Raw genomic sequence first — 70,826 nt, 5'->3', positions numbered from 1 at the left:
ATATATATGTATATATATATATATATATATGTATATATATATATATATATACGTATATATATAAAAATGACAACTTCAAAACAAACAGCCCAATGTGACATTTTTTTCTCCACCCCTTACAGAAAAACCCCTGAGGTCCTTCACCGTGACAAGCAGCCACCACAAGGCTCCAGTCCAGAATACCTCAGACAAACAAACAATGATTTTGTTTCAGTGTGGTTAACTGAAGATGGGAGACAGAAGGAGAGAAAGAGGAAGTTGAATAGCTGCATCTCAACAGCAACACAGATGAACTGTTTAACACAGCCATAAGCATAAACACTGTGCGTGCACACACACACATTTCCTTCACAGCTATTACAGGTGTAGTTTGTGCCATTTCAGGTTCTTATCTCAGGGGAAAAGTATATTTATGTAGCTGTCTGTTGCTGGCCAGTCTGGGGTCTTCATAGTGCAATGCTCATACAAACATGTTTTTAGCAATAACTGTTCAAACTGTTTAAACTGTGACGGTTTCATATCTAACCAGACTGGCAGAACTCAGACATAATGTACTTGATGACTATATGCTATGATTTTAGACGTGCAATGTGTTATGAGGGTTCATATGGTGAGGAAAGGGTGGGTGTCGGACCTGTGGTATACTAATGCCAACAGAAGTCAGTGTGAAGCCTCAGGTTAATATCACCAAATTGTTGAAGTGACCAGACCAGTCAGTTTAATGCATTTATATTACTGAGTCAGTTGATCTGATTTGTATCCCTATGTTCAACAAAATGCACCTTTTTTTTTTTTTTTTTTTTTTTTTTAACGGCACAGATGGTGTGCTTGCCTTTTACCATGGAATGGTTGACATGAACAATTTAAGGGGGAAGGGAGAATTACTTGACCTTACTGTGTGTGCAGATTGATAACTAGTATAATAATGCACTGACTATAAAATCCCACTGTTATGTGTTCATGGTGCTTCTACACTGTGTCTCAAAGTTCAATCAGATATCCAGTCTGCCTTCAGAAAACTCTCACCATTGAATATTCAGAGTGGTGGAGTTTTTGCCTTCAGAGCTAAAAGGATATAAATTTAACCTCCTAAAGTAATCACTCCATTTGTAGCAAAGTAAAATACATCAAACTGTAGTTTTTTATCATCCTCTGCTCCATAGAGACCAAAACAAATAACAATAAATTGGCACTTCTGAATTTTAAAATGATGGGTAACATACTGTGTACTGTATATTATAAAATAGCTGGAAGTGAGCGGGAAGTCAAGGTATGGTGAATGGCACAGCATTCAACATTCAACTGTATATATGGTACATGTTGATTTTTATATGTGTGTAAATACATTGTAAATATAATAAAGACGTTTTCCTTTTTCTTGGCCATTGGACAACTGACTTGATATTCTTTGCAAGTGTATGGACTGGAAACTGGATCTCACTTTGTTCCATTCAGTGTCATCCTCCCAATGCACACACCCTCTGACCCAACGTTAACAAAAGGGAACACGTAAATCATTATATAAAGTGTAAAATTTCAATCTGTGGAAGTCTGGAACATACCTTAAAATGTAAAACAATGTATTGTAAGGTTAGATTATAACTTAAAAACAAAGTTGTCTCCAATATCCGCCTTGCTATGCAGCATCTTTGTAAGATCCTAATTGTGATAAATGCAATGCAGCAAGTTTTTAACACCAATATAAAATGATTGTTCCACTGTCACCCTAAGCCTTGGACTTTGCTATACCACGTTCCATGGTTCAACACCCAACACATGGTTTTCTATGACTTTGAAGCCACAACCTTTGAGCGGGAGACATAGACCATTACTCAAAAACAAAGAAACGGTTGAAAGTATATGAAAAATCATTTATTATTCCTGAATATCAGAATACCACAAAGGCCGATGACAAAACCCAACACCGATCAGTGATGATGCGCAGTAGCAGATCATTTGGTAGGTCGAGCTGGGGGCTAGCAAATGAGGATGTGCAGACCATGTACAGTAGGCCCAGCCTTTTCACCAAAACAGATCAATGGATAGTTTCACCCTCAGCATCAGTAGCTTACCAACGTAATTATCTATTGTCAGCATTAGGAAGACTGAGTGCTGAGAAAAATTGAAACACGCACTTTGAAGTCCTTCAGAACAACACTGCAGCCGCTAACTTCCTAATTATCAATTACAGATTTTTTGGAAAATCATCAACATTAAAACGAATTTCATAATAGATGCATTTATGGTTATCTCCGTGAACGATGGCTGGGGCCTTTGAACGGGTTATCCTGAAGCAAGAAAAAAGGAGATGATGGAAAATTAAGATAAGATAATCAAGTAAAATTTTTTGAATTAAAATATAAATAATATAAAATGGATTATGTAATTTTAAGTGTAGGGGTTACATTTTTTGTATGAAATGTTATAAATAGAAGAGATCAGGAATTCAGGAGTTTTAATTCCCAGAAAACTATATGGTTACATATAATCCCACTATACAGTAGTTTGCATCCCAGCACTCTAGATACTGATACATTTTCTCTGATCTCGTTACCTCATCATCATCATCGCTGTCATCAAATGCAACTCCTCGAGATGACTGGCTCTGGGAGCTGTACTTAGTGAAGGACGACGACGATGCTGGTCTGTGGTGAGCAAGAGACAGACCCAGGTAAAAACAAAAAATGTTAGTTTTCAAAATATCACTCTGATGGAGGGAAGAAACAAGAAAGAATATATACCCGGTGTGTCACTACATTTTTTCCTCCCTTGAAAGGCTGGACTACCACACTGTAGACAGAAACAAACATACCTTGGAGGCGGTCGGGCAGCTTTCATTACTGAGATATCTTCATCTGAGTCATCAATAGCCACCTGAAGATGGATAAAAAAGGGTACAGATCACAAACAGATTAAAAATAAGGAGGTGTTTGTGTTAACTTTGCATGTGCGCTGGCATTCAACTTACTTCATCTGCTGTGTAAGATGGGGTGGCTCTAGTCCGAGACGACTTCTGAGATGGAGCTTGAAATGCTGAAGAATGAGGTGTAAAGAAGGACGAGAGGTGCATTGAAGGAGGAGTCGAGGTGAAAGCAAAAGAAGAAAGTGAAAGATGAGGAGCAGGTAAAATAAGAGATAATGTAAAATAAGATTGCCGTGCATTCTCTATGTCCCTGTCTGCCATAATAGTGTGTCTACAGATCACCACACTCACACACATAATCTCACACTCTCCTACCTTGCATAATGCTTCTGCTTTGGGTTGTTGCTGAGGATTTCTGGGCACGACCCCGCCCGGCTGGCTTTGGTTCAGAGCCAGTTGCACCTGAAAGAACAGATGAACAACAGTGGAACAATGATGGAATAACTGCACACCTTCATTGTATGCTTTGTTTTGCTGTACAGACTACTTTTTGTACGATGTCAGCAGCCAAAAAGGTTGGAAACTACAGGTTTAATCTTTAACAATGTGCTGTATCTTAGTAAGTGTGTTATATCTTCAATCCATGTAAAATATTCATCTTAAAAAGGTAACTGGTGACTAAAGCTGTCAAATAAATGTAGAATGGAAGTATAAAGTAGCAAAAAATGGAAATGCTCAAGTAAAGTAGAAGTATCCCAAAATTGTACTTAAGCACAATGCTTGAGTAAATGTGCTGTATTACCACTGTGTATTTCTCTGCACTTCTATTCTCACTTCATATTTGTGACAAATGGAAATGATAACTCACCTCTCCCCCTCCCTCGGCCACCCCGTCCCCTGCCTCCTCGCCCTCGGCCTCGCGTTGTGGGAGGGAATAGGGCTGATTCCTCGTCGGAGTCCATAGCAACATCAGCAAATTCGCTGGATATATCTGAGTGTAAAGGATCATCACCACGCTCCAAGCGGTGAGCTTTGGCTCTGCTCATAGCCTGAGAAATAAATAAAGAGTGAAATAAAGAGCAAATGAAAGAGTGAAAGAAAGAAAGAAAGAAAGAAAGAAGTGTGCATTCCACACACATACCTCTTTGATTTCATTCTCCTCCTCAGTTGTGTTCTTTTTGGAGTCTCTGAATCGTCTGATCTGAAAATTTTAAAACACATAGACACTGATTAAAAACTGCTGTATTCATAAAGTTTATCATTACTATTATAGAACATTTACATCATTTTCCCCACTTCCATTGCATGCCCCGACTCCTTACCTCTGCATCTATATCCTGTTCTGTAATTACTCCTCTGGCCTGGAGGTGGCGCTGTGTCTTCTCCAGCTGGTAAGTGATCAGCTCCTGGATGGCATCTTTCTCATCTTTGTCTACAAACTCCTGAATGGCCTTCCCCATGCCCTGCTCAGTCAGCAGGGACAGCTGTACCGTCTGTGAAGATATGCAGACACACTTTTCAATAGAATACAAAGTAAAAACAGTAGATGAAAATGAGTGTGATGACACCCTGTCAATATGTGAATGTAAATCCATGCATGTACAGTACCTGTTCGGTTGCCTCAAAGTACTGTTTAACCAGGTCCTCCACTCTAAGCCCCTCAACTGCTGTGGTTTTTAACAGCTTGCCATAATCAACATTGACCTCATCTAAAAAGCACAAAGATTGAAGTCAAATAGACAATACAGTATATCGATCTATGGTGTATACTGTAGTTGCATAGCTGTGTATTAACTCCCTGCCAGACCTTTGATGCCCTCCTTTTGCTCACGCCGTCTGAGAAAGTGGATGATGTCTTTTGGGTTGGCCACGCGGTCCACAAACTTCTGACTGAAGCGAGAGGTGTTGAACGCCTCAAATCCTCCACTGTAGTCCACCTGGCGACGGCAATGAAGTTTCCAGAATTAGAATCAAGTGTGAATGTGAAGGTGTGTGCAGATGCTACAAGTGTGTCCTTCTTACCCTCAGACGAATAAGAGGTTTCTCTGGGGTGAGCGGACATCCAAGTCTTTCTCTCTCAGCTTCCTCTAACATCTCTACAACCTACAGAATAGCAGAAAGAAAGTAAGACAACTGAGCAATAAGTATTAGACTGTCTCTTTATGTTTAATGATGACTATAAGTTTACCTTTGCATAGCAGAAGTCCTCCACCTTCTTTGTGACCTGGGGTGTATCAGGTGTGAAGCGGTCTTCATAGTCAGCCAGCACCACATCCTGGATGAAGAACTGACGCACCGTCTTTAGGGGGATCTTTTGCAGGTTCATCTTACGACCCTTTACCCTCAGCAGCCCTATGTGCCTAGATACACAAAAACAGTGGTTTAGCTACCTGATCACGTTAACACTTAGAATATGGAGACTGCCATTAACCGTATGTGTGTTTATTTGTACTTCTTGGTAGCCTCTCCAGGGGACAGGGAGGTCGCTACAGAACTGCCAGGCTGGGTCACATAGAAGAGCTGTTGCTCATTTCTGGATGGTGCTATCAAACATTCGTGCTCGTGACCCCACACCACCAGGTCAAGAAATTCATCCAGGAACTGCTCGGGAATATAGTTTGTGGGGCCGTGCTTACTCCTAGACAGAACACAGAAACAAGAAAGATAAAACAAAAACCCTAAAACATTTTAGATAATGTAGTAAAGATTTACTATCATTATATCAATGCACTGACAACATACCAATCTATGAACAAAGCATGAGCCAACCTATTATGCACCTTCTTAAAAGCGCATTAATGTTCAATGACATAACAATATAACAATATATAATGTGTTATTATAAGACTATAATTTATAGTCTTCCCTCCTAATGGATTTCCAACAACATACACATGCATACACACACCTGTTCTGGTGGATGGTGAAGAGGTTAAACCACTCATCTTGGTCTTCTTTGGGGCGAAGCATGGTTACCTGGTTGTTGACAAACATCCTGTACAAGCGCTCATCTGGGATAGAACCTACAAAACACACAAACACACACACAATTCAGAGTGAAACACAATTTTCACTCGCTTTCATATTAACCCTAGAAGAATGCAGACAAAGATTATACAAAATACACACTTACCAAGACCATATAAGGCCAACCTGGTGTTGCCTTTCTGCATGAGAATGGGACTAATCTCTATTCGCTCTACTGACTGGGAGTGACCGAAGTGATTGATAAGACCAGAAGCACCTAGCAGATCAAGCGCACACAGACCTTCAGCCTTGGGGAAAGAAGGACAACATTACAAACAAACAAACAAACAAATACACAGTGATATAATCATTTCTCTAATGCTGGAAGCAACTCACCCCAGTTGGGTCATCATGGTTGCCATGAATGCTAAACACAGGAATAGCAATGTTCAGGTTTTCATCCTGATAGTTAACCCAGGGGAACCTACAACACATTGACATAAATAAAACAACATTAAAAAACCATTAATTCAACAGCAATGGTAGAAAGGAATGAAAGGAAGAGACACTGACTGGGTTGTGTTGAAGTTGACGGTCTGGTCACTGAGGATGTTGAAGTGTATGGGCGTGTCTCCCATGCAGTACTGTCTGAGCATAGTGATGCAGTTGTGGAGGCATCGCCGTGATGGCTTGTTCTCATGGAACAAATCTCCACCCAGCAGGATGAAATCTACCTGAAAGCAAATCAATATGCATAAAGAAATCAGAGGGCATTTAAGACGTTGGTCTTTGTGGTTGTCCATTCAAGCAGATACAGATATACATATTTATCTAAGGGTGAATCATCCATTTGACCTCCTATATAAAAACATCAATCCACATGTATGTACCTGGTTTGTCTTAGCACATTTTAAGATCTCATCCAGTGTGTTATAAGAGTCATTGCCACGGATTGCATCCTTCTCTAGGTAACCAAGGTGAACATCTGTAGCAATTAGGATCTTGAAAGTATCCTCATCATCCCTAAGAACAGCACAGAATGCAATCAATAAAAAGAAAAATAGCATTAAGATTAAATCATTCTGAACTTGCCTGGATACACCTGTACATTAGACAGCATTGAACATGGCCTGGATGTAAACATCAATCATTATTCACTGGGAAATTTTACCAGCTCTGTTAATAAGTAACCAGCACAATCACAATATATTTAGTTTGATCATTTGTTATTAAAAAGTAGAATTTAAACTGACTCACAAGGTGTTCTCGGAGGACATGATGATGTGGGAAAATGAGTTTTTTTTTCACCAGACAGGTGCTCACCAAAAGCCTTTTCCTGCGGAAAATACATTTAGCCCTAATTATCTTATCTAAGAAATGACAGAAGTGCCTTTCAGATTAATTCTAAAGATGCTACTATACCACAAATACAAATGCCAATACACACGTTTCGTTGATATATTTAGATAAAGCAAGAAAACACCGCATATTACGGTTAAGTAAGTAAAGAGTTCACTTAAGTAAATGAGAAACGTCACAGAAGCATTACTGTTGAAAGCCACGTTTATAATACCAGGGTCGCCGAACAATACACTTCATGATACATTACAATGCCTTATATTATATTGTGTGATAGCTAGCTAACTACTAATCTGTTAGTAAAGTAGTAGCTAACAGCGGAATGGTACGTTAACTTACAACGAGGATGGTGAGTTAGCTTTATCTTATGCTAGAAGCTCATTGGTGCAACGTATTAATACAATAACTAACACGAACTTAACATGTGTTTACACACTGGTTTGGTCTGACCTACAGTTAATATGCCCGTGTAACTTTGGCAACTGTTTGTTATAAAGTATGTGGTGAAAAAATCATAGCGTGTCACCCACCTCCTCAGAAGTATCACAACTACCTAACTTGCCACAAAATCCCGGCAAGTCTTGCAAACCTTCTCCGCAACCCTCACAAATGGCTCACGGTTATTGTAGTTTTACCCTGAAGCATCGCCGTTCTAGACGGTAGACTCTCGGTGGAGGAAAAACTACACTTCCGGTTTAGCAAGCGATGTGCATTTGTTTTATTTAAAGAGGGACACCGCCGTCTCTCAAAGATAGCGCTAGAGTCTACGTGCGCATCGTCTAGCGGGCCAGGCTGCGATAAATATCATTCAAACCCCTCAAAACCCTGGGTTGTGTGTCCTGCCAAGTGATGTTTTCTTTTCACAACCCATGTTAGCACTGGCAGCTCTGAAAACGGCTTAGCTAGCAAGCTGTCAGTCGTAATTAAAAAGGGGTTCACTATAGTTTCACTTTAAAATTACGTTAGCATATTTTTCATAATTTACTCCGTGGTTCAGCACAGGCGAGGCAAACTGGATTGGCTGCCTTTCAATGGAGACGCTGTCAAAAACACCCGCTGCTGATGTTACGCGGGAGAAGGTAGCTTTTCCAGATTTTTTAATTTAACTTTGAGAATAATACAATCTGTTTTCTGCTGTTTATATTGACCATAAAGTTAGCTAGACTACACGGACAGATACCTAGCAGCAGTTGCTACAACTCAGACCAGCTGATGTTGCAGACTGGAAAGTTTCACCGTCATGTGTTGTATTTGATTTCAGCAGGACAAACACATCATGCTGTAACGTTAAGTTCAGTTGGAGCCTTTCTGCACTTAATTTATTGCCCATGCATGTGATGGCTTGCTGCACTATAATATCTCCCTTATTCGTATATTGTAGATATCAGTTTTGAAGATATCTTGGAGATGTATAATATTCGCCATTTACTGTGGATGCTGGTGCATGTTTTTCTTTGCAGGAGCTCTGTCCACCACCACCACCACCACCACCCAGTGGAGTAGTATCTGACAGCCTGTCCCTGCCATCTTATAAAGAGTATCCTGCTCACCGTCCCTTCATCAACACACTTGTGCATCACACACGTAGAGCACGCACACATCAGCCATGTCGCCCATCATCACCCAGCAAGGCATTCCCAGAGACCAGCAGTGCAGGTTAATTTAATTTGTGCATCTGTCTCTCAGTATGGGATGTATTCCCTTTACAATGTCTCCATTCAGGTATTGTGGTGTTCCAGAGCTCCATGGTTACATGTGTAACGCGATGCCGCACTACCTGAATGTCTCAGCTTCAGTGACATCTATGAAAACATATCTTATTACACTGTCTGTAACCATGTAACCACTGCCTGAATATGTTTGAACTCTAACAGTATATACCTATATGCATCACACTCTTGTATCTAACCTCTCACACACAATTCATGTGTTTATGTTCATGTGCAGCGATCTTATCTGCCTTGAGGAACCTTCAGGAGAAGATCAGGAGGCTGGAGTTGGAGAAAGGACATCCAGAGCTTGGTCTGCAAACTGTAGGAAAGGATGCATCACACACACATCTACAGAGTGAGAACGTCACACAGAGACTCTTAAATAATCAGGCCGACACAGAGAGAGAAATGAGTGAGCCATCCGACTGTAACCAAGGTGAGTATATGGTTAAGATCCGATGATAATAATGTCGTAACCTTTTCATTGACTTCTTTCATTTCCTTGCATCTTGTTATTTTTTTCTCCTCTCCCTCTTCTCTTCTTGTAGTGTTGATCACCCACCTTGCCGCTGCAGAGTCTCGCTGTGTGAAGCTGGAGCGACAGCTGGATCACATGAGAAAGATGTTGCGGAATGCCAAGGCAGACAGGACCAGCCTGATCAGACAGCAGGTTAGCCCAGAGTTTCTAAGTGTCATAAGCTGTGATTTATCTTAGTAAGTAAAAGGCCTGTCATGTGTGAGTGAGTAAATGTGTAGATTTGTATTAATTGTTCCCCTGGAAACTGTCAGGTTTCCATGGATACAGCCAAGTTACCTGATCGACAGCCGGACACAGTGACTGAGCATGCTCAGTTGGAGAAGCTGGAGCGACTGGAGCAGGAGTATCTCAGGCTCACACGCACACAGAACAATGCTGAGGTACATATATAAAGACAGAGTGAAATGTCAATAGGAAAATGGTACAAGAACATGTACTGACCTTAACTACTGAGCTGCCTTGGTGCAGTGCTCTTATCACTACCATAAGGAAGAGCATATTGCCAATTTCCATAGCTATGCCAGTGACACACAAAATACTACATTTCTATGCAGACTGAATGACATGAATTCCTCAAGCTTACCCACACCCTGTTTTCCTGCAAACAAAACATGGATGTGTAATAACTTTCAAAATTTCAGTGAGAACGAGAAAGAACCACTTGTGGCCCAAAAAACATTATCACATAAAAAGACATTATCCCAAAACCTAGGGCAATGGCTCCCAGCCTGAGGGGTCACAAATTGATTAAAGGGATAAGAAAACTAATTATACAATATTTCATTTACACAAAATGATTTAATTTTATGACGTTTTCACTTTTTCTCGTGAAGTGCTGTATACTCCGTCTCTGAAAATTCTACAAATTTGGGAAAAGTCACTCTTTGATTGAACTTCTAATGTTCACACCAAGGCCATTACCTGTGATGAGGGGTCACAAGCCAAATGGGTTGCGAACCACTGACGGAGGACAATCTCTCTAGTTTTTAGAAGTTAAAAGCTTGGGTGTTGTCTTAGACTCTGTTGCCAGGGTTTGAACTTACTTAGCCAGAATAATGTCAAGCAGCTAGTTCATGTTTTAATCACAAGTTTGCAGTGACAAGTAAAAAATAACTTATTAAAATATTCCTCTTATTATTAATACAGTAATGATGACTGTGTGTGTCTGAATATGTCAGATGAAGATTCATGAGCTAGAGATAAAACTGCAGGAGGAGGAGCACCAGAGGAAGCTCATCCAGGATAAGGCCAACCAGGTGACGAGACATTCATTTGTATTTCTCTTCCTTGTAGTCGCTATCTGCAGGTTGTAATGTTTGTTATGCCTGAAAGGAAGTTTCACTTAATGTATGCTAAATGTAAATCTATAAATGCCTACACATGCACTTATGCATCACACGTATGTGGTGTTTTTCCTTTTTTTTTCCTTCTTCTTTCCTCAGCTCCAGACAGGTTTGGAGGCCAATAGGATCCTGCTGCAGTCAGTGTCACCTTGCCTGTCCACCAGACGGTCCAAAGAGAGGAAGTCCAACTCACAGGTGAAGACCTTCACAGATTCACAGGGGTGGTTCAGGGTTTTCTGTTTTAGAGGACTGAGAATGTTGCTTTCCTTCTTTATATACAAATGTTTGAACAAATGTGACAAGACATCTGCAGTCTAGCGCTTCTCTACAGTGTTAGTACATGTGTGAATGTCATATTCAATCAAGTGGGAAAGGCATTTGTTCAGAGATCCTTATAAATTCTTAATTTTCTCTGCTTTTCTTTCTGTGGATCTTACTATTGTTTACGCTGATTTTCTCCTCCCAGAAATCTTCACCACAGCAGTCGTCCCACACACAGCCACATTATAGACTGAGCCTCAGAGATGTGCCTTTTGTTGCTGGAACGGTAGTATGGACATATGTGCATTTGTGGTTTTAGCGTTGGAATGAAATAGATTTTAGTTTGAAATGCTGCACCGTCCTTACAATGGTTCCCTCTGTCTCTCTCTTCCACTCTCCCACCTGCGTTTCAGTCAGTGGGCTGCAGCCACTCAGTCAGAGCAAACGTCCAGTCGGTTTTGTCACTCCTGAAGCGACACCAGCCACACCTCTGCAACAGCCGCGTCCTCTCCAACCACACAAACGGCTATGAGACAGCTGGCTGCAGGCATTCAGACAGTTCCTGTTCTTCTTCCTCTGCTAGTGGGGAGGAGCTGTCAGAGCTGCTGCAAGCACTACAGGAGGAGCTGCGGCTCATGAGCTTGTGAGTGTGCATAGTTTGATAAGGAGAGAATTGCTTATGAAAAGTGTTTCATTTTCATCTGTGTGTCTGAATGTGTGTGTTGCAGGGAGCAGGATGAGCTGATGAGGCAGGTGGAGGACAGCGTCTCTGAACAGGAAAGAAGAGAACTTCAGAGGGAGCAGGAGCGGCTGCTGCTGAAAATGGAGAGGAAGGGAGAGCAGATCAGTAAACTCTACAAACACAAAACACAGGTGGGATTTCACACAAAACCAATTCACTTCGCACACAAGCAAAGTGTAAGATTTTGTTTTGTTTTGTGACTCCTCTCTGATACCTTTTCTTGTCTCTCTTCTAGATAAAGAAGTTGAGAAAGGAAGCTGGTTCAAGGCCTAACAGTAGGAATGAAGTAAGCGTGACTACCACAGTGTCCACAAGAGGTCGCTCTGCCGGAGCAGTCAAAGTCAGACCAGGGGAGAGAAGCAAGAGGAATCTGAGGCTGCTGAGGGACATGAAAGCTCTGCAGACCTCGTTACGGACCTGAAACTCACAGAGAACAAGGTTACTTTTGTTGGTGCTTTCTACCTATGACCATTATTTCAACATCAGCACAACCACTGACTGAAAATCACTACATGAACATGACGGACAAAGCTTGTGTAAATAAGTGTATTCATGAACATTTGACCTATTTCTTGTGAGAAAGATATATTTTTGATATATCAGGAACATTGTAACACATCTAAAACACTGTACTTTAAACATGGACTGATTTTTTTTTTTTTTTAACTTGATGTTTAAGTCTTTTAGCACCAGAGGGCGTCCCAGTTCTTAAACACAACTTAGCTATATGTATGACGGAGACGATGAGTGCTGGAAAATATATTTTAATGTTTCATTTTCATTTTAGTTTTAAACATTTCATGATGCTTAACATTCCTGAGTTGCTTGATAGTTACAAATTCTCAAATTTCATAAACATAGTGGACGCAGCAGCCTTTGGTAGTGTGAAGAAACTGCAATGATTAAATAGAGTGGTATATTTTTCCGCAATTTGATTATCCTAATGATGTGCTTAAGGACTAAAAAAATACACTGTTCTGTATTTGGTTAAAACGACTGAATCCCTGTGATGTGTGTATATGCACGTGTTGTGTGTTATGATCATAATATTTGTTATTATTTCTACTAATATATTTGGGAGGATTCTTTTATATTTTGACAATCATGGCCTATTTCTGAATGGAAATGCATTTCTCTGAGAATCATGTTTGTTTTTGCATATAACTACAGTCTTAGATTGTTTTTTGTGGCTTAGTTGTTTCAGTGACAAAGATTATGCATTGGCAAACAGCCATGGCCAGGTACTTGCTTTTATTTTTTTGTAGATGTTCCAGTGATCCACTTTGCCCTTGTGCCCTTTTATCCGTACCATGCTGTGTTGCATTTGAGCGACTCCTGCTTGGCTCTCCACTTTGACAGATTTGTCCTCTACCTTTGATGCTGGCATCATGACGTCAGTAGACATCAGACCTCAATAAAATCACAAAGGTCTTAAAACAAATCTAATCTGTGCTTAGTATACACTACCATTTAAACAAACATTTTTAATCACAATCAAATAAAATCAAATGTAAAAGAAACAGTTCACCGTTTAAGGTGATTCCTGTGACTTCTATTGTTTATTATCTGGTAATATGACATATTTGATTAATTACTACTAATCAGGGGTGTAATGTTTAAATACATTAGTCAACCATGACAGAACTGATCTGGAGACTGTGAAGGCTGTCAAGGCTTCATCATGTATTGATGAAGCCTTATTGAAGTATTGAGGTGTTCACTCAGGACACATAAAAAAAAAAACCATCATATGCACTGTCTCCAAAAGCTCCTCCATATACTTTCACTAACCGTGAACATTTCAAATCGAAATATTTTTTATACTGGAGACAACAAGAGAGGCCCCATCTCTTCACAAAGCTAACATATCATTAACTTCCATGCTCCTTAAACCAATCAGTGAGCCCTTGTTCCCTGTATGGAAACAAATGCATTTGTTATGACTGCACTCATCTATTCAGGTTCTTCCTTTAATTAATCTTTTAATATTTTTGCTTCAGTGCACGTGAATCAAATGCTCAATAGAACTTCAGCAAATTACATTTATGAAACTATGACCCCAGGTTGAAGGCCTGGTCTATTCAAAAGTAGTTATATATCAGCGCTTATCAGTTATTTGAACACTTCGCAGGATGGCGCAAATAGTTCAAAAATGCTGTCTCAGCTCAAAGGCTACCGGCTGCTACCGGCAACGTTTAAGCTTCATGGTATGTTACTTGACGTCGAGAATAAATCAACACCTTAAGTGTGATTTTTTTTTTCTTCTTCTCTACGTATTTTACGTTCCGCGAACGCTCGAACTGAAAGTTTTCTAAACGTTCCGCGAACGTTTACGGAAAGTATGTAGTTCCGAAAATTTTTAGTTGGGTGAAGGATTTATAAGGATGTTCAAAAAAGGTGTCTTTGCTACTTATTGTAGGCCTATATGATACTTCAGTAATAGATTATTTCTGAAGTCTCCATACAGATTATCGTAGCCTCATGAGAAACTGACCGTCTCCCACCCAGGAGCGGCTGCAGAACGAGGGTGGACTGGACAGCTCCTTATGGATGAGGTCTCGGTCTCCGGTGCGTCTGTCTCTGTCTCCTGCTGTGTCCTACAGACAGTCTCCGTACAGTAACTTGTAGCCGAATACACGGGACTTTCCCACAGTCAGCGGGGACATCATCACCCAGGGTTTATGGCTGGACGTGGCGCTTGTGTTGTGGATAGAGCGACGTGACGAAGATTGGCACCCTGAGGGAAAACGTGGCTGGCGGACAAACTGTTCTTTAAACTTGACAGAGATATGGTAGGCTGCTTTGGCAGAGTTTTGTTTTCGTTGCATTGTAAATTGCTTGACTTTTTTGACCAGGATTAAACAGCACTCCCTGTACCCTCGACAGTATGGATTCATTAACAACTGTTTGAAATCGCTGGTAGTTGAGAAGTTTGGCGAGGAGACGTGGATCAAGCTCAGGTAAAAGAAAAAAATATATATTGTTATGTATCGTGTTTATCCGCTTTAAATTCTTCCCCAAATCATCACCATCATGGACAGGGATGGAGCTGGAGTCCAGGACACCTTCCTCACATATGAAGTCTATAAAGATGAGATCACCATGCAGTTAGTAGCAGAAGCCTGCAAGCTTTTAGGTAAATTGTTACTATACATGTTTCGTTTCAAGATGTAGTCTACAACCAGTTTAAATCTTGACTAAAAAAAACAGTGAATAATTTATATTTTTGTTTTTTGTTTTTTGACAGGAGCGAAGCCAGAGGTTGTCCTGAGGCAGTTTGGAGAATATTTCTTTGAGTTTTGCAAACGCTCTGGCTATGATCACATGCTGCGGACTTTAGGAGGAAATTTGTTTGAATTCACTGAGAATCTGGATGCACTTCATAGCTACCTCGCCCTCTCCTACAAGGTGCCTGCTCCCAGGCCTGCTCATTCCCTCTTTTGTATCTAATTTTTCTCGTTTTATGTCCGTTGTGTGGCCATGAGGAGAAAACATTGATTTATGATTCACTGTTTGATTCTTACTCTTGCAGGAGATGAATGCACCATCGTTTCGGGTGGAGAGGAACCCTGACGGCACCATGCTTCTCCACTATTATTCAGACCGTAGAGGACTATGCCACATTGTTCCTGGTAAATAAAATCACATCCTCTGGAGTAAATGCCACTTTCATCGCTGTCCTTTGCATTATTCTCATAATCTTGGCACCATTTTATTACTATTTTTTGTGCAGACCAAGTGATATCACTCTGTTTTACAGGAATTATTGGAGCTGTTGCTAAAGATTTTTTCAACAGCGACATAACAATGGAAATTGTCAACCAGCTAGAGGAGCTGGAGAGAACTGGGAAGAAGGAGCATGTGGTTTTCCTGGTTACACAGTGGCCAGCTGTTGCTGCTCGGTCCAGTGCGGGCAGCAGTAAGACTGGACCTTTTCCATGGACCCAATCCCTCCAGCCTTTGGCCAGCCGACATAATGCCATGATCTGGATTAAAGAGGTTAAATTAATGATCTGTGTTACAAGCTGTGCATGTTAACTGTAGAGGATAAGATTGGACAAAACAAGCCAGAACAAAAAAAAACAAAAAAACATGACTGATCATAGTGAAATTCTAACTCCTCCCTCTCTGTCTCCTCAGCCTCTTCATCATAAAAGATCCAGTATCTGTCTCTCCATGCACAAGAGTCACTGGGAGATGATTAGGGGGCTTGTTCGCCTTGGGAAAGGTACACACATTCAGAAACATACGTACAGATTGACCCGGTATCATTATTAGAAAGTTTCATGCTTTATGCCCATGACAGGCAACAGGATTCACATAGTACCTGTATATGTGTATCTTTATTTGCATATACTTAGAAATCTTTAACCCACTTTTTTCTAACCGTACAGGCAAACTATTGAGGGGCTTTGAACCAGTGTATCCTATGACCCTTAACATTGATCTGAAGACTTTCTGCCATGCTTTTCCTTTCCATATAGTCTTCAATGAGCAGGTAAAAAAAACAAAAAAAAACACAAATACAGCTATTGACTGTAAATATTAGCAGGGATTTATGAGTAATTGGATCATATTAACTTAACTGGAGTTATCCTGTTTGTGTCTGAGGCAGCTGGTGGTGCACCAGGCAGGGGTGAACCTCCAGAGGATTGTCCCTGGGCTCCAGACCATGAGCATCCATCTGGACCAGTACTTCAGCATTGTGCATCCTGAGGTAACCTTCACCATCTCCAGCATCAGGAAGTTCATCAACAGCCACTTTGTCCTGCAGACACGCAGGGACATGATGCCTGAAGCATGGGACGACAGACCTATGCTGCAGCTCAGAGGTAAAGGACAAATGGACAAAAAAAAATCTAGTATTTGCTATTTGTTTGTCTCCAGCAACTTATAAATAAGCCTTTTTATCATTTTTCTTTTTTGTCTCCAGGTCAGATGATCTGGATGCCCTCCCTGGACTGTATGCTCTATCAAGCCTCTCCTCTGCTGAGAAGCCTTCAGGAATTAGAGGAGAGAGACATGCACATATCTGACATCGCGCCGCATGACGTCACCCGCGACCTCATCCTGCTCAATCAGCAGCGGCTGGCAGAAATCGAGCTGTCCAATCAGCTGGAGAGGAAGAAAGAGGAGCTCCGCCTCCTGTCTCAGCACCTGGAGGAGGAGAGGAGAAAGACGGAGAACCTGCTGTACGCCATGCTGCCCAAGCATGTAGCCAACCAGCTGAAAGAGGGCAAGACAGTGGAAGCAGGTTAATGAAATGCAAATGCTAGAAATGTTGAGCTAGTGTGTCTGTAACTGTATGTAATACGACTGCTGTGTGTTTGTGCATCCTACAGGTGAATTTAAAGAGTGCACCATACTGTTCAGTGATGTGGTGACCTTCACTAATATCTGCTCCATGTGTGAACCTATCCAAATCGTCCTTATGCTTAACTCCATGTACCTCCGATTTGACCGACTCACAACTGTGCACAATGTTTACAAGGTACACACAACAGATTTAATCTTCTGACACAAATACAGGAATGATCATTTGTAAGTTAGTTTTTACCTGAGCACTGGAGAGAATTACTTCAGTCACATTTTGTTTTTCTAGTCCTACTTTGTTCATAATTATTTTCACAGGTTGAAACTATAGGCGATGCCTATATGGTGGTAGGTGGGGTTCCATTACCGGTCTCCAGCCACGCTGAGAGGGTGGCCAACTTTGCCCTGGGTATGATTTTGGCTGCCAGGGAGGTTATCAACCCTGTGACTGGAGGACCCATTCAGGTTGCAAGAATGCTAGTGCTCCATTTCTCAAATACATGTGTTGATATTTTTCTAACGAGCTGGGGGGGGGGGGGTTTTTCTTGCCTGACAATTTTTAGTGCTGTTCTTACATCTGTTGGTGTTAGATCCGTGTGGGCCTCCACAGTGGTCCCGTGCTGGCAGGTGTAGTTGGGGAGAAGATGCCCCGCTACTGTCTGTTTGGCGACACTGTCAACACTGCCTCTCGCATGGAGAGTCACGGCCTCCCCGACAAGATCCATTTGAGCCCAACTGTCTACCAGTGAGGATACGTGCATTCAAGCATGAAAACAAATGCATTCATAGACGTTTTGACGTGAGACATGGCAATGTCTCCTTCCTTATTAACGGCTTTATTTTGACATCCTCTATCCATGTTTCTCAGGGCTTTGAAGAAAAAAAGCTTTGTTTTCCAGAAGCGAGGAGAGATCGAGGTGAAAGGGAAGGGCAGGATGGTCACTTACTTTCTTGAAAGAAACTTCGGGGTCAGTGAGCAGCAGATTATGGGTCTCTCAGACGTAGAGGCTGCCACTGGACAGCAGGACAGCCAGAAGAGCCAGCCTGATCTCCACAGACCAGGTGTGTTTGCTATCTGACGAATTCTATTAATTCTAATTCTACATCTTCTGTATTACACTGCGTCCTTTAAACTGGGGAACAAGGACTTCTCATTGAATTTTTTGGGAGGTTTTTTTGGTCCTGGATTCTTTATATATCAATGTTTCTCACTCATTTTTTCCCTCCGTCGTAGCTTTTCAGCAGCAGCGCAGGGATGACCTTTGCTTGATCCCTATGGAATATGGAGACAACGTGAGTGAACCGCCGCCGTCAGCACACATGTCTGAACCCCAGACCTGCACAGCCATCAAGCCCCGGGACTCAGAGAGCTACGGAAGCCTGTACACTGATGATCAATCAGACGATGGAGCACTGGATCAGTTAAAAGACACAGATGAATTTGGACAGGCAGGAGTGAAATACACAGAGAAACATGCGGATGGTCTGGACAGTGAACAGCACTTGATTAACGCTGCTGAGGGAACCAACAATGGAAGCAAACGCACCCGAACCAGGTTCTGTGTGGTCCTGTGAGTTGGTAATTACCTGCTGAATGGTGCAGCATGTTTAACTCGTGCAATTGTTATTGAACACCACTCGTTGAGAGGCTTTTTTGTGGCTAATATCATTCTCACTATGTGTTACATTAGCAAGCTAGATTTTCTGCTTTCTCGTTGTTTCCCTTTAGTAAATATGTGATACTTTGGATGCAGCAGATCAAAAATTATATTAAAGTTTAAGTTAACAGTATATGTTTTGCTTGTAGCTCATGCAGAATATGTGCTAAATAATAAATGTATTTGCCCCGTCAGTGACTGACTCCTAATAAATCCTATTAGCACAGAAGGTAAAAATATTTAGCTAAGTGGCTGTAATGTAGTGTAAATAATGTAATGTAATATAGTGAGGGATCGCCGTGCTCACCATCTTTTATCAGGTGCATTCCATCCAGCAAAATCTGCAGTTTATCCAACAACAGGTTAAGTGGTTTGCACTCAAAGTAAAAAGTGGTTCAAAGTGAAGTTCATTTGTTGTATGATTATGCTTTTATAATGCAGAAAACATTTTGGCTAATACCTAAGTGTGCAGGCACCTGAGTTTCAGCTAATTCTCACAAAATTAAATGCAACTGTATATCCAGCCTTATAAATACTTACATTACTTATATATTACTGTATCATGTAGAAATTTTAAACCGATCCACTAGAGTGAAACATAATTGTAACACTAAATGAGCTTCACAAAATGTGTCAGATACATAACACTGCATATGTCACAGGTAATAGCTTACAATGACTGTTAAAGGTGCCTACGTTTCATATAAACACACTGGTTTACTTACAAGGAGCCTTCCAAACATGAAAGCAGAGTCTATAGTGTGTGATTTAGACAAAAAAAAATACACTCTTTATGAACACTGACACGAAACAGGTCACATGTCTAAACACACACATGGCCCCTCGACTACCCATTTCAATTTACATAGTGAAAAGAAACAAAAGATGAATAAATAATGAGTCCTATGTTGCTCACGAGGCCTGAGTCAGGTGACCACAACTGTCTGTAAAAAGCGCTGTCACCTGCAAGTGTATGTCTCACTCCAAAATGACACCACAGGTCAGGAAGAGGAGTCCAGACATCTGATCCTCGCCGCAGAGGGCCCCGTGTCTCATCACTGTTGGCCAGGCCTGGATCGCCATGGCCAGATGAAAACAACCCCTGTAACCAGAGTCCTCTGTTTGTGTGGTTAGGTGTGATAAAAATCGGTCTGCTGGCTCACTCACTGAGAGCCCCGTCTACACTGACCTAGATGAAGAGGCTTAACCTGGTTCTGGCCACAAAGGCTCAGTTCATGTCGTGTCTGCATTTTGTGCCATGGCCACATCCAAAAGTGTTTAGAAGTTCTTTTAAGAATCTGTCTCAGTTATGGAGGCCAGCTCAGTGATTTTCGGCTCCTCCTGGTGTTTTGTCAGAACTGGACGGTTGGTGTAAATGTCATCCACAGGTAGCAGGAAGGTGACAGTTTTAACCTTGGCCCTAAAAAGTCAAAGAAATAACAAGGGTTATATGGATACAAGCCTGCAATTTAGGAAAAGAAAAGATGAATAAGGCCTATGAGGAGAAAATAGCTTTAAATACATTCAAACTAGCCATTAATGGAGGAACCTTCAAACACTCTGTTTTATCAAATTGAAACCCAACTTTATTCAAGATTTCTGGGACTTTTAAGTGCCTCTCTCTACCTGTTTTTGTGGACGTATTCCTGCAGGGAGTGCCTGTTGGTAACTTTTCCCACGTCTCCTCTAGCTGGGTTACCAAAGATACCATTCCCATGCTGGATTTCTTCTTGCAGTCTTCCCCATCCCGAGTCACTCTGTCTCGACCTGTCCGTCCTTCCCTCTCTCATAGTCACCCCAGACAGGTTGGAGCTTATAGAGTACCTCCGGACAGTCATGATATTGTTCTCTGTGAAAGAACAAGAACATGATGCAGTGGAATGGATTTGTTTTTGACATTTTCTGATGTCTCATTTAAATCTTATGGTGTCTTTATATGCCAGTTTAAAATGCAGTAACTTTGCATGTCTGAATGAAATGAATGCATGACTTTACCTGTCCTTCCTCACATTGTGTTGTGTTGCTGTTTCTATAAATAGTAGGCTAAATGCATTTCTATAAACATGTTGCAGAAGAGGCTAGTGAGTTGCATTATGGCATCCAGTGTTTTTGGAGTTTGATCCATACTGAGAACTAAAATTATATCTCTGCTCTTGCTGCTTAGATTTAGACCATTTTCCCTGTTGATCTGTCTCTTGTAAAGCTCCAACTTAAATTGTTAAGTATTAAATTGCTGGAGATATTTTTTTTTTTTATCATTTTCTCAGGTGCCATCATTTTTTATGTCCATAGTGTAGTTGTGGTAATGAAATGGTACTTGTACAACCACTTGTGCTGAAACAGGCCCTCAGCTCTTACCCTTGTATTGTCCCTCCAGGACAGGTGCAGACACATTTCGTCGCAGGTTCACATAGGGGTTTTCCTCCATCCCTGCCCGCTGCTCTGCTGCTGAAGACACCGAGCTGGCTTCCCCTAGCACGGTCCCCAATGGCCGCTGAGGGTAGTCCCCTCGCAGCTCGCGGTTCTCCGCCTCCAGCTTCTTGATTTCATCGCGCATCTCCATGATGACCTGCGCCAGGCTGCGGGTGCTCTCCATGGTGCTGCTGCTGCGTTGCCAGTACCACGGCTTCCCGAAAACAGGCGGGGAGTCGCGCAGCAGTGGCTCACCGTGCTGCTGGGGTTTTAACATGCTGCTCCCAAAGGCTTTTTGTGGTCCTCCTGCTGTGTGCCTCTCTCTGTTGTCTGTGTCTCTTCTCAATCTCAGTCCAGATCTTGTTCTGGGAGAGATTATGTCGCCTTTCACCACTTATACAGCTGAAAAGGCTCCGGTGATCAGCCAGCAGCACACAAAGGATGTTTTATTAATCAGCCCCGGCGTCCAGTTTCAGGAAAACTAAGCAGGGGTCGGAAATGAAATGTGCACTGCATAAGAGCTTGAATGGCAGGAGACCTATAGTAAACCTGCAGGAACTCTGAAAAAGCTATGAAGTTCTGACAGCTTGTTGGACCTACAGCAGGTTCAGCAACTTCATGTTTCAGACTAAGAATGGATAGGGGAGATCTGATTTTTCTTTTCTTTTTTTTTTTTTGGCACCCCACACTCATCCTCTTGTAATGCCCATGTTTCTGCTGGGATTACAATATCCTCCCTATAAAATATTAATCCAGTCTGTCAGAAAAATGTAGGATGGAAACTGAGAAAAGGCCGCCTTTCGGTCACAGCGATGCAGAAGATCAAACATAAAAATTAGTTGATTCATTGTACAAGTATAGATTGGATTTATGTCTTAAATGTACACATTTACATGTAGGACCCCATTCACAGTGAGCTTTTATTCAATTCACCCAGACGGACATGTGGATTGGTGGGCCTCTAATTTAAGCCACTAAATAAGTGGCCCTCCGTCTCATGAATATGCATGTTGTTTAATAAAGGCAGAGGTCGGGGGGTAACCCAATGATGACAGGCAGTCTTGGGGGAAAAAAAAACATGAAAACAAAACAGGCGTTTGATAAATGATAAGAGAGGGAATCACTGCAAAAGACATCAAATAGAGGCGGGCTGCTCACAAAGGAGAAAATTACAGATAATTACACTCAATGGGGCTTCCACAGCCGGGATTGTTTGGTCAGGTGCTGCAAAAGAGCTCATGTGGCCACAGGTTGTAACCCATAATGAATAGACCAGACAGTCTCTGAGCACACCTGTAGCTTAGCTGGTCTGACTCCAACACAGAATGAGGTATAACACTGCCAACACACTTCCAAATGATATAATAAAATATGAAGTATTGTCAGGAAGAGCCGATATCTACCAGGTCAATATGAGACACCGAGCCTGCAGCATAACCAGCGTTTGTCGTCTGTGACCTGCACTGAATGGTGCTGGTTCAGAGCAACCTGACCCTACCAGAGTCTAGGCCAGTGGGAGGGAGACAGGCGCACATAAGCGGAGGAGGAGAGAATTGGGAGAGAAACCCAATCGGCCCCCGCTTTCTGGTTCACAAAATACGCTACAGAGAGGGAGGGAGGCGAGACAGATGAGACTTTAGGAGTAGAGAAATACCGATTGGCTGGTAGGAAAGGAGCTTGTGAGGAAAAGGTGCTTCAGGAGGTCAACGGGACTCAATCCGCTGCACGTCAGGTGTGCAACCACAGAGGGAGAGTGAGGAGACAGACATAAATGTGTCCGCTGTCTTGTCAGGCAGAGATACAGACAGATAAGTGACGGCATGCTGTCTTTTACCACCAGCTGTATGTTCAGGGCCACTTAACCTCTGTTTATGTGCTGTGCCCCAACACCAGGCTTAGCATCAATAAATAAACAACCACTCTGCTGCTCCCTCTCTGCATGGTCAGTAATTATACCCAGCTATTGAAAAAAAAAAAAAAATCTGACAGCAGATCCCATGTCAGAGCACATGCTACATTTTCATGTCATTGCACTTTCAATAAAACTCCAATCGTACATTTTCATACCCTTCAGTCCCTTCTTTTATCATGAAGCTTCTGTCTGCAGTACTTCATTTTCAGAAAAGCAAACAGACCATGGATATTAACACTGCTGATATAAGTGTTACACAACAGACTACACCAAAAATCATTTCAGATATGGGCACAGAATACTGAACGAAGGGACTGTCAAAACATGGCTAGTTTCCCAAGAAAACATCTGACCTGAAATATGGCATATTAAAATTTCATATTAGTGTACCGCAGGGAAGATATGCAACATTTAGCAAAACAGTTAATTAAGTGAATGAAAAAAAAAAAAAAGCACAGACGATTTGAAAAAGTCTCCCAATTCCAACTGTTGTCAATTAAAACAAAATCTTTTTCTTTACTTTCCAAATGGCACCCTAGCTGCCAGCACACTAGTAAAACGGTCTGGTTGGGGCATCAGTTATGGTTGTGGTGAAATATACTGAAGATGCAAAGCACAAAGGAAAACAGAGCTCCAGGGTAAACACGATGGAGGCCGTCTGAAACAGAGAGCCCAAGCAACAGACAGGCACACAGCAGTGGTGGTGAGAGCCTCTGGGCTCCATCAGATCAAAACACACTGCTCAGATTGTGATTCATTTGGCTGCTGACTGTGTGCAGTGACCCCTCTGAGAATGAGAAGGAAATCAATGATCCAAAACAAAGGACTGGGCTTTTGGAGTCTTTCCATCCATTTCAGGCAGGATTACTGTACAACAACAGTAACCCTGCCTGTATGAGTTAAACATATGCTGAAACTCTCACTAGTATATGTTTAATATACAAAGAAAAATATTTTTTTAGCTATCCACAACTTTAGGACACTTTTGTCTAACAGTGAAATATTGTGCAAATTTCAAGGTATAAGCATAGCTGCACTGGCCTTGTGACACTGATGGTGCAGGGAGATGACATGACAGGTTGACCTAAAGCCAAATGCCTTTTTCTTCTGGTCAAAAAACAACCCTGACCTCTTTTTTTTCCTGTTTGCTTTGATGCACCAGAGCCTTTTCATCTTTTGCACTGGCCCTTTTAAAGCTAAGTGCCACTGCATATATTAAGTTACTCTAGTGTCATTTACTCTTTGAAGAAAAAGCAGACAATACAGATCACAATCACAAATGAGATAGATGAAAATTTACTGTATTATTATTATTAATCTATTGTTGTCTCACTGTTAATGTCTATACTGCTGTATGCGTTAAAATATAGCTGGTATTAGGTGATGATGGATCTAAACAGCCGTTGTCCATTGTCTTCTTCAGCGTGGACCATGGCATGAAGTGATTTTCTTCTTCGTGTTCAGGCTGGGTTCGCTCATTACACATTTCTATTTCACACATTTCTATCTGTGAAGGTGAGGGATCTCACGATTATCTATAATTAGCTGCTGTCAATGGACAGGATATGAGCGAGCTGCTGTGCACAGCTGCAGCCAAGGCACAGTTTCATTTCAGAAAGCTATTTTACTCCATTCAGCATGATTGGAAACCTGGGCTGATACGATTAACATAATGAGTGACAGGTACTACAGTGAGACGTGGCGTGATCTGACGGTAAGATGCAATGTCCTGTGAGACAATAGAAGACATACGATTGTAGCGACACTGACATCAGGACAGCGGATGAAGACATGCTGAGGAAAATGACTGAAGTATAATAATGAAATTTGGACATAAACAAAATTTTATTTAAATGTTATACATAAAACTTTAGTTTTTGTTCTTTTTTTTTAATTCAGCTAAACAAATATTTATATATTGTATATATTTATAAAAAGAAACATTTCAAACATTTTAAATATTAATATTTCTTATTTACAATTTCAAAACAGTACAGGAAATAATAACAGTAACAATGCAATTTCAATCATAAAAATGTTACAAAACATAATTTTTTTTTTTTGTTTGTTTTGATTTGAAAATTGGGAAGCTGATATTTCCAGGATGTTAGCAAGGATAAAAAGTAGCAATGTGGAGCTGCTCTACATTCAAACAGGAACTGGAGGTGCGTTCAACTCCTCATATGCTTGGTAAATGGAGACCTGTATTCAAATATTTTTGTTTTTCACATTAATCGTCTTTAGATAGTCTGAAGTACAATGCTACTCCACAGAAGGAATGTAAAAAATGTCTTCAAAATGCACCAGAAAGCTATATATTACATGTACAGCTGAACGCACCCCAAGCTCAGTAAGGTCACTGTTCTCTAAAGGGACAGGGTTGTGGAGAGAAGGCGCATGTGTTTGTGTGTTTGTGTGCATGAACATATGCACTGTATGTATTTGTCTGTGGGTGTGTCTGTCAGTATGTAAGCTGATGAATCAGTTGGCAGGGCAGGGGAATCCATACAACACATGGATCGAGTCTCTAAAACCATAAAACAAACAGTAGCTAACAGTCCAGCAGCCTGGCCTCTACTGCAGATAGTCAACGTTCAACGACAGGACTACAGACTACCACGACCACAGTCTACACACTTCTTCCCTTGTTTTCTCTACACTCGCCATCAGTCACAGTTCCACTGGCCCGCTGCTCTCTGCGGCAGGAAACAGCCACAGTCAAAAACAAGCAAATGAGCTGCTTCCAGGCTCAAACTGGCATTCAGGAGAAAAAAAAAATGCCCTCCCTGGCACAAAAAATTTCTTGTGAGTCTATTGGCAATTCAGTAGGCGCTGTGCCGTTCCGTTCCTGGTTGCCTTGTGTGAGGAATCTAGATAAGAGCAAGAATAAAAAAGAAGCTTGCATTGGAACAGGAAGATTCAAAAGGAGAGATAAAGTATCAAGACTAGCAGTTTGGCTCTGTTTGGCTGGGTGGAATGATAAAGTAGGGAAAACAAGAAGCAAGCTGAGAAGATGTCTTTCATGAAGGAATTTGATGACATGACGTACCAGTCTTAGAAAGAGTGGACAGAGAGCTGTTAGAGAGAGAGGCGGTACTGGATGCAAGAACGTTTTTTTGAAGCTGCAATGAGAGAAAAGAGTCGGAAAAGAAGGAGAGAAAACGATGAAGTCATAACAGCAACCGATGGAACCCATGAAAATGCAAAAAATGTCTCATAAAATAATGCATAGGCAAAGATGGTGCTTATTATGCCATGCAACTTGAACTGGCAGCAAAAATAATAAAAGCCACAGTGTGGTAACAAACTACATCTGGACACTCATTGGTCATTGCATAGTGAGACCTGTTCATTCATGATGCCAGACAGCTCAGTCAGCATGTCTCTGTAGTGAGCTCTCATCTCCTCCTGGTACTCCAGCTGGTCCTCCTTGATCAGACGCTCATTCACATCCAAAGCCTGACCACAGGCTTCTGCAAACTGCCTGCAGGGAGCAAATGAAGTTTGTCTCATTGCAATGCTCTCATTCTTAATGCTGTGAATCACGTCAAAAAATGATTATAGTGATTTCTTGCCATTAATTAAACAAAACAAGTTTGCCTGATGAACATAAAGAAGATTGTAACATTTATAAAACCTTAAGGTACAAAAAAAAACAACACAAAATCAAATGGGGACTGCACTTGAAGGTTTTCCTGTGTTTTTGCAATATTACCTTCCTTTTTATTCACATGTATTTGACGAAGTTTGACTTACTGAAATATAATCTTTATTAGCCTTAACTCTCAGCCATATGGGTAAGAATCTTTATTTCAAAAACTGTCAAACATAGAAAAAATATATTAAGCTGTAACAATTAGTTGGTGTTGATTATTGTTCATTCATTTATAAAATGGATTTAGCTCTATATACTATGATAGTGTGGACTATTAAACAGTGGACTAATGCTGATTTTCTTTCCTTTAATTTGTCATATTTTTTAATATGGATTCATCATATTTGAATTTAGATTTTTGCTGATTTTTATTCACATTTTGTTGTTATGTTTCAAAAGATATGCTGTTGCAACGGCCAGACCTCTTGTGTAACTGTAATTTGGAAACTATGGATGTGTTGAACCGCATTTCCCATGTGCATTTCATTACATATATCAATATAGCTTCATTTAAAATAAAGCTATGTTTATGTTGTGTAAAATAACATAATTCTGAACCTTCATGCAAAATATATCCATACCGTGTAAAGCCAGGAATAAAAATACCAAAACTTAAAGTCCTACCTGAAGATCTCCTTCAGCAGTTTGACCTGGTTGTCTGGGTATTTCTTGGCATTCTTCTCCTCTAAAAATGCCCTTGCATAAGCCATAGGCCCTGCATTGACCTGGAGGGGGACGATCAGGTGAGACAAAACGAAGCAACTTCATTCAAACATGCACATGTGTATCTCTGCAGCATCCCCACCTTCACGCTGACGCTGCCCTGCAGTTTCAGCTGCAGCCGGATCATGTCCACCTCCTCCATGTTGCAGAGCTGGTTGAGCTCAGAGACTTTACGCGACATCTCATCTATGGCTACTTCTATTGGGTTCATTTCTGTGCTCTGCTGCTCCACCACCTGGATACGCTTCTTAAGGTAGGGGAAGCTGGAACTCGCTGGTGAGAAGAAAATAAATACACACAAGTCTGTAAGAAGGACGAAAACTGTGCTGACGTGTGTACAGTATGTTCTGTTTTTATTTTTTCGTTCACAAGAGTCAGAGCGGTAAACAAATACTCACTGGTCAGTATGGTGCGTCTCTTGCACTGCTCCTCCACATCTCCATGTTTCTTCCCTGACAGGGTGAACGGCGTCTCAAACACAAAGCGGTTGATGTTGTGATGTCTCTCGAAATCTGTCCTTTTGTCCTGCTGCTCTTTCTCGTCAAAGTAGGGCACCACGTACGTTACCTGGATGTAGGCAAACTTTGGGTCCAGGTCTTTAGGATTAACCTGTTTTCAAAGAGTGTTAAGAAAGCATCGGTGAGCATTTTTGTGACGTTACATGACACAAACCAGCGATTCACCAATAACTGGCAATAAGAACAGCCAGGCAAAACATACACTTACACCTGAAAGTTTTATTAACAGACCAAAATCTGTCAGTTACCTTATTGGAGTCCTGGATCATTTTGACATTATCAGCTCCGAACTTGTCGGAGTAGAGTTTGAGTAATCTCTGGGAGATTTCTGACAGCCCCGTCAGCTTCGGCTCTTTGTAGATGAACTCTTTGCTCTCCTCCTCCTCAAAGAAACCCTGCCAGAACACACATGCACACAACACTAATTAGTAAAGCCTGTGACATGTGCGAGTGGGTGTTTGTGCAATTCAGTTTTAATATTTGGATGATGTTGCTTTTGCATGTCACAACACGTCAGTACACCAGTCTGATTTTATGTCGCCCCCTAGTGGTTTCCTGAGTCATTGGTTGTGCGCGTACAGGCAATAACACATTTTGTCATTTTGTTAGAACCACTCAGCACTAACAGGGGGTCAGTGTTAAGTTTCTGGATGGGGGAGTTCAAAGGTCATTTTCAAAGCAGCATTGGAGTCAAATGTCAAAGGTGAATGAGGTTTATTAAACAGTATCTTCCTGTCCTCTGAGGCTGTTTGACACAAGCTCTTCTTAATGTTTAGGGAGGAAACAACTTCATCACTGGAGATTATGGGAAGTAAAATGGACCACAGCAAGCTTGACACAAGCCCTTCAATGGGGTAAGAGCAGCAGATGTTAATAGTGGCAGAAGGAGAAGAGAGGTAAAAGTGGTTAGCACTGAGGAAGATGGAATATCAAAGACATACAAAACTTACCGCAATCTTGATTTAGAATATAATCAAAAAAAGGAAGAAAAGAGCAGACAGAGAAATTATAGATACTGACTCAGTCAAAAAAAAAATCTGCTCTCCTTATTTTCCCATGAAAGATGCTCTATCTTTCTCCTTCTTTTTACAAATAGTGAAAAGATTTCATATTCTCATTATCAGCTTTTAAAACCCTTTATTCATTTCAGAGCTGTCAAATCTTAGCATAGAAATATTATCCCCCTCATTAACAAATAGGGAACCAAAGGATCGAGATTCTTAAAAACCAAGCTCCAAACCACACAGTGCTTCTTCAAAGGTAAATCCAGGGATTCAAAGATAAAACAAGACACAATTTACCCGTTATATCAAATATGCTTCTACCATTTTTAGCCAGATTAATAAAAAAAAATATATTTCCCACATACCCCTAGTGGTATCTACGTATGCAGACAGTTTCTGTTTTATTTGCCAAAGTTTTGAGCTTTCTGCCACTGAGACCTGGTGGGAGGTGAAAGGCTAAGGATCTGTTGCACTCAAAGCTGAAACATTAAAAAAACTACTAACAAAAGCAAATTTTACTGATACTGCCTATAAGGTTATATTTTGTATTTGCTCTGTAAGTTTGTTGGTGACAGTTACATGAATTGTGCAATACATACAGGCTAGTGGCGTGTCAAATGTATCTGTGTGTGTGTGTGTGTGTGTAGGCGGGTCCATGTAACTGCAATAATTGTTCCTCACCTGTCCGTAGAAAGCTACTCGGTAGTAGCGACCGAAGAGCCGCTTTTCCGAGTTCACCACCTCGGTCACCTTCAGATAGGAGCGATGGATGTCATAGTACAGCTCTGACAGCCTCTGTGGGCGCGTACAAACACACATGCGAGGTTAAACTCAGCTCAATATACACACACACACACACACACACACACACACACACACACACACACACACACACAAAGAATGGAAGGGTGAACAGCTACCTTGAAATCCCGTCTCTTTTCAAAGACAGCGATGACGGGTTTGTTGATGTCAGCGATGAGCTCGTATCTCTCAGATTTCCACAGGTAGTCCACACACAGCTCCAGCTGCTCCACCAGGGTGTCCTACACAGTGCAGCAAGATCAGGCAGCACATTAGAGAGCGAGCATTTACTGCCGTGGCGCTAACACGTGACACCATCTTGTCTTCAATGTTTATGATCATGCATCACATGCATGCATTAGAGCAAAACTTTAAAAGTTTAAGGCTTTATTCAGGATGAAGGGTGGTCACTGACCTCAGTATAGGGCGTGTCTTGTGTACCAGTGTCTTCCTTCATGGCACCCTCCTCCTTGACATTAGGGCTGATGCACATAAACGCCGCCCAGCCCAGAGAGAACGATGCTGGGGTTTCAAACAAGTTAAAGTGACATCAGGGCAAGTAAGTCAACATATATACCTGTACACATCCCATAAAGGTCACACGTTATTGCTGGTGTTATGTTTGCCTTGTAAACATACAGATGCATACAAATGCATCCAGCACATAAGTACATTCTTGTATTTAAATACAAGATGTTTTCACCATTTCTTTTTTTTTTAACATTCAAGCATTCCATTTCTGCAGACTCAAACCAAATTATAAATGTGACTGTGATTTATATCGAACCCCAGTGACACTCCACATTTTATCCAGTGAGACTTGAGTGAACAGTGAAGGTCAAACCGTGACAGCACAATGTACTAACCTGACACAAACTCATATCATTAAGGCAAGAACAGCGGTCCTCAAAACATTTAACTGCATAGTATAATACACAGTGTAGAAAAAAAGGTTAAGATTTGAAGATTTGGCACCTAACAACCTGATCTCCCTTCAATCCAAACCATGTCAATATCAACACCTTCCACTCAATTGCAAGAGGTTTAGACAAATATCAGTGCACACCCACTCTATCCACAGTCCCTTGTCTCTCCATCTATATGTTCTGAACTCCCAACCCCTCCACCCAACAGCCCCCAGGCGCACACACTCACTGTCTTGATCTCGGGAGGTAGTTAGTAAGGAGCTACAGTTAAAGACAGGGCTTTCCTCAGGGGACACACTGGACATCCTGGCCTTGTCAGCTCTCCAGTAGCCTGTTTGGTAGGAGGAGGAGGAGGAGGAGGAGGAGGAGGAGGTTTACAAAGTTGACGTCCACTTGCTTTTGCCTTTTATGCTCAAGGACAAGGCTCACGCATCAGCCGAGCGGCTGGCACACTATGCTAGCTGCTGGCACACTACTGGTACAGTGCGTAAAGCGCATGCGAAAGAGTTCAGACACGATGTCAGACACTATAGCAAAAGACAGAGACATGCTGTGGCCTAAACTGGGACACATGCACACATAAGAACAAACAGATTTATGGGTAAAAGAACATATAACGCAGCAAAATGTGTGGAAAGCAGCAGAAGACGTGAATGGGAATGAATCCAAAGACAGATCTATACTACTAGTTGGATTCCTGGATTCCTAATTGATTTCCACAATACAAAGACACTCTCATGTCACCATTGTGCTCACTTTCAGACATACACATCAACCCCCATGATGATATGAAAGACTGATGGCTGAAAGCTTGAATGACCATGTTAGCAGAGAGAAAGGGTGGTTTTCTGATGGCTGTGGTTGGACTTTCTGGTTAGAAGTTACTATGTCTTTGAAGATGCACACAAGAGTTTCACAGCCCTGCATATGTGCAGGTATTTGTGCATATGCATACACACGCGCGCACACACACACACACACACACAAACCATGCTGTCAAAAGCTTGCAAAGTGAAAGCAGCAGCTGGTGCGCACTAACCTCTCCTCTTCAGCGATTCAGCGATCAGGGCTGAGATGTGGATGTAGCACATGGCAGCCTGAGGGAGAGGCAGACACATAACCAACAACTTTAATGAATACTTTATTCTTAAAGCCATTTGCGAAGTTTCTGAAGTAAGGGGTGACTTAAAAAGTATAAGGTTTATAACCTCTGAGAGATCGCCGTTGCGGACGTGGATCTTGGCCATGCTCTCCAGCCAGGTGCGTCGAAGCTCGGGCGTGCTGGCGTAGGAGTTGGCCAGACTGTACTGAAGATCCACCAGCATCTCTGGATCCTTCTCGTGCTCCTTCATTTGAGCTGTGGCCATCAGGACTGTCCTGATCCGCTTGGTCAGGTCCTTCACCTCAGCTGGGAATGGAGTGTTCTGCAGAAAATGTGTTATGAACATTCATTATTTGAAGTGCAAAAGTCAGATGACATGCATCTATACAATATACTAGACATCCTAATTATTGATAAGAAAGCTGTACTATAACCCCAGAACCTGCTATACCTTGAGTGGAGCATCTCCATTGGCAAAGTTATTGATGATAGCCAGGGACTGCTGAAATCTCGACCCTCCAATGCCAGCGTCTGCTATCAACTGGCTCACTGCCTTGATGACCTGGAGCGGGAGAGTATGGGGTAAGAAAAATGTCACACTGAAACTTCGATTCACAAAACGCAGAATGCTGAAATTATATATTTATACTACATGCGGTTTGACTGACCTGCAGATGAGAGCGGACTATAGACTTTCCCTTGGTAAACTCAAAGTTTTTTCTCATGAAGAAATACAGCAGAGCAGCTGCCTCCGTCTGGGTGGAGCTGGATCGATGGTTACAGCACTTGAGGATCTCATAGCACAGACAGCCACACAGGTCTGCCTTACCCTGGAAGAATGCACTGGGGAACTACAGAAAGAGATGAAGATGAAACCACATACAATAAAGAAAAAACTAACTGGATGACTTAGATGTTATATGTCTACATGAAGCTTGCTGGACCTTTTGTACAAAGAGCCTGAGTCCAGCGAAGACATGCCGTAGAGTGGCGGTTGACTGGTTGATCTGAAAGAAGAGCAAGTAGGTGTCCAGCACCTTCTTCATCAATGCGTTCTGTCCTTCATCCAGCAACAGCTGCTTCTGTATCGATGTATGTAAGAAGAAAAAAAAGAAGAATTTCAGTTTCAACAGGCAAGGTTTCATGGAAAGACTATCTTTCACCTTTGAGTACAGTTTTTAAAAACAGAGATTCTTCTAGCCACCAGGTGGCAGCAGAGTGCCACTGTCTTTGGTTTTCAATGCGGATTAATGGGCGTAGGATTTATATTGGATTTTATTCTGGACCCTAAACAACTATGGACATTTCATTTCGACAAAAAAAGTTTGTAGATTTTTTAGGTTTTGTACAATAGAATGATGGTGATAGATATGAGAATACCACTGCTGGTTCTTATTCTAGTTACAAACCAAACAGTAACTATTAATTGATTGAGTCAGAGAAATATGAAAAAGGCTTCTGCTGTGACACACAACCTTTAAAGTAACTGTGTAAAAGCCATATATATATATATATATATATATATATAAATAAACTGATTTGTTTGCATTTAGATGTACTGTAATGGTCAAATTCAAAAACTGAGCTCAGATCTCAGATACAATATACATATACACATATCACAAGTATACAATAAATACTGTATGTACAGCACATAACAGTAAAATAGATTCTCCTTAACAAATGAAAACAGATGACAAATGTAGTGAGTGTGTGGTGTGAAATGTAGTTTCAGGTTGTAAACTATGGAAGGACCACAGACCTTGTGGTGAAGAACAAAGAGCTCTAGTACATCCAGCACAGTGAGGGCCACCTCAGTGGACAAGTTTGCCTCAATATCAGTAGGACTCAGCGTGTCCCCATCTTGAATACTCCCATCTGGAAAGAAACTCAGATATGAATAACTCTAATCCATCTAATCTTGTAGTCATCTCATAATCATCATCATCATCATCATTATCATCATCATCATCATCATCATCTTGTAGTCGTTTTTCCTGATTCAATTCAAGGGTCCAAGTACAAAGTGTGTCGTGATGCTGTACAGACTGTAAAGCACCTTGATTTGACATTTGACTTGACTTGAGCTCAGTCCGTGTGTGTGTGTGTGTGTGTGTGTGTGTGTGTGTGTGTGTGTGTGTGTGTGTGTGTTACCTGTCTCCATCATCTGCAACAGCTTGGGGTTGGTGAGGGCATTCTTGCCCCTGATGATGGGCATGGTTTGGGAGCGAGCATGCCGGTGACCTTCCCCTCCAGATGACGCCATCCTGCAGGGATCAGCAGCTAGTATCAATCACAGTGCTCACATGTTTTATTTGACACTTTAGCTACACTGGAGCAAATGTACTAATACACATTTGGACAATGTTGTGTTACCTAACCAGTTAGAGATATTGTACATTTTTAGTAGGCAGGTAAATATAAACTGCATCCATGTCCCAAGGACTTGCTGTTATCGGGAGTCTGTTAACACATGAGGAGTACAGAGACAAAGACTGGCATATCACACAAAACGCTGCAGGTATGAGGAGGGGGGCATGCTGAGAACACAGTTACAGTCTAAAACATGGAAACACAGTGGCCACATAAATGATGAATCCACACGGGACAAGAATGTGTTTACCTAAATCCAAGTGTTCACATTGCTGTTGTGGGTTGAACCTGTGTTTCAGTAGTCTGGAGGTTGTTGCTATTTAAGAAACTATTTACACTCTGTGCCAATCACCAGACATCATTAGCATTAAGAACAGTTTCAGTTAACCATAAGAGTCAGTATCTTCACACAGTTTGACTCCATCATCACAGCTGAGGTGTTGTTTGTTTTCCTTGTGGAGGGTGATTACCATTGTGGGAAGAGGCTTGAGGGTTGAGAGGACTGGGAGGGGTGGTTAGAGCCCTTCAGGGTGCCATTGGCCTGGGTGGACTGGGCCAGCTTTACTGCCGCTGCTAGCTTCCTGTTCACGAGCCAATCACATCAAAGCTAACATTAGTTAGATAAGTTAAGACCAACATTGTTTTTAGTGTTCACCATTATCATCATTATTCAATTATATTAAGTGTGAGAGGCACGCTAATAGCTGCTTGAGCACGCCAGCAATCGATAAAAACTGAAAGCACTATTTTTTGCACATTTGTGACCTTATTACATATTTTTAAGAACTAGGTCACATCGTATTCCAGTAAGGCTACATGAAATGCTGAAAGCATACAGCATCTCCAATTTGACCTTGGTGTGATGAGAGCAGCTAGTGTCAGGAAAAAACAAAGATCAAACAGCTCATATAGAGAGGGAGGTCAGCCAGATGGAAAGGTTAGTGGTGAAGCAGAGTCAGTGGTTTTAGTCTGCCATCAGTATCATATGTGTAAATGGTAAATGTTATCCTGACTCTTGTTAAGAGTGTTAGTGGAGAGCAGAGGCTTGTGGTCACCGTTAATGTAAGACAGCATGGGGAATTAGGATGTATAGATGTGATGAAGCTGAACGTCAGTTAAGCTGTAGCACAAATCAGCTCAGTCAGTGGATCTCAACAAACAGATGTTCAACATACTGTATCATATTCTTATGATGCTTAAATGAAGCTCGGTCGGAAACAACTGCCAAGCTACACAAAGCAAATGGTGCCTTAGCCAGCCAAAAGTAAGAAGACACAGCTACCGTGTAAGCCAATCAACACGGCAGCCTCAGAGCCTATTAAGGAAACTCAATCAAGCCAAGCAGCAGGTGGAGTCCAGCCAGTCGTGAAGGCGGGGCGCGTAGGCGGAGGGTTACAAGGTCGACATGCAACATCGAGGAGGTGAAAGTGTTAAAAGGGTGTACAGAGCAAACAAAACTAACATACAGTACCAGCATAAATTTCCTCTTTATTTCCCACTGATGTCAACACAGAAAGGGTTATGTGATGCAACAGAACATCAATAAACGTGCAATCACACTGACAATCCATTAACAGCAGCAGCAGCATGCATAGAGGGGGTGGGGGGGGGCACGAGGCATGCACTGAGGTGAAGACTACAACAGCAAGGGCAAACATGGAGAAAACATTATAATCAATTGCTACTTGTTGGAGTCGTGTAATGTATATGGTGCATGTGCATGTGCATGTGTCTAAACTACGGCTTAGGTTAAAGGGGGTGAGGCTCCCTGCACCATCAGACAGAACAGAAACAGAATATGTTTCTAACTTAAAGGCCAGGAAAACCTGTTTTCTCAATCAGCTTATTACCATGAGCGATGAGACAAGAACAAACTGTTTTCTGCCGAATTAGTAAAAAGTTTTTATAGATTTCTGAAATTTGTTTTTTTTGTCTGTTCTCATCCAACCCATTTGAAATGGGAGGGACACACGTACGTTCATGTATCACAATTAACAACAACTGACTCAATGCTCAAGCTTTTTTCAACCTTTAACTTTTATTGGTGCGTCAATTATGAATATTCAATATTACAGAGAAATACTTGGGATTTGAAACCAAGTTTTCATGGGCTTTAATGGCTGAATTGTTGTCTGATAAGCTAGCTGGCTGACTGTCTCCCTAGCTTGCTGGCTGGCTACACACTGCTGGAGTAATTCATCACTCCTGAGCTTCAATGGGTGCCCACACTGACTCAGCCAGGCATCAAAGAGCTAACAGAGAGAGACACTGAGACAGACATAGGCGTAAGACTGTGAGTCCCCCATGGCCGGGTATTACAGACGAATGTTAAGTAGCTAGCAGCCCCAGACAGGCTCAACTATGTCTGAGAGAGCTAGCTAGGCTTCCAGGTATCTTTCTTCTGTTAATGCTTCCACACACAGTAATGCAGTGTGTTCTCCCAGCCTTTTGTTGGCTTACATCTCAGCATCTTATTGCTGAAAGGAAAAAGAGGGCTAATTTAATTAGCTGGGAGGAACCAGAAGATGGAGGAGTCTAGCAGTGCCAATGGCTCAGCTCCAGTAAGAGCACACAAACACACTCACACACACAAACACACACACCATAACAACCCCCATCCTATGCTTGCCAACTACTACAGTACAATATCCAGCAGTGATTCTCTCTCAACAACAGCAAGATCCAGGAGTTTCACCTCCCCCCCCTTCTCTTTCTTTTCTTCGCTCCTTCACCCCCCTCCCCTCTCCCCCTCTCTCCCCCTTGAAGCTCATCCCTGAGTGTGCACACGCATACAGAACACATATTAGTATTTCTGCCTGACTGTGCCCGATTCATTTATTTGTGTGTGTTTGCACATGTGTCTGTGGGCGTGGATGCGTTTGCACATGTGTGCATTCATGTGTGCATATGATTATATGAATTATGTATCAGTGGGTGGGGGTGTTGCAACCTTTGGCTGTGATATGTATATTGAGTTAATAAGCTGTTTCAGCATCTGCAGCATTATAACAAATGCATCTGATTCAGACCTGGTCCACCTCTTTGTCGGCGCAAGCCCTGTGGAGAACACACTCACCTCGCTATGTGGCGTTTTCCGAGGAACCTGAAGTGCTGAAGACACAGCCTGAGGAAAAGGAAAATGTAAAAACATCTTAGCTGGCGGTTTGCTTGTTTTTGTGTTTTGTAAGTGAAGAACACTGGGTAAATGGGGTCCATGTGAACAAACTGAGTTGTACCGGTGCAGTCTAGATGCAAACAGGAAACACGCAGTTAATTTACTGCACTGTTTGGTGGATAGGGAGCTCTCATTGGAATTACAGTCTTTTTTTCTTCTCTCGCTCTCTCTCTCTCTCTCTCTTGCTGTGTCATTACTTTCATCTGTTCCCTTCTGGCTACATTCCTCTTTCCTCTCTTCTCACTCGTCTGTCCCCATCCCCGCCTGTCTAAGTGTGTTTTTTTGTGCACTGTATCACTAGTCAGCCTAACAGGCGCTGTGGTACTACTCTGCAATGAAGAAAGAAGAGCACTTACTCCAGGATGTTAAAGAAGTCTGAGATCTCCTGGTGAATGGCTCGGTGCCAGTAGGACACCAGCACATCTGGAAACAGGCAACAAAAGACATCATGTCACACACCACAGCAGATTTGTAGAGGGTAAAGTTCACCACTAATGTAATATAATGACTACAACTATTATCTATATGTTCTGGGCTTCTATGTGTAAAACCACAAAAGTAATACAGGTCATATAATAACTCATAAGAAGCCATTTCCAAACAACCTTTGACAAATGTCTAGACTGTGCGAGTGTGAAGATTTGTAAGATCATTTATAAGTAATTTCTCACCCTCAGATATGGTTTTCATGATGTGCAAGAAGCACATGAGCAGGCTGCGTGTCTCCGCCTGGTCCAACTTGTCACAACGAGAGCCGTAGCCTATCAGGGACTGCGGCCGAGCAAACTGTGGACAAACATCCAGACAGAAATGCAGTCAAAGATATACTGTTAGCACCGGAGCTGTAGCTACCATTGAGGACACGGGTCATGTCCTCGCTATTTAGTTAGGTGAATTTGTTGGTTTAGGCAAGCTGCAGTGAAACTTAATGGGTATTTTATAAGCTGATGTAGTATTTTAAGATTGAATTTTACGACGCTTAGGCCAACAAATAATAAACGAGTGAAGGTTTCACTAATTCCCTTCCAAATTTTTGTTCCAGCCAATGCAGAGAAGGCTCGGAAAGTTTTAAAAAATGAAGAGACCTTCATTTTCGGTGTCTTGTAAAAATCATATGAGGGCGGTGGTGTAGGGGCTGATGGAGGGGCTGGTGTATGCAGTATGTTTGTAAGTTTTCTCTGCTACTGTACATGGTTTCTCGCCCAGAGACAAGAGCTTCAGCCATCGTTGGCTTCATAAAACAAGAGGTTACAATATGCCCTCTGAGCAGCGCTGCGTCTTCAGGGCAGATTGGAGGCTGGAGGGATTTGACAACACGGGCAGGCCGGGGCTAGCTGCTTAGCCTTCTAACTTCAGCAAAAGAAAGGACTTGATACAAACAAGAGTTAATATTGGCGTTGCTTTCCACCTCTGGAGACAGCTCTTGGCTAGTAAAGGAATATAGTTTAATGCTGAACTCACAATGTTTCTTCAGCTGTTAATGCTTAAGTTGGCTATGTAGAAATAGCAAAACTTACAAATAGCTCCTTTAAAGTATTTTTTTGTCATTATAATATAGTAGAAAGAGATGACAGGAAGTGAGGAAAGAGATAGAGGGATGATATGCATCAAAGATCCCCGGCTGGACTGGTCTGAAAGGGGAGTCACTGGAGGTCTGTTTTTCTGCGTACCCCTCTTTCAGAGATTCATATACGATATAGAAATTATTTAGAATGACTTGCAATGAAGAAAATATTTTCTCAACTGTTCTTTCCTCTCACCTTCTCACATCCATCCATCTTCTCACTGTTCCTGTCACTGTTGCTAGGGTTGGAGTCAACACTGATCAGAGAACCCCGAGAGTCGGCCTGGTTACCCATGGCAACTGCCAAGGATGAGAAGGCTGGTGGAGGGTGGTGGAGAGGGGGTAGTCAGCATCAATGTAATGTCCTTATTCACACCTTTTCTACAGACAGCAGAAACAGAAACACAGCTACAAACACATCGCTAACTGCTACCTGTGATGGAGTTGAGTACTTCTTTGGAAAAGGAGGCATCCACAGAGTTGCCATGGCGAGTAACAGGAATCACCCCTCCAGCCACTCCCCCTCCCACGCTAAGGTCATCTCGAGAGCCCTGGTAGGAGCGCAGACAGAGGAGAGGACTTATTCAAGGGAAAATATTTGCTATTCAACTGGAGTCTTATCATTTTATAATACAGGCTAGTATTTCTATAAGCTATGAGAACATGTTATTAATTAATTATTAATTAGCCTGCTGAGACAAAACTTTATAACAGCATCCATAAGGGGAAGCAACACAAGTCACATGCAGTTTTCTCCAAACAAATGAAATTTAACTGAAATTATCAAATTATTATGATTCCTACTTATATTTCAATGACAGTAAAAATTCAAAGTTCCATTATAATCGACCATTGCAATCAATCAGCAAACAAAGTTTTATAGTTTTATAGTGTTATAGTGTGGTGGAAATTAAATGGAAGAGGACAAACAGAGGCAGAAAGATAATTCTTACAGCATCTGACAAAACTGTACATTTTTAGTTGATATTACTGCAGTCACTGCAAACATATGACACCTAAGGATGAGAGGCTGTGTTGCAAAGAATGGAGGAAAGCTACAGAAACAACAATTCATGTTTCTTTCCCCATGCCTGGAATATTTGAAATTTACTAGGTAACTTTAACTAATGAAAGAGAATACTAATACTTTTTTTAGGAATATGTCTGAAATTGCAGACAGTAAATCAATACAGTACACAGAGTCAATTGATGATTCTATCTTTCATATGGACTCTTACTTGGTCACTAGAGGTGAAGTAGATGGGGAAGATGTCCCTGAGGAAGAATCGAGGCATGTTGTCCAGGATCAGGCCATACAAAGGCAGGTAGAGAGATGCAATTCTTGCCTGTTTCTCCTGGAAAAGTAGCCAATGAAACAGACATCACATTAGTCTCATAAAAGAGATCTGTGCAGATTCTATAGTCAGTGACATTATTTTGTTATACCCTGACGAATGAATACGTTATTTGATTTAGCCAGCAGGTAATTATATATAGTATATGTTTGCAAAGTCTGTATGAAGATAATCAGATAATCACTGACCACAATCACTAATGACTGATTAAGTCAGGAAACAGCCACTCAAAGCACCTGACCTTAGCAACACATTAAAAAATAAAACCGCAGTAACAATGTGTCCCTAGAGACTTTATTACTACTCCATTAATGTTATATTTAAGTTGCCTTATTTAATTGTCTATATTTCTACAGATTATTTAGTCCAAAATAGAAAAAAAAATCAGTGCAGTTATATAATATCTAATGTATCCTGCCAAGAAACTGTTGTGGTCTTCATTAATTCACATTCACATTTCCCAGTTTCGGCTTTTATTTTCCTGTTGCTCACATCTGGTTTTGACTCAGACTCAACTAGACCCAATCTAAGTCTTGACTACAGCGCCGCTGTTGTGTTGTGGTTGGCAGTATTTGGTACTGTTAAACACAGGACAGATCACTGACTCTGATGTGATCCGGACACTTCCCAGCATTCATTAGGATATCCTCACTGTTGCCCGCAGCTGCTACCAACAGTCACATGTCGGTGTGCATGTGTTTGAATGAGTCACAGGGGAAGAATTTCTACTGTGAGCTCATGACTCGTTCATGCCTTTCAGTTTCCTCCTCCCATATAAACATGTGTTCTGTCTACCTTGGTGGCATAGCGTGCATCCAGAGAGTGTTTGGCCATAAGAGTCTTCAGAGTGGCCAAAGCTAGGTGCCGCAGGTCCTGCTCATCCTGCAGCGCCAGCCCCAGTTCCCGAAGCAAAAGGCCAGTCAAGAAGTGCTTCCTGCAGAACTCTCCGGTTAGGTTGTACTCGGGTACCGACACTGAGGAGAGACAGCATAAAAGAGTCACATTTTTAATGGAAACTAAGCTGCATGTGATTTAAATACTGCTAAATATTAGCTTTCCATCAGAGAGTTAATTAATCCATTTCTAAATAAAATTCTGGTTACAGTGAACAAATAATGTGACAAGCCAATTTTCCATGAATTCCATTATCATCATACTACTGCTGCACACACGCACACACGCACACACTGCTGCACATGCAACATTACAAAGGAATGAGTGAACATATTTACCATGAGTGCTTTGTGGCTCTGGAGATGCATGGTCTGACATGGACAAACAGTCAGAGAAAATGACAGGAAGAGAAAGATAGAGAGACAGAGTGTTAATAGACAAATGAGAGGGAGAGCTACTTGATGTGTGAGTTTTCACATTAACACCGGAGTCAGCTCGACAGAGTTGGGCTGGAGCTCTTACCTGCGATGCGAGCAGAGGGTAGGGGCAGGCTGAGAGGAACGTAGTGCTCGTGGTTACACACCTCTCTCAAGAATTCAAATTTCAGCTCACACAAAGCCTGTCAAACACAGAAATGGTATGCACATATTCAAACACACACTTTATTCAACCCAAAATAAAGTTCAAGTATATACGTTTTTTTTTTTTACCTTGCTGTCAGTAGCAGTGATCATGTTTATGTAGTTGCTAATCAGTTTGAATGTGAAGCCTCTGTCCATCAGAGTGAAGCAACGCTGCAAAGAGACAGAGAGACCGAGACAATTCAGAGATCAGACCCAGCATCAGTTACTTAATGAGACAGTGAGACAGAGAATTTAACACAGATGGAGAAATCAATATGTATCAACTGTAAATAGAAGAGATTTCCATTTGCAGAATGTTAGGCAGTTTGTATTGATCCACACAAGCACATAAACTTGTAAGTATTCCGTATTAAAACTTCACTCAATAAATCGCCTCTGTAAATGAGTTTCCTTTAATGTTATAATCTAAATCCACGACACAAACTCTCACAAACATGTTCCTCCCACCTTGACAAAAGCTGCCACAGCTAAGTTGGCGCTGCGTGTCTCTTCTGCCAGGTCTTTGTTTTTCCAGAAGATGTGTTCGGACACCGTCTCCACCAGGGTCTCCACGCGGCTCAGGTAGGATGAGGGGAAACGTTGGGGTCTGGGAAGCTGTAGGAACAAGGGATCAGCGATAGACAGTCATGTACTGTGTCCCAGGTCAGATTACGCAAAAGTATTCATATTGAACCACGAATAACAAATGGTTAAAATTGTGTTGATGTTTTCAGGAATGGGAAACTTGAGGGACCTGAAGTGGAGTATGTCACCTTACCTTTAACTTGTCAGAGTCAACCAAATGCTGCGCCATGGACTTGACAATCAGCTCAAAGAAGAACCAGGAGAACTGAAACCAGGAGAGGTCAAAGCAAGGTCACTCGCGTTCCAAAATTTATCTGTCTAATCAGCTCCAGCATGAAAACAGAGAGAAGCACACAACTGCGTTTGGGAGAGTTACTTTTCTTCTTCTTGTTAGAGGAACAAACAACATTTATAACTAATTCATTCAGGTAAAATCCATTAGAGAGTAAAGGGACAGAGGAGGTTGCAAAGAGTAGGTTGATGACAAACCTTCAGGACATTCCTGACTGCTGCCTGCTCGTTGCTCTTCAGGTCAAAGGTCATCCCCTTAGCCAGCTCCTCATGGGCTGTCCTGAACCCATGGGCCTCTGATTTAAAGACATACTGCATACAGAGAGAAGAGAGGAGTCAGAGGTGGTCACCTAAAGGTGCATATATAGTACGGCTGCAGCTAACAATTCTTTTCACTATTATTATGACAGACAGGAAAGAAAGAGAGGGAATGACATGCAACAAAGATCTCAGGCCAGGTGTGATGCAGTTCATGGTTCTAACGAGAGCTGCAACAATTAGTCGATGAACTGATTAGCTGATTAAAGAAAGTTAACTGGCAACCATTTTAATAAGTCATTTTTCAAGTAAAAATGCCAAAAAAATTATAGTTATTTGTTCTCGAATGACAGCATTAGCTGCTTTTCATTATCTTTCATTACAGTAAATCTGAATATTCTTGGGTTTTGGACTGTTTGTTGGAGAAAACAAGATGTTTAATGACATGCCTAGAATATTGTGATAGGCATTTAACTCTTTTTGGATGATCCATACATCCAAGTATTCACTGATTAATCGAGAAAACATTAATTGATAATAAAAATAATCATTAGTTCCAGCTCTAGTCCAAACCCCTATAAGCCACCAGTATGCCCAAATCTGTTGATTCATTTTCTGATTAACTGATTCACTGCTTGGTCTATAAAATGTAAAAGTGAAAAGTGAGATCTTTAAATATCTTTTTGGGTCCAACCAAGAGTCCAGAACCCAAATATATTTTGCTTATAATGATACAAAACATAGAAAAGCAGCAAATCCTCACAATGAGAAAAAATAACTCAGTGGATTATTAAAAAAATTGTTATTAATTTTCTGTTCATCAAATTATTTCAGTTCTAATAAGTACAAGGACACAGATTCACAATTACTGTAGACACATCAACAAAAACCCTCCTACAGTAACCTGAAATTAAAAATATTCTCCAAAATGTGCATGTGATATAATATTACTGCATACTGCTCAATTCATGCTACAGTGAACTGACCGCCCGCCCCCCAAAGTGAGCGCACACTTGTGCGCACATTCATATACACACACTCAGCAGTTTAAATTGGGCAGCACTACTACTGAACATCATGCCAATCTGTTACTATGGCAACCCCAGATCCATTAGCTCTGCTAGTCCTCCCCTCTTCCCTCCCACCATTCATCTCTGCCACTGCCTCTTCAAGCGCTGCCGTTTTCCTTCACTGTAGCCAGCATGAAACAGGTCTTGTGGTTTCTCCTGCTCTCTTCTCTAATTCTCTCACTGATTTCCCCCCTAAACAAACATGTCTTGTGTTTCTGATTGAGCAGGCTGAATGTCCTAGTTTGCCTCCTACTCAATCACCCTTTCTTCTTCTTCTTCTTCTCTCCCTCCTTCTCTGTGTGTGCGTGTTTGCACAGTGTTCTGGGCACGTGGCCCTAACCACACTCCTGCTTGCCCAAACACACACAAATACACACATGCAAACACATAAAGCCCCCTTTTCTGTATTTTTTTTTTTTTTTTTTTTTTTTTTTTTTTTTACAAATTAAATTGTCTGTGCAGGGATTCCATTCCTTCATGGAAAACAACAACCTTCAAAATTATTATATGATGTTTGTGAGCTCTCTCTCTCTCACACACACACACACACACATTTCACCACTTTCTATGTTGTTGTCTATGTTCATACCTTGATATATGAGTGCAGATAGTGATCCAGGTTTTCTTCATGGCACTTTGCAACAATGTGGACCAGCACTCTGCAAACACAGGACAATAACAACAAAGATTGTTATTTATGACAGCCTTTGTTCCTAAAAAATGACTGAAAACATCTGTCAAACACTTCCTGACACATTTTCTCCCTTAAACAGCTGGCAGAACTTGCTTTTATTTTTTATATCATACTGAATTAATCACATAATAAAATCACAAAAAAAACCTTCTTCTAGCAACAAAAAAAGGAGACGCTTTAAACGCCGTTTGCCTCTCTCACTGTGTGCTTTATCACGTCCACTGAACCCCAACCCTTTCTGTCAATAGATTTGTTTTGGACCCCGTAATACCACTTCCTACCTGGTGGTGGCAGTAGTGACCTCGTCGTTGTCATTCTGAGTCAGAACCTTGAACAGCTGGTTGAAGAGCACTGGCAGAAATCGGATGATCACTGGGATTCTCTCCATGCTGAGGAGACCCTGGAGGAGGGTGGAAAAGAAGTGGAGGGAGAAGAGGAGGAGGTGGACAAGTTGGAGAATGAGAAGAGTGGAAAGAAATAAAATAAAAAAATAAAAAACATAAATCATAAAGAGGCAGAAAACAAAATGATGTTTGGTATTCTGGTGTACTGATTAGACATGCAGGTCCTGGTTTTTGTCTTAGTCACAATAAAAGAAGAATTGAGGAGATATAGTGTTTTTTTTCTCTGACCTTCAGGCAGTTGAGGAAGTTGGAGGTAGGAGGTATTGAGAGGTCCAGCTCTCTCTTCTGGCACTGCTGGAAGAATCGGTTCAGGTGGGGGTCCTGGCACAGAGAGAGAAGAATCCATGAAAATCTGCACTTAGCATCTGCAATAACACTTAGTGGACCGGTTCCCTTTTTTAGGTGACAGATAATCCTAAAATGTGAACTTCATTACTTCACGATGTGAGTCAAATCTTTAGTGAATGTTTCAGTCTCAGCCTGAACTGAAACGGTTTTCAGGAGCTGAAAGCAACCGTCAAGCTTATCGTGAAAAGTTTTTAAGCAATTGTACTACTGTGATCAATACACTTTGGTATCCAATCTTTTTCTTGGTGGAGGTACAAAAAAAAGAAAAAAGAAGAAGAATCTCTGCTCAGGTGAGTGGTAAACACTCATCTTTTCTTCTCAGTGGTATGAGGGAAGAATGTAAATATCTTATTAGATTGTAATATTTTCAAAACTCCTCTTAAAGTATGTTTTTTTTCTGTAGTTTTTTAAATCTTTATCATTCTTTGATTTTCTCTGCTATGTCTGTTGCATTTTTAAATGTATCTAAATTCTAATTGTTTATTTGTACGTATTTATCGTTTTCTTTTAAATACCTGACTGTAAAAGCATTTTGGTCAGCATTTGATGTTTTTAATGTGCTCTATAAATTCATTGGCTGCTTTTTATGAAGTGTTGCAAGTGAAAATAAGAGGCAGGCTGATACCATTTACAACCCACCAACCAAACAAAGAGATTGCTGTGCAGGGCTCCAAACATCATCTACCGGCAAATAGAAATGGCTCACTTCTTTGTTTCATGTGCTCACGACTTAATAAGGAGTTACCACTCTCCACTTACCTGAGTGTAAACTGTGGAGACGACATTGGTGGACACTTTGTAGATAGCTTTTCCTCCATCAACCCATTTCACATCTGCTCCATTCTGTAAGAAGAGAAGACAGCTTGAGTATGAACACTAGGAAAACAAGAGAGCCACCGGCTCAACTCATCACATGCTGTAATGCTTAATATAATCCCTCACAAATTAATGTTCGTATTACTCAGCAGTATTTGTAAAACTGATACACCATATAAATATGGTGCCTCCTTCTTTCTCCCTCTCACCTTGGTGTTGCTGGCTTCCTTGATGGCCAGGTATCCAGGTGGCAGGTTACAGGAGACGGGGATGTTGAACTCCTGAGATGACAGACGGCCTTCTTTGAGGAGAGGCAGCCAAGAATACCCCACTAAACAAGAACACACGTGTACAAAACAAAGAGTACTGAAGGATGGAAAAGACACAACATAAATTGCAATATCATACATGTTCTACTTAATTCTGGCTCACCTGGGGTCTCCAGGGCCTCTTTCCTCTTAGCATTTGTCTTTGCGTTGATGTCACAGGTGACATGGTAAAAGGAGAAAAGAAGATGGTGCTTTTCATGAAGTTGGGTAGGAAGCTCAATCTTCACCTGGGGACACAAAAGCATATAATGGATTATATTATGGAGAGCAAGGAATGGTGCTTAAGCGAAGGTGAATCCACTTCCAGCTACTAATAATCTAACATGTGTGGATTCGTTGTCCTCACCTCGTCATAGAAGTCGGGGTTCTGGGAGTGATGCAGGACTGTGGAGCACGCTGCCGTGGTAAAGACTGGACCTCCTGGCTTGCCATAGATACACTGCAAAAACAGCAATAGGAAAAGAGCCACAACAAAGTCATGCTCATGCCAGTTTCCCATGATATAAGTAAGGGAAGAAAATGGAGTCATATAAAAGCCAATAAAGGTCCCATCAGCATGTTTTTGGAGAACTTTCTACCTTTAAAGGTTTGGCAACTTCTTCGTCTGAGCTGCGGAACTCCACATAGACTGCAAGGTTACGAGCCTGTGAACAAGAGGGCCATTGTAACATTGAAAACTGCCCTTATACCAAAAAAAAAAAAAAGCAACAACAGTGAGCAATAAAAGTACATGAAGTATGTAAAAAAACACGAGGCACGCTGTAAGCAGTTGAAAAGTTATAACCTTAACTCAGGCTCCTCTTAAAACTTTGTTGTTAAAGCTACTGCGACATACCTTGGCGAAGCTCTTCTGGCTGTCATACTTGAGGTGTTTAGGGTAGATGTAGATGTGGTTCCTGTAGACACGGTGCGGCTGTGTGAACTTGGTGGTGTCCTGGGCGAACTCCTCCACCTCCACTGTCGGCTGGTGTTTGCTCAGTTCCTCAAAGGGTTTCACCGGTACATAGGACGACGTCACACAGTCTGAAAGCAAAGAGAAGTTTCAAACCCGTGACATGGGAGAGAATAACAGAGGAAGAAGGAGGCAGATGGACAGTAGAATGTACACATGAATTAAAACAGACAGGGGGGATAATACTGCCTACAAAATGGACATACTAGGATGTTCCATTGGAATATAGTCGACTGCGATGTCCACAGTCCCAGGAATAGTCTGCAGTTTGCTGGTCTTCTCAGCCCTGCACACACAAAGATAAGAACAAAATGTTGCAAGCACTCTTCATCTTGTCTCAAAGAGGTCTACAGTATGTGACCTACTTTAGTGGTAAAGCTCACAGTATGCCTTACCTCCTGAACTCAGCCACCAGCTTTATCAGGTCGTCTGTGGAAATCTTGTTGCTCTCCTGTTTGAAGAGGGGTGAGAAACGAGCCTCTCGGTCCAGTGCGCCGTGGTTGTCCTTAAACACTGACCTGTAATAGATAGAGAAAGACATGCAGAAAGCGGTGGATGATTAAATGAAGATTAAATGCTGCAAGGATACAATGAGATGATTTTTTGTTTTTTGTTTTTTTTTGTTTTTTTTAAATAAAAGAAAGAGCCTCCATCCAGTGGCACTGACCTGACAGACCAGGCAAACGGCATACGGTACTTTCCCAGTTTACTGCAGAACTGTTTGTTGGATCTCAAAATCTTCTGAACAGTCTGTACAAGACACAAGGAGAGAAAGACGGACAGAAGGAAAACGTTAGCAAGAAGCCACAGTGAATATTCTTAAATACAATGGGATGTGACTATGTCTTAATTCTAGCTGACCCTAGACAGAGTGACTGCCTAAATCAGAGGTTGTTTAATAAAGTAATCCTGGCAGCAGGTTGAGTATCTGGTGATTCACTTAGCCATTTAAACAAGAACCACATGGAGCACTGCCAGTGGGGGAAGCCAGGAAATGTCTTGGATGGGATCTCGGAAAAACCTAATTTCTAAACTATCCGTCCCAACTGGCATTCTGTGATGAAGATAAACTCTGGCCTTACAGGAAAACCATTTTGCAAATGTCATGCATTAAACTGTTTGACTAGATTAAGCCATTTCCCTTTTACAATAAACGCCCTAGCAGCATGTTTCATGAGCCATTTGTCCCTGCACGCTCTAGGAGATAAGACAATGTAAAAGCTCTGTGATGTTGCTTCAAGACAGAAAATCAATCCAGTAGAAAGGTGATGGTATTAAACAATGTAAATACTGACATCGACCAAGCAATGACAAAAGATGACTCTCTGACCTTGCTGGAGTCCGTATTCTTGATATAAGGTTCGGCCCCACAAGCAATATTTCCCATCAGCACCTTTTCCACTCTGGCCACCATCACTATGTCCGTGTGGGGGTTGGTCACTGAGAAGATGGCCTGCGTGGACAGCATTGGAGAGGCATATTACCGTCAGTGAAATCTGGACTGATCCACACCTATAAAGCATACTGCAGGAGTAACATCCATCCTTGTACCTGTTTGGGAAAACAAAGCCAATGCTCCAGATCCAGGCTGAGGTAACAGTCTCCTGGCTTCTTCTCAGCAGGAGAGCACAGGCCATTTTCCTGACCTCCAGCCCCGGCCCCTGGACCGCCTGTCCCATTACTGCAGCCTCCGAGCATCTGACGCACTGCATCGTGGTTGAGGTCTACGTGGAAGTCTGCCGACACCTTTCTCCCTTCTCGTACATCCAGCAGAGCCAGCGACACAAAGAAGGGTTCAATCTAGTGGAGGAGATTCAGCTCAGTCATTTTCTGCACATTAGCAGTTCCTTTAAATATACAGAATTGCTAAATCCTCATTCTGCAAAATATCTCCTATGACAAGGTTTAAGAACATTTCATTGGTTCCCTTCCCTAAAGCTTTTGGTGTATAATTACAAGGGCTGTTCTTGTATCTTACATAGAAATTAATATATATTCATATTGCTATTAGCAGCCACGGGTTTGAGCACCAACATTACTTATTTCAAGGAGACATTTTAAAAAACGATCAACGTTGAAGCAAGTTTGAATAACTGAAAGTGTGTTCCTATTCCTCACATTAGTGACTGGTCCAGTTTCACTCTCGTTGATGCAGCTCTGTAGCATGAGGTTGAGAGATCGGCAGGTTATCATAAACCTTCTGCCCAGCTTCTCGTCAAACGGACGTACTGGTGTGTTTTCAGTTGATGAGTATTCGGTCCGTGGGCTCCTCAGAACCTGTGGTTGGTGAAACACGTAATGTTTGTTACTTGAAGGTATGTTTTATTTTAATCCACTGAGAAATGTTTATTACATTAAGGAGATCTAGTTAAGCTGAATAAAAACATCACAAAGTTGTAATAAGGTAGAACTAAGTACAGAACTAAAAAATTGCACATAAATACTCAGATATGTGCAATCAAAGCCTTCATACTTACAGGAGTGTCGGGATCGAGAGAGAACAGATTCAGACGCTCTTCTCTTCTGGCAGAGCGAATTCCTTCATCCGTCTCTGAGATATACTATCACAGGACAGATGGCAAGAAACACAGAAGGAGACAGCCAGAGAACTAGTCAATGCAAATGACTAATAGGTTAATATCAATCGTGATATCAGGAAAAACACCAAACAGGTTTTACATGTGTTAAAGTTTACACGTTTCTAGCATGTTCAAATGGATTGGCAGTCTAAGGTAGCCTGTGGAGTTTTCTTTTACTCTGGGAATAACTGGAAATGTCTATGTCCCTGTTTACTCTGACTAGCTGCCTTAACCTTTCTTGCGTTTTGCTGAAACATTGCTCGGCATCTTTGCAAATTACCGTTAAGTGTGAGAACATCAGCAGGACGCTTGTGTCTGCTTTTTATAGAACAACATAAGACACAACAAATTGTGAAGCCACTCATGAAAACATCGCTCCATAACACCACCCTTGGTTTAAAAAACTCCACAGGATACCTTTAAAAAGTCACATACACACACACACAGGTATGTTGTTCTTGTATATGCATTTAAATATAATAATGTTAAGTGCAGGCAGTAGCAACTGAGTTTATAATATTGTTTGAAAATGGAGAGCCGTCAGTGTAGCCAACCTTTGCTAGCTCTGGATTGATGCCGTTCTCTGTGGTATCTTCATTCTCCTGCAAACAGCAGTCGCTCAACGACAGGTCAAACACATCTGGAGAGAAAACAAACACGATCAGGACTCCAGAGAGTGACTTCTGTTTATGAGTGATGACTGCCATCACTGACTGGATGGGAAAGTTTATCTGAGCAGTCCATTCTCCCCATAGGTTAAAAGCCATATAACATTTTCTAAAATAGGTTCAGCTGTACACTAAATACACACTAAGCAGAGTCTTGTGGACATATATCCATCTCAGAATAAAATATGACTCCATTTGTGGTATTTATGGATAATAAGGCAGGCAGGCTTCTGCAGAAATGTAACCTTCATGCGCCAAGAGCAATTCTTCCCAAAGGCCATGCTGAACAAAATGGCTCATTAAGGGTAGGTCACCACATGCTCGCAGCCTGATTTAGAGGCATGCTAACAGACCACAAAGCCATGACGGCTGAGGCTATTACATCACTAGGCCAATTCTCAATGCTCTGTCAGTGCATGCTATGTTACAGGCAGAGGCCCCATGCAAAAACTCTCGCAGAGCTGGCACATAAGGTGGAGTTTTAGAAAATCTACTTCCATTGTAAAGGTTTTAATGACAAGGTCTGATGTCTTAAATCAAGGTGGAGTCACTGTTTGGTGTCAGGCTTCATTTCCTGATGGTGATGTTATGGACTGAGCCTCACCCAGCAGAAATCCCCCATTAAGGTCATGGCAAGGTGGCAGATATTATTCAGTCAGAGGAAGTCAGGCAGAGAGGACAAGGTTAAGTTTTATTGCTGACATCGAGTATAAAATCATTCCTCTCTTAAGGGCATGATTTATACGTATGTTGGAATTATGCTAAAATTTCCTCTTCGTCTCTCTTTAAATACCCCTCTCGCCTCTAAATTACCATTTGTGCTTCCATCCCCTTTGCTCTCTCCAACTATTTTTCCGTTCCCCTCTTTCAACATCCATCATAGGTAAACTCTCTGTGTATTCCTAAATGCAAAAACAGAACCAGTCTCACCCTGCCGATGGTCAGTGAGGTCCAGGCTCTTGCGGTCTGGAGCCGGCCCGTCGTGGGGACTGATCTGTAAGATGCGGGTCAGTGTGCTAATCCACTCCTCCATGTCCTGTTCACTCTCCGCGGCCAGCACGAAGTACGTAACCTCGTTCATCTTCAGTTCAAAGGCGTGTTTCCTTAGGCGGTTATTCTTTAAGGAGAATGAATAGGATAATGTGGTTACACATCAAAAACCAGAACTTGGCGTGGTTTCTTTGGAAAATCTTACAAGTTTTCCTTCGTACACATGCAGGTTTTGAAGGTACTTTATGCTGAAAAATAAACTCAGCCTAGTTAAACTTAGTTTAAGGATGTCTAATGGTCCTAGTAATCCCTTTTAAAAATATCAAAAATAACATGAAGCCTACTGCTAAAAATAACTTTTTTTTATTTTACAAGGATATGTTAAATTATAACACTAAAATGACAAAATATAGTATGCACAGTTGCATTAATCTGCCTTGGCTATGGGAACTTGTAAACAGGATGTTGTACGTAAGTTTGAACAGTCTGTTTCCTACTGTACCTTTAAAAGTTAGAGATGGATTTATGTGATAATGATAAAGGGAAATACAAGACTACATCAACCAGTCCTGCCATACAATTCATTGTTGAGGATAAAAACGCAACAAAGCTAAACGCTTGCTTCCATAAGCCTATTAAAAGACAATACTTATATAAAGTTAATTGTCACTTCACTTCACTTTCTCTTGCTACTGAGTTTTGTTTATAAAGGGATACCCTGACGAAAGTCTTTGCAAACACAAGCTGAGATTAGACAGATGTGGCGCACTGGAATTAAGTGTGCAGATGTTTTGATCTTAAATGTTGCTTCTTTTTGTATCCAACAGCTTCATGTTTTGTGTGTAGTAGTTTTGGAGGGAAGGGGCCTGAAAAGCCTCCCTATGTTATTCTAAATACACAAGTCAATATATTCATATTAAGTTAACAGTATATGTTCTACATCAGATATTGTATATTGTTGTTTATATGAATGCATGAAAACCCACCTGTACCACACCAGTGCATGAGTCAAGGAAGATGCAGCCTTTGGGTTCCTTGGAAATCTTTTCATCTTTGTAGAAATTCATGATGTAGGAGTTGTCTGTCAACTGGGTGAGCTGGAAATACCTCCTCTTGAATGACTGCGTAGATAGCAATAAATAGTAAGTTAATAGTAATAGAATTAGCCTGGCTTCAGGACAAAGTCATACGCAGCTAATTATGGTGACTTTACAGTATGTTAAAAGGACACAAAAAAAAGATTGTTCCTTAAATATTTTTATTTAACTTTGAGAATGACATAAAAATAATCATGTAGGCAGTGGTGCATTGATAATACTCCTGAAAAATCAAGTTTGCAAAGTTTGAGTAAAAATAACCATGGTAACAGTTCAAGCTGAAGTAAAACATAACAGGCAAAAACAAGAGGGAGATATGAAGATAAGGGTGAAAAAGCAAGACCGAAAATTGTGTGTGTGTGTGTGTGTGTGTGTGTGTGTGTGTTCATGTAAAAATAGAGCATCAGACATTTCCTCACCCGAACAGTGATACTATTGTTGACGGTGCTATTGAAGTTCCCTTTGTAAAGCCAGCCTGACCGAAACACACCGATCCCTCCCCCTCCTCCTCCACCGCCACCTCCTCCCCCTCCCCCTTTGGACGAGGACAGGGAGGTGGTATCCTGTAAAACATGATCAGTTCTCATACATTAGCTTTCCATGTATCCCTCTGACACACGGGAGCAGATGATCAATAGAGAAAAGGAGCCTTTCCAGACTTATTCTATCTTATGATGGCTATTTGTCAGTCAAATTATGTTCATAAACAATGTGCCACTGACTTGTAATGAGATAACTGCTCCAGCAAAGTATATTTTAACAGCTTTGAGGCTGCGATAAACTAATTTAAACATGAGGCCCAGGATGTATCCAGTATGTAATGCATTCACTCTGAAAAGCATTTGTCAAAAAGATGGTCATTACTGACCTCATCCTTGTCCACGTCTTCATAGTCGATCTCAAAAGAATGGGATGGCAGCTTCTCTGCTTTGTACAGTTTCCTTTGGAGGAAAGGAGAAAGAAAAGGAAGATAGTGAGAAAATGTGGATCTCCAATAATGAAATATAATGATGGAGAGAGAAAATGATTTCAGGAATTCAATTAATCTCCTCTGTTTGACTGGTGCAAATGAGTGCGGGTGGCTGACTCTGCTCCATCATCCTCCGTCAGGAATCAACAATAGGTAGTCCTCACTCCATCCCGCTCCACTAATTTCACAGGCTGACCCGTCTTTGTGTGTGTGCCATGGGACGAAAAATGCCTTTGTGTGTGTGCTGTGAGCTGCAGACAGCTAGGCTGCACTCTGCTAAAAGTCACACAGTTGTAAAAGCTGCTTGAAAAAATCTCTTAAGGGGACTATGTTTAAACAAATTCTGGTGATTGTGGGCTGGCCGCTGACACAGGAATGCTAATGCTGGTCTGCACAGATTAAGATTGCTCCACTCAAATCACAGCAGTGACAATCACACATATGCAGTAGTTGTGGATTCCCATTGTACTATGGTTTCCCTGGTGTATTCCACTTCAACTTGCTCCATAAATCTGTGAGCATAGGATGTTTGGTGAGCTTGTCAGTTTAGTAAACAAGCAGTACAATAGTCGTGCATTTAAAATGACAAAGGACAGCTGAACTTGATGTAATGGTATTTTAGCGTCATTGTGCTCTAACTTGTGTTTAAGATGCATCTGACTTTATAGCTCATCCTGGGTCCCATTTCAGAGGTCATGTGAACTGACTATAAGAATACAGTGGCAACCCATGGGACATAAGAGGGACATTCCTGTGGTTGAGAGCAGTAACTGCAGGGCTGTTCTGGGTCAGTCTCACTGGGACTGACGAAGCTCCGGTTGACTGACTGATACCCTGATTTAAATAAAAGACTGACGGACTGAATGGGTGACTGATTGGATGACTGACATTTAAAATAAAAAGGGGATGGAGGGAGAACTGAAAGTTAACATTTGTTAGCCGTGAAATTCCCTCCATCTTAAACTTGTACTTGAACTTGTTTCTCACTTAGTACCAGCCACCATCTTGTTCTTGTTAATGACCTCCCACCTCAGTGTAACAAATTGGGGTTATTCTTTAGGTTAGCAGCTGCTTTTGGGTCTGGGTATTTATTGGTTAAAAAAATCCAGCACGACTTTAATCAAGTCAGGAAGTCAAACAAATCTAAATCAACGTTTGTTTTTAAATTTCCATATCATAATACATTGCTATATACAGTAAGGTATGGAACAAAACAAAATGAATATAAATAAAAACTGTATTAAACTAGAAACATTCAATTCAAATCACAAGCTATGTGATCAGAAAATAAGATAAACAATCTGATCAATGCCAGTTTTCAGACAATTTAAGAAACTTGGCTTTATTGACACATTTCAGACTAACATGCTGAGAAATCAATCCTTTCTTTCTTCATGAGAGTTAGATGAGAAGATTGATACCACTCTTGATTGCTAAATATGAAGCTACAGCCAGAAGAAGGATATCTTAGCTTAGCTTAGCATGAAGACTGGAAGCTGTGGGGAAACAGTTCGCCTGGGTCTGTGCGAAGGTAACAAAATCCACCTTCCAGCATCATACTTTATATATTGTTTTTTTCATCAGTACAAAAATCAAAAAGTGAATGTGACAAGTTGTGGTTTACGGGGAAGGGGGTGTTGTACTGTATGTGCCAGACTATTTCCTGAATGGTGTAGTGACTTCCTGGCATCTGGCCAAGAAGTTGTCCCGCACACAAAATGGGGGTGTTAAACCCATATAGCAGACACAGCGCGTGACAGGGTGATAGAGCAATGTCAAAATGGGTCACCTGGGCAACAGACGGTAGTCTCCGGCGTAGTCATCATACTTGAACTGGACCACATTCAGCTCAGAGTTGTAATACTTACAGGCCTGGAGGAGAGGAGGGAGATTAAGTTGAATATGATTAAATATTAACTTTCCAAAATGATGACCTCTCTGGGAAACTGTGACCTGAAGCAGCTGAAACGTCTGCAGACAATGAGGGAAGCTAACCTACAGTGAAAGTACAGTCAGACGTCAGCTCTCCTGAGGCCTAGTTACTGATGTGCTGGGATTCATTATTAGATTATTTAAATTATAAAAGGAACTGAATTAAGAATCTGCCCCAGAGGAATCTGCAAATAAAGACATTTTTACATCTTAATAGATTACTTCTCTCTCGTCTCTCTCTCTCTCTTTCTCTGTCACACACTCACACACACAGACACACCCACACAAGTCACAAAGTACGGAAGGTGGTTTCACATCCTCTCGTCTGACTGCTTGTTGAATGGTGTGTGGCTATTCTCCTTAATCCAACTGTTTAGAAGGAGCTTGATCTTTTATTAACAATGTCACAAGTTATAAACAGACCAAACATATTATCAGCTACAATATTAACCTCAGACAGGACTACACCTACACACACACACGTCTCCAGTGAGCTGTGACAGTTCTGTCTGGGGAGTTTCCGTCTCCACGGATATTATTTCTCCACTGAGCTCTTGAGATTATGGCCGGTCGATCTGAAATGAGCTCTGATAGGCCTTTCCGACACACGCACACGGGCAAATACGCATTAAGATACGCACACACACATCTGGTTTATTTTACAGGCATGGTGAAACCGCTCAACCGGTATCAGGATGTCCTATATTAGGAACAGCCTAAGCTGACAGAGCTCACCACCAAATGAAGCCTTTTACATTCTAAAACCGCATTGGCTTCAGTTAAGTCCTGTACACACAAGCACATATGTTGGAAAACACACACACACACACACACACACACACACACACACACACACACACACACACACACACACACACACACACACACACACAACACACACACACTCACCTGTCCGACCAGCAGACATTCCGCCTGTAGCTCTGCCCCCTCAGGAACAGTTGACTTGAGAGTCCGTCTCTCCTGAGGCACCGTGGACACCTGGAGAGATGGAAGAATCGAGGTGGGCTGTTAACACAACAGTAAATACATAGAAAATGTTTTGTCTCTGTTATATATTGGGGTGAGCCACCTAGGTTGACACACAACAGGTAAAAAGGTATTGTGTAGTACTGGCATTTACTAACTAAACTGATCACAAGACAAGACTGGTAAGGATTATTCTGTTCAGGTGTCTACTACCTAAAATATTTATTTCTGAAAGCCTGACGGGTGTCATTAAAACCACATATATACTGAAATCATAATTATGAAAACTCAATGTCCAAACTAGTGAAAATAAGAGAAAGAGAGAAAGATGATTTTGGAAAAAACTTAGACAATCTATGACAAGGAGCACTCAAGCTGTTCTGGAGGCCTAATAACACACTTCACGCTGTTATTTTTACTTTAATCCCCCCCACCTAACCTTCATCCATATATACTGTAACTGCATATAACAATAGACTCCACTCCATGCTAGTGGCCCGGCTCTAAGGACGGTAATGTCTTCCGGTTGGTCCGTCACTTTGGTCCAGACGGAAATATCTCAACAACTATTCAATGGATTTAGATGAAACTTTGCACAGACATTCATGATCCCCAGAGGATGAATTCTATTCATTTTTGTTATCTCTTAACTCTTCATCTGTTGTACCTGTTCAACATCAGCACGATAACATTGTCATTGTGAGCATGTTAGCTTTCTGGCATTAGCATTTTGCTCGAAACACATAAGTACAGCCTCATAGAGGCGCTAGCAACTGCAGACTCTTAGTCTTCTTTTTACTTATCACAACTCCTCATCATGCTTTATTGCTAACATATCAATACCCCATGAGCAATGATTTGAGAGCACATGAAAAAAGCTCTCCAGTATATTAATGATATTATTAATGAATTCTTTCAACATATTGTCCAGCTTTATTGCAGTGAAAATGAATAATTTAAGTTAAATCTCTGAACATGTATTCCCGTTCTCAGCACTGATTAGTCCAACAACTGATAACCTAACCTATAAATCATGCGGCTTTAATTATATAAAAGTATACTTCATACTCCACAGAACAGAAAGTCAACATTCAGTCTTTAAAGTGCACACTCATATTCAAAAAGAAGAAATATATTTCCAAGTGATTGTGCAGGAGGGGAATGAAAACAAGTCAGCACCAAGGATGTTTGTGCATGAACAGAGACAGACTGTGATTTATACAACGCAATCAGATGGAGGGCACTGAGCTCACTAACCAACTGGCAAAGAAGCAGATCTAGTAAATGCCTTTTGTGCATTGGCGATACTCTGCCAAGCCACTTTCACTTACAATTATGGAAATTGACTGTAGGCTGCAGAGACAAAGAAAATCAGAGGAAATTGTTCTGTAGCCAGACAGAGCTGGGAACCAGAAGAGTTGTGCAGTCAAGCTACAACTCTGGGGTGCACAAGCAAATGAATCCTTTTACCACAAGCAGCCAATTAGGTCATCTTAATGTGCAGTGGATCTGGGTCTGCAGAAACACATTAGCACAGTAATGAAGGTACTAATGAACAAAGAGCTAAAGGGAGCCAGGGAGAATAAATTTGTTCAATGTAATGAAAAGACCACAATGCTAAACATGCATGATTAGTGTGAATAAGTCTGTGTTGCTGGAGTGAAAGGTGCCACATATTGCATTTTAAACATCAGTATATCATCATCAACAGCTGAAATGAAGTTAAAGAATATTTTACTTTCATTATTCAGTTGGTAAGTTTATTAGACTTTATTAGACAATTTAGGCCTATAACAGAAAATAAATTTGATGCAGGATGAGATTTGATCCATGAGCCATATTTGCCAACCCCTTCTTTAAAATAAAGATTATTTCCCATAAACCTCCTTGTTTCCCATCACCAAGTGAATTTTTGCTTCTTTTGTGACAGGTATTCTTGTGTGCTGAACATATAATTTGTCATGCATTTTTGCCCTTTAAAAAACAAAAACTAAATTACAGTTGCAGACAGGGACTGCCAAGCAGCAGTGGTCTTATTCCCATTTTTGTGTAGGGTCAGATGGGTATTCCTGCATATATTTCATAAAAGGCAGGGAAAACATTGTGTAAAGGCCAAGTCAGCTAACAATCAGTGCTCAGTCAATTACTTGTTTGACAGCCATATAAAAACGTAATCATTTCTCTAGTAAAACACCCAACATTTGCTGGTTACAGTTTCAGAAATGTGACGATTTGCTGATATTCTTTGCTTTGTATCATTGAAAATGATATAAAGCAAAAAATGATTAATATCTTTGGGTTTTTACATTGTTGGTCAAACCAAATAAGGTTTATTAAGACTTCAGAATTTTATCACAATATGTCCCGGTTACCTTGGGGTTTTTGGGTTTTTGACAATGACAATGAAACCACAGCCTCCCTGGTTTGGGATTGGGGAGTTTTGATGCATGTGATTCCCCCCTTTCCTTCCTCTCATTTTCTGTCAGCTCCTTACTGTACACTATAATAATCTAATACAGGTTAAAACAGCCCAAAAATACTTAATAAAATAAAGTCATCAAATCAAGCTCTGGTAACTCGAGACTGAATTCTGCAGGAATTGGTAATCAAGACTTCAAGACTTAACGCAAAACTTAACGATCAGTCAATGAATCAAAATAAATTGATACATACTGAAACTCCATAAATGACCATCAGTGTTTCCTGTAGGATTTTTTTCAGCTGTGTGGATGGTGGGCTCATGTTTATGTGCATTGGTAGAGGAATTGTTTATGATCATTATAGAATCATTATATATTATATAGTATAGGGTTATTTGTGTTCGCCTTGTAATGTGTGTGTTAATTTACCGGGAGCTTTGACAGTACTGTAGCTGTGGTAGTAAATGTCAAAAAAATGAGATGCCTTAACACAGAGAATTACTTACACTATACAGTATATATTGAGCATACTATAAATGTAAATAGATAAATCATATAAACATAATGATCCAGTTATCTTAAAGTATACAGGACAAAGTTAAAGCAGTTTAGTCTATGTTTGTACCTCTTAAAGTTGGCAAACCATATGATTACATCTTTAAGCACAGGCCTCAGCACCCAATTAATGTCCAAGTGACTCCAAAGTGGTGACTCATTTGCTTCACATCGTTTGTGAAAGTTTGTGCAAGCAAAACAAACATTTTTGCTTCATTAATTCTCCAGTTAAAAGCATTACACATCAGATAAATAAATTATGGTAATTCAAGAAATAACGCAGAACAGACTTTGTTTCGCCTGCACAAATGTGCACAAATTACGTACAAGTGAACGAGACCAGTTTGGTGTCATTTGGGTGTTAATAGGGTGCTGAAATCACACTTGCATGATCGAACTGAAACAGTTTTAATCATATCCTGATCGTATGGTGTGCCAACCTCATCAAGGTGCAACATTTGCAGAAGGCTCAGTGCACAGTCTATGCTGGACTACTACATGGTTGCATCACAGCTGGCATGCATGTATTTGTTGCTATGTTTCATTGTGAATATTGATGAACCGGGTGAAATATGAGCAGCTGTGCTCATAATACACATGGGGAAACACTGAAAATTCAATGGGTGATTCAGTGGAAATTCCCCTGATCTGTGTCTGAGTGATAAAACTTCACTCCACACTGAGAGAACCAGAAATAAGAATAAAAAACAAGGATGTTCTTGTTCTGACTGCATTAACCACTCAACCATCAGGCCAACAAAGACACACACAGACACACACACACATACGCACACTTACCGTGAAATCATTGTCGGGGAATAGGAGCAGTTCTCTGAGAGGGTCTTCCTTCAACTCATCCCCAAGCTCAGAGATGACAGCCTCATAGTCAAGAGGATCGATCACCTTCGGCTTCTCCTGCTGCAAATAGAAACAAAGACTCCTGATCAGAAAAATCACTTGTTTTGCTTGGTGTCAAACCTCAATACGATACGATACGATACGATACGATACGATACGATACGATACGATACGATACGATACGATACAATGTGAATGCTTAGTCAAATTCATCAAATATTTCCTGATTGGGAACATTTGCTATCTTTAGACTATATTCTATTTGGGAATTCTTATTAATTAATTATTAATTATTTGATAATCCTAACCATATTTAACCTTGAGCAGTTTGTCATGTTTTGTTAAACAAAACATTTTTACATTCCTGAACCTAAAGTATGAAAAAAGTCATGTTTTGTCATATGTACTGCAAAAGGTATCATACTGGCATTAATATCTCACATCTTCATGTCCCACACACATCCTTACTTAAATCTATTTTTATTTCATGTCTCATATCTTTAATCAGACAAGCTGAGAGGGAAGATGCAGAGTGGTGTTCAGGAACCACTACCTGTTACAGCAAAAAGAAGAGAACAAGATTTTACTAACAGCACTCTCCACGACAGATACTCCAACAAAAATATAGCACTTAAAGATGGAAGGAGTGACAGTAAATTAGCTACACCTTACACATAATCTCACCATTCTGGAAAAGAAAAAATAGTCATGATCATGACATTTCGTCTGTTTTACCATGACATCATTAGGACCTAAAAGAATCATAGAGGAAGTAACACTACAGCTGTAGTTAGGCCTTGACACATCCAACAAAACAATACATGTAGAGTTACAGTTTTAAATCAAATGAAATGTATTAATTTAATCCCACAAATAACAGATACAGATTGAATTTTATTCCAGTAAATGTAAACTTCACATGTACAGCAACCAGACCAACACGTACTGACAATTCTATGCCCTCAAATATGGAAACACCACATACAAAACTAGCCGCTTAACAGCCGCTTCTATATGTGAAAGTCTGTTTTCACACACTCCCCCAAACCCCCACATCCCACCAAGCTGTAAACTGTAAAATGACAATGGTGCTCTGTAAGTCAAAACAATCCATTACACTCTGGATTTCTCTTTTCTCAAAGAGATTTATACTATGTTGAAGGATTATGTAACTGGTCAAAGAATCACACAAAAAAAACAACATCTTAAACATGTGTTTTACAGATAGAGGACAATGGTAAATTACTCCTGTCATTCAGAGGACAGAAACAAAGCAGCAGCAACAGCAGCAAAGTGAGAGCCTGAGCAGGCTGTGGTCAGAAAGGCAGAGGAAGTAAAGATCTCTGGCTGGGTTCACATGCGTGCAGTGCAGCCCCAAGCTTTTACCCACCACAGATGCCTTAACAGTCAGAATAGGCCTCTTGGAACAAAACCAAGAGAACGCACAGGGAAGGTGAGAATGTAACTCAACAGAAGGTGATCCATGCCTTACAACAACCCTCTGCCTCAGTACTGCTCTTACCACCCATACTGTATACTGTGAAAATGTTCTCTTATACAGCATTAAAAGGGAGTATGCTGATGCACACTGTCAGCATGCTTTATACTCCATCCAGACCTACAGTATTTACATAATGTTGAGTTTCATTTTCCAGTTTTATGTTTTTTGTGTCTGTTCTGACAAACATGGTTAGTAGTTTTACTAACTGGCTTTTTTCAAAAAATAAGTGCTGCTGAAACAAATAGTCAGTTCATTGATCAGACAAATGAACTGTCAGCGGTTACAATGACTGAACAGTTTGAATCAATAAAATGAATTTTGCAAAAATGAAAAATAAAATGTGATGTGATGGTTTGGTGCTTTTCGCAGTTTTATATCACTGTAAATTGGATATGTTTGAGTGTTTTTGCATTATTTACTATCTTCTGTCATCTTGTAGACAATCAGTTCATCAATGAATGAAAAATAGTAATCGACAGATTAACCAATAGTAGAAACAAACATAAGTTGTAGTACTGATTTGAAATGAGCTTCTCTGAAAAACAATCATGAGCAGTAAAATGAAAGAGAAAAGTAACAGGTAACAGGCTTTCATGTGTTCAATGTGATTCTACTCACACCCATGTGACATCAGAGTAAATGTTTCAGGGGAAAGTCTGGCTTTCTCGTCACGAGTAAAGTGTCATTAGCTCTGTTGCGTGTGCATCATTAATGCACACGTCATTTAAACTGATAAACTTCAAAGTGTTTGCTTGTGTGTGGCCCTTCCCTTCACAAACAAATCTTCAAAAAGGGGAGGAAATGAAGCACACAATAACGATCACAAAACACTGATTACTGTCTAATTCCCACAGATCAGACTGTGGTGTATCATCATTAAAGGTGTGTGAACGACACTTATCACTATGATTGACAGCATATAAACATATGTTAGTCACTGCTACACTACAGCCATGTGATAGTCAATAAAAACGAGTTGAGAGTAAAATGTCACTTGACATTGTAACAACTAGCAGAAACAAAAAGAAACATACAAATACATACAATACTCAACCGGTTGAAATCCGATCGCACTCGTTTGCTCTTTATTTTCCTCCTGAAGGTGATTTTGCTCCTGAAGCTCATTGCCGGTAGAATTAAGTGCACACTTGACACTGTTACAAAATGCACATTGCAGACATGTGCGCTATCAGAAGCAGAACTAACACTGAGTGAGGTTATGAGCCTGTGTCAGAACACGTGGATGTAGAGGAAGTTGATGTTTGATGTCCAACAAACATTTCAGCACACAAACCACACACACACACACACACACACTGAGACAGAGAGAAAATCCCCGGCAAAATAAGAAACCAATCAACCAGGTACTCCAGTTTCTATGCATCACTTTTAATCCAGTATCTTTCACTTTAGGGCTATTCAGCAAGACAATGTATGGAAACAGTTTACAGAAAATGATTTTATTTTAGACTCCACATTACTCATCGTACAAACAGAAAGGACAACCCCCTCTTTACAGTTATACACTATCATTTACTCACACACACTGAAAGTCAGAGAATCAGTATTTTATCTCCTTCTGTCCAAATTTAACAGTAGCACACCTTCAACCCACACAGGCATGAAAACAAACACGAGCATACGAACGAGCATGCAAACCATCAACTTCTTGTTCTAAAGCTAGTCTTCCTCGCATGAGATATATAAAAAAAAACATTCAAAATAAAAACATACAAATGGTATTCGCTGATGCATGATCCCACTGAAACAAATAAACATGGCAGAACATAAATACAAAGTAACATCTATATCTATGTTTTGCACGTACACTCACTTCCCCAGATTAAACCTCATAGCAGAACAAAGATCTGCACAAGAGGAAACAACTTCTGATGATACAACAAACTGGTACAGCTGTTATTTTAGTACATTACATAAGGTTCCACCATTAGGCCTTTTGGGAGCACTGATGGATTAAGTGATACAGAGGAATCAATACTAAACTACTCTACTTTAAAGTATCAGTTCATCTGTACTCCAAAGGGAAAAATACATATTGTATTACTTAACTCTAGTCGTTAAGACATACAGAACATGCTGTCAACAGTTTACTTACAGGAACTACTTCTTTGGAAGAACGACGTTATAATAACAGGACTAGCTCAAAACCTAGTATATGGTTGGACCGTGTCATAGGCTACTTTCATTCTTCCAAGTGTCAGTCAGTTTCAGCCACTCTGCTACTCACATATACCGTATCTTAATACAGCCAAATTTCCAATAAAGCTGTTCTCATTTACATGTTTTTCTGTTTCTGTTGTCAGACAATGAAACAAGTATGAAATAGTGACTGAAACACAGCCCAAGAAGACTGCATGTTAACCAGCAGTCACTTCCAAGCTGCTGCTCTGCTCTGCTAAAATCCTGATTTTGTAACCATGACATCGTTTGACAAAATCACCATAAGCACAAGTTAAGGACAACAGCTGTGTTGTGACTTCAGTTATATTTACTCGTGAAATGATCACTCAGATGGAAAGTTAGAAGCTCATTCACGTCAGCTGCCATGTGGTCAGCACAGGGAGGTGTGCCTGCAGAGGGTGAGCCCGACCAAGCGCTTGCAGGTCAGTACTAGCGACTCTCTCACTACAGAAAGTGGCTACGGTGTGTTCAAAAAGTCGCTAGATTTGTCCCTAGGTGCTTTTTTAAAGAGTGGTCATGGTCTGAAGAGTCAGTAAATCCAGTGACAAAGGTGCTTGCCAAAACTGCTTGTTCATACCAAATCATTTTGAGAGAGCAATGACCAATGGGGAAACTCCAACACTCACATCAATATATGTAATTTTTCAATGCTGTCAGCACCACGAATAAAATTCCATTCATTCCATTGTATGAGGGCAGAGGGAGGGATATCTTAAAACCTAATCTAAAATAATAAAAGCAAATCAATCATTGCTAGATACAATAAGAGCTAGGTGAGAACATAGTGTATTTTTGTAATTTGTGTGTACTAAGCCTTTAAAGCATGTGTGATGAATTAGACGTGGATGTGTAGAATTGTAGCGATGATAATCTCACTTCACTCTTCTGCGATGCGTAGCAATACATGCTATAGTATATAGTATAGTACATAGTGTGTGGCGCTTGCGTCAGTTAATGGGACTTGGTTTTCGTGAAGTCAAATTTGTGGTTAAAGTGCAAAAACTGTTTGACATGTATATTCAAAGGTCTCAAATGCAAAATGTCATCTGTTTCTCTTTGACCTATCATCTTGCTGTTTATGAGACTTTATGATTCAGCAGAGATGACACTACTGTATGTCTCATGACTGTAACTGCGGCGTTTCTGAGAGAGTGAAACAACATGGCCAAGTCGAGGACGAGGACAAGACACCTCTAACTAAAGCATTAATCATAATCTACTGTATGTTTACCTGATTTAATAACTGTTAATAGGTCTTTGATGTTTTGCATCTGAAACAGTGAATCATAATCATGCTGTTAGCACTGCACTCCTTCAAGTCTATTTAATGTCTGCTGCAACAAGCAGAAGCTCAACCTCCCCTCTCCTTCTTTCACTCTGTTCCTCCCTCCATCCGTCCTCTGTTCTGCAACCAGCTGCCTCAGCTGGCTCCATCCCTCCATTCCTCCCTCTCTTCCCCTCCTCTATCACTTCTTCGTCTCATCAAACATCCTCAGCAGCGCACTCCTTTATTTCTTCCTCCTTTGATTCCCTCTCTGTCTCTACCCCGCTGCCTTGTTCTCACGCTATTAAACATCCCTTTTAACATCTCTCCTTCAGTCCCCTGCTCCCTCCCTCTTAGCAGGGGTGAGATGTAGTGGGTGTTGATGTTGGTAAACTACAGCTGTGCAGAGGGTACGACTAGAGCACTAGACGGGTGGCTCACAGCATGGCTTTCCTCCCACATAACTGTGAACGAAGGGAGTCAGACCAGGGGGGAGGGGGGGGGGGTGCATCTAAGTTGGGAAATGATTAAGATAGAGAGTCAAAAAGGACAAACATGGAGGGAAATCACAGGGTCCACCTCTTTGCAAATAATGCGCACAAGCTGGTCTGTGTCACCCTCAAGCTCAGATTTAAGGGCTTAACATCCTATTAGGGGAGAGACGTGAGGAAAGTGTGATGAAATCAGAGAGAAGGGGCAGCGTGGAAGAAAAGATAGAGCGAGGAAGATTTATAGGGATTAAGAGAGACAGAGGGGGAGAGATGGGAGGACAGAGACAGCTGAGACAGCAGAGAGGAGAAGAAACCAGACAGAAGCCATCTGCTTTACATCATTAGAGCAATACAGGGTCTGGGGAGAGACACAGTGGGACTAATGGGGATTCATACTTCTAAGAGAACTTGTCCCTCTGATGAAAAACAGTGTTCTCCACTTTTGTAGGGACAATTTGACGTGTTGAGTCAGTGGTGAAAGTCCAGTGAGACTTTTCTTGCCTTCTTCCAAAACAAACACTACACTGTTTTTTTTGTTTCTTGTCTTCTTGACACATCTATTTTAGTCTGTCCATCCAGATGTGTGAAGGTCATTCTACAAAACCATAAGCAGCCCTGGTTGCACAGTGAACTGACAAATACTTCCAAAATTCACAACATCTTGTCAACAACTAATTAGCCAACCAGCAACACATTATCGAATGTCACTCAAGAGCGCTCAACAGGTCAACGCCAAAGAGGAGTGACAGTGGCCAAGGAGAGAGTGGAGGATTTGAATTCTTTCACTGACCATAGTGTCAGTGACAGGGTGAGGGAGGGGTAGACAGACTGTCAAGCTTGGAGGGAGACAGCCAGAGGACTACCACTGATGTAGCATGTGTGAAACTCCTGTCAAAGTGTGCTTTGTTGATTTATAGATAACTTCTGTACAGTCTGTAATTTTTCCCACAAACACCCGGAGATCCCTGATGGAAACCATGGTCACAATGAAGCCTCTCTTTACATTTTGCCAGTCAAAATCTTTAAAGATGTGTTTTTACAGCTTTTTCTTATTTCCTGTAAACTGATCGATAATTCACAAACCTGTTCTTTACCTGAAGACGTTGAGCAATTTCTAAGGAAACCTTCTCTTGACTGACCACGAACTAGAGACCAATTTGCAAATATTTTTTCCAACCCTAGTTCTCATAGATACTTTCATGATAACGAATGAATCTTTCAAGAATACGCCTCCTCAAATATCAATAGATATTTACTGCTAGGAGCTGGAAAATTTCTTTCACATCTCAGAACAACGTCTGAGACAACCGCTGATCAATCCAGTTAAGATGAAAATATTCAACAGTGGGTAGAAATCAGTTTTAAAGTGGTTTCATTCATACAGTATATGTTTAAAATAGAACCTTATCATGTTGCATCTAACCTTTGGAGTTCCCCATAACTTGCATAACCCTACATGCTGCCACTTGTTTATATTATATAGGGTTTTTGTTTTTATGCAGATGACACACAGCTGTACTTTTCCTTTGATCCTCTTAATATCCAGCAACATGACTCCCTGTATGAGTGTCTAAACACTGACACATCTGGCCTGGACATCTGTGAATCTCACACTGGATCACTGCCTTCAAGCATGAACCTGTGCTCCAAAAAACCTGCTGCTATTATGAACCAATTTGAGGTAGAAGACTTTTCCTAACATGATTGCGTTCTAGAATAAAATCTTTCAACTATGAAAGTGTCTGAGAGATTTATGCTTTTTTTGTAGCTGTAGGCAGTGATGAAACTCTTACTGTGACAAGTGAATATCACATGTTTACAAAGATCGGTAAAAGCCAGAGTTAGTGCATAAGTTTCAAAAACTGCCTGGCCTGTGCATATCAGCTGAAGCTCTTACACGTACAATGCAAGAATCTGCAGGCTAACATGAATCTGCAGTGTAAACTATCATGACTCCAGTTTGCCACAGAGACCAGAAAAAAAAGGGGCACCAGAAGAGACGGGAGGTTTATGGAGGGAAAGACAAGAAAGGGGAAACACAAGGGGCGACTGTAAAGATTCCACCCTGCCAAAACTCTAACATTTTTTCCACTGGGCTTACAGAAACCAGGGTCTTTCTGGGAATGAGAAAAAAAAATCTGGCCAACACTAGTGGATACAGATACCAAACAGATGGCTGACATGCAACATTGTTCTGGAAAGAAAACTCAGCAAAGAGAAACACACATGTATGTTTATGTAATTCATTCATTGATTAATCCAGTCATTCATTCTTTCATGCATGCATTCATTCAAACGACTCTCATCCCCCCATCTTAATCAAGGTCCTGCTTGACTAGCTATTTTTACCATCTTCTCTGTAGGCCATATGCAGAGAAAGCAGATTTTTCCCACAGAAACTAGATTCCCCATGTCTGACCCCCACCTCCCCACCCCCATCCCCCTCTATTCTCCTCCCTCCATTTCCGTCCTTCTGCCTCTCAGCTGTGAAGGGAAACAACCAGGCCCCAATCACTGATCATACATCACCCTCAGCTGCAGAGAGAGGCCGTAAAAAAAAAAATAAAAAAAAAAACACAAAAAAAAGAGAAAGTTAGACAAGGAAAGTCAAAAATGTAGAGAAAACACAGAAAGCCAGAATTAAGTTTATACACATGGTTGAAAATGACTGCTCCACAGAAACAGGTCTTTTACATTCTGGCTTCAGACACGTCTCCATCATTGCAATTTAAAATGCACAAAAATATACACTAAAGCACGTCAAGATATGATGCACACTGAGCACACAATAGTCTAGTCCACACCCACATACTGTAGTCCCCTCTACCTGCCCACACACACATCAGAGGAGGTATAGTTGGGAGTGCAGTACTGCTGGTTACCATTACAATGATGGTCAGAGGTGAGGTGGTAGTGGTGTAACCCTCAAGGGTGGGCGTGGCGGCATCCAGTGACATCTGGTCATGTCGTGAACACATGTGGCCGCAGTCTGCCCCGCCCACTGAGCGTAGGAGCAGAACCACACTGGCCGAACAACCCATAATCCACTGCTGTTGACTCCCGGTCCAGCCTGATCCCCGTCCAGCAGTAAAGGCTTCACCTTGTCTATCCCTGGCAACCTGAGCTCAGATGACACAGTTCAGTCCACTTCAGTCCAGCACCTGGTCCAGCCAGCGGTGCTGTGCTCTGTTCAAGCCCAGTGGGAAAACTGAGGCTCCATCCTACCCTCCCTGTCCTACCCCACCTTCCCCTACCAGTCCTGCTTTGCAAGCTTTCTCTGTCTTTCCTGCACTGCTCTGCTCCAGTCTCCAGCTCCTAATGTTGCTGTTGCTGAGCTTACACACTGGCAGCCTTACATGTCTCTCTCTCCCTCTCTCTCTCTCTCTTTCTCTATCACACACACACACACACACACACACTCACACACACACACACACACACACACTCACACACACACACACACACACACACTCACACACACACACACACACACACACTCACACACACACACACACACACACACAGACTGCAGCTGTGCATGGTTCAGCCCAGCCCAGCTCACCCAACAAATCACAGTCTGCAATAGTTGTCAGCTGACCAGAACCAGCTGCTATACACACACACACACACACACACACACACACACACACACACACACACACACACACACACACACACACACACACACACACACACACACAAACCTACATTATTTTTTCAGATTTTCATTCTGCTGCACTCTCTTTCCCCATTTTTGTTGCAATCACACCAGTCCTTTTAAGTCAGGAGTTCTGCTGACTGTGTTTGTGCATCTGCGGTTTGTGCGCTGAAGTCTGGACCCAAAGCACAGACGCACTCAGGCTGATTTGATCAAATAAATTGTTGCTTTTTAAAAGAACGGAGTATAGAGATTGCAGTATGAGTTTATGCATATTATTGCGTTAGCTACAGTAAATTCTGTTTAATATTCCAGCGTGGACTGGAGGTTGGCACAGTGTGTGTGAGGCTCTAGGGAGAGTGTTTGGGAGTGGTGAGCAAGGCTATTGAACAGAGAGTGGTTGGAAAGTGGGGAGTGGGCGGCTTTACAGATGAAGGTTGCCCGTGGACTTTTAGGACTGTAGAGCTACCATGTGAAATTCCCCTGACTCTGCTTCAGCACATAAACAGACAATAGGACAGTATGAAGTATTTCAAGTATAAAATTCCATTACATCAGTTTTGATGTCCCTGAGTGCCAGCGACAATCACTTTCACCACTCTAATTTTTCACATGTCACCATAACATCTGGTCCTGCTTTATTCTTCATGATCCACTTTCTTTCACTGTGTGTGGCTGAAGTGAAAGAAAAAAAATTATGCATTCTGAGAACAAAATGGTTTTCATATGTTTCGTAGCAATTTGAAATTCTTCTCATTATAAAATTCCCCCTTTGTGTTCCTTGCCAGCCGTACTTGTTGAACCAGAAGTTGTAAAAAACATACATCTCACACCATAGCACAAGTTTTGTCATCCAAAAGGTTAGTTAAGAGGAGTTTTGCAGCTTGGATTTTGGTTTACTGTTGTTTGCCATCTTTTTCTCTCACTCCCGCCGGAAAAGCTGAATTTGGTCGAGGGAGAGGAGGTGGAGTGAAAAAGTGACACTAGCTGACTCTGACTGGCTGAGACACTTGGCAATCAATCAAACTTCTTCTTTACGATGTAATATCTCCACAATAGAACAATGACTCTCCACAAAGACACGCATAACAGGAAGTGAAATTAATTGTTAATA

General features: G+C 41.2%; 4 protein-coding genes across 5 annotated transcripts; 2 read left to right on the top strand and 2 right to left on the bottom strand.

Moving 5' to 3' along the window:
• Nucleotides 1-2,017: 2,017 nt before the first annotated feature.
• Nucleotides 2,018-7,774, bottom strand: mre11 (MRE11 homolog, double strand break repair nuclease). Of its 2 annotated transcripts, none has more exons than XM_022753830.1 (20): nt 7,720-7,774; nt 7,088-7,166; nt 6,721-6,853; nt 6,404-6,564; nt 6,227-6,314; nt 5,997-6,138; nt 5,772-5,886; nt 5,316-5,501; nt 5,052-5,223; nt 4,886-4,966; nt 4,671-4,800; nt 4,472-4,572; nt 4,186-4,356; nt 4,005-4,064; nt 3,732-3,912; nt 3,239-3,325; nt 2,969-3,033; nt 2,813-2,874; nt 2,555-2,645; nt 2,018-2,288 (listed from the first exon to the last, which is right to left on the bottom strand). In XM_022753830.1, the coding sequence occupies exons 2-20, from the start codon at nt 7,105-7,107 to the stop codon at nt 2,247-2,249; spliced, it is 2,088 nt and encodes a 695-aa protein (XP_022609551.1). In that variant the 5' UTR covers nt 7,108-7,166; nt 7,720-7,774; the 3' UTR covers nt 2,018-2,246. The 2 variants fall into 2 exon arrangements, with proteins under 2 accessions (XP_022609551.1, XP_022609552.1); XM_022753831.1 differs by having other exon boundaries at nt 7,088-7,160; nt 7,720-7,729.
• A 303-nt stretch (nt 7,775-8,077) lies between these two features.
• On the top strand, nt 8,078-13,271 carry LOC111228057 (centrosomal protein of 57 kDa-like). The gene is made up of 11 exons (XM_022753841.1): nt 8,078-8,268; nt 8,650-8,845; nt 9,137-9,337; nt 9,450-9,571; nt 9,691-9,819; nt 10,618-10,695; nt 10,882-10,977; nt 11,249-11,329; nt 11,457-11,686; nt 11,772-11,916; nt 12,021-13,271. The coding sequence occupies exons 1-11, from the start codon at nt 8,221-8,223 to the stop codon at nt 12,204-12,206; spliced, it is 1,512 nt and encodes a 503-aa protein (XP_022609562.1). The 5' UTR covers nt 8,078-8,220; the 3' UTR covers nt 12,207-13,271.
• A 646-nt stretch (nt 13,272-13,917) lies between these two features.
• On the top strand, nt 13,918-18,688 carry LOC111228038 (guanylate cyclase soluble subunit beta-2-like). The gene is made up of 15 exons (XM_022753814.1): nt 13,918-13,992; nt 14,294-14,397; nt 14,641-14,745; nt 14,827-14,921; nt 15,033-15,193; nt 15,318-15,417; nt 15,546-15,704; nt 16,180-16,283; nt 16,401-16,617; nt 16,719-17,039; nt 17,128-17,276; nt 17,417-17,563; nt 17,689-17,843; nt 17,967-18,160; nt 18,333-18,688. The coding sequence occupies exons 1-15, from the start codon at nt 13,918-13,920 to the stop codon at nt 18,671-18,673; spliced, it is 2,427 nt and encodes an 808-aa protein (XP_022609535.1). The 3' UTR covers nt 18,674-18,688.
• Nucleotides 18,689-24,980: 6,292 nt separating this feature from the next.
• On the bottom strand, nt 24,981-69,278 carry dock10 (dedicator of cytokinesis 10). The gene is made up of 57 exons (XM_022753869.1): nt 68,937-69,278; nt 60,537-60,656; nt 56,686-56,775; nt 55,634-55,716; nt 53,743-53,815; nt 53,294-53,437; nt 52,764-52,898; nt 51,718-51,904; nt 50,674-50,759; nt 50,018-50,101; nt 49,659-49,817; nt 49,092-49,340; nt 48,871-48,993; nt 48,208-48,290; nt 47,936-48,058; nt 47,747-47,826; nt 47,424-47,611; nt 47,167-47,232; nt 46,935-47,027; nt 46,692-46,815; nt 46,469-46,590; nt 46,203-46,286; nt 45,324-45,416; nt 44,973-45,091; nt 44,587-44,656; nt 42,868-42,981; nt 42,572-42,643; nt 42,262-42,408; nt 41,881-41,964; nt 41,693-41,789; nt 41,509-41,541; nt 41,072-41,250; nt 40,160-40,276; nt 39,355-39,472; nt 39,118-39,239; nt 38,029-38,143; nt 37,714-37,780; nt 37,259-37,306; nt 34,653-34,763; nt 33,964-34,076; nt 33,572-33,687; nt 32,754-32,891; nt 32,478-32,660; nt 32,261-32,371; nt 31,916-32,131; nt 31,747-31,804; nt 30,937-31,038; nt 30,197-30,303; nt 29,901-30,023; nt 29,662-29,775; nt 28,225-28,371; nt 27,857-28,067; nt 27,541-27,731; nt 27,360-27,460; nt 26,426-26,564; nt 26,130-26,202; nt 24,981-25,950 (listed from the first exon to the last, which is right to left on the bottom strand). Exons 1-57 carry the CDS (start codon nt 69,093-69,095, stop codon nt 25,892-25,894), a joined length of 6,663 nt encoding a protein of 2,220 aa, XP_022609590.1. The 5' UTR covers nt 69,096-69,278; the 3' UTR covers nt 24,981-25,891.
• Nucleotides 69,279-70,826: the final 1,548 nt, after the last annotated feature.

The sequence above is a fragment of the Seriola dumerili genome, unplaced genomic scaffold (assembly GCF_002260705.1).
Source record: "Seriola dumerili isolate Sdu_G_001 unplaced genomic scaffold, Sdu_1.0 BDQW01000199.1, whole genome shotgun sequence".
NCBI lineage: Eukaryota > Metazoa > Chordata > Actinopteri > Carangiformes > Carangidae > Seriola > Seriola dumerili.
Note: the sequence above shows the minus strand (reverse complement) of the source record. Positions and strands in the feature narration are given on the sequence as shown.

Excerpts from the sequence above, each read along its gene's own strand:
- mre11 (XM_022753830.1), bottom strand. The coding sequence starts at position 7,107 with ATGTCCTCCGAGAACACCTT. Across the intron at positions 6,315-6,403 it reads GTCAACTTCAACACAACCCA|GTTCCCCTGGGTTAACTATC; the intron begins GTCAGTGTCTCT and ends AATGTGTTGTAG. Across the intron at positions 5,224-5,315 it reads CCTGGAGAGGCTACCAAGAA|GCACATAGGGCTGCTGAGGG; the intron begins GTACAAATAAAC and ends TTGTGTATCTAG.
- LOC111228057 (XM_022753841.1), top strand. The coding sequence starts at position 8,221 with ATGGAGACGCTGTCAAAAACACCCGCTGCTGATGTTACGCGGGAGAAG. Across the intron at positions 9,820-10,617 it reads GCACACAGAACAATGCTGAG|ATGAAGATTCATGAGCTAGA; the intron begins GTACATATATAA and ends TGAATATGTCAG. Across the intron at positions 10,696-10,881 it reads TCCAGGATAAGGCCAACCAG|CTCCAGACAGGTTTGGAGGC; the intron begins GTGACGAGACAT and ends TTCTTTCCTCAG.
- LOC111228038 (XM_022753814.1), top strand. The coding sequence starts at position 13,918 with ATGGCGCAAATAGTTCAAAAATGCTGTCTCAGCTCAAAGGCTACCGGC. Across the intron at positions 15,194-15,317 it reads ACCTCGCCCTCTCCTACAAG|GAGATGAATGCACCATCGTT; the intron begins GTGCCTGCTCCC and ends TTACTCTTGCAG. Across the intron at positions 17,564-17,688 it reads TGACTGGAGGACCCATTCAG|ATCCGTGTGGGCCTCCACAG; the intron begins GTTGCAAGAATG and ends TGTTGGTGTTAG.
- dock10 (XM_022753869.1), bottom strand. The coding sequence starts at position 69,095 with ATGGGTTGTTCGGCCAGTGTGGTTCTGCTCCTACGCTCAGTGGGCGGG. Across the intron at positions 51,905-52,763 it reads CATGCACTGGTGTGGTACAG|AATAACCGCCTAAGGAAACA; the intron begins GTGGGTTTTCAT and ends TTCTCCTTAAAG. Across the intron at positions 49,341-49,658 it reads AAACTGGACCAGTCACTAAT|ATTGAACCCTTCTTTGTGTC; the intron begins GTGAGGAATAGG and ends CTCCTCCACTAG.